At 39.4% G+C, this 72,089-nt stretch overlaps 1 protein-coding gene across 1 annotated transcript; it reads left to right on the top strand.

Moving 5' to 3' along the window:
- Positions 1-31,819: 31,819 nt before the first annotated feature.
- TMEM106B (transmembrane protein 106B) lies at positions 31,820-58,078 on the top strand. Its single transcript, XM_002713776.6, has 8 exons — positions 31,820-31,921; positions 33,484-33,705; positions 36,551-36,614; positions 43,240-43,399; positions 50,375-50,515; positions 50,769-50,818; positions 51,535-51,588; positions 52,859-58,078. Exons 2-8 carry the CDS (start codon positions 33,486-33,488, stop codon positions 52,995-52,997), a joined length of 828 nt encoding a protein of 275 aa, XP_002713822.1. The 5' UTR covers positions 31,820-31,921; positions 33,484-33,485; the 3' UTR covers positions 52,998-58,078.
- Positions 58,079-72,089: the final 14,011 nt, after the last annotated feature.

Genomic DNA, 72,089 nt, shown 5'->3' with positions numbered 1-72,089 from the left:
AAAATTTGTCTCTGACTATACAAAAGAAAAACTCAAGATAGACTTAACTATGTATAATGAAGAGGCTAGCGGTAAAACCAAGTGTGAGAGAATTAGATCTATGTACACTGATTAGGGAAGAGGAGAACTAATCTTTGCTGACAGGCAACTAAGACAGACATGGGAACTGATGTCTCAGCAAGATTTTCTGAGAACTAAAACTCTTATGTCTAAGGAGTTTTTAGTAAAATTGTAGCAGTTTACTTAGAAAGAAATATGAGACGCCAAGGCTTCAGCAAGGAAACCGTCTTTACCATGCTGGCATAGGGCTCCAGTGTGGTCACATCCGAAAGCTGAGTCCTGAACAAAGAGAGGCTTTTCCTTATATATGTTTTTAATTCCTTTGTCTCCCTTACACGGTGACATGGGTACATCTGATTGGATGTTCTAATGCTACATAGCAGCTATAGTATACAACTGTGCATGCATACACAGTTACAGGTAATGTTTAACTGGTCTCCCTTAATGGACCTAATATTTCTCCCCCAAACATAGGGAGCTATATACTGGCTGGCACTGGCTAGCACCATCGCACTGTGCTGGAAAGCAAACGTTAAAACAGTTATAAGCAAACAGATGGGGCTGTGTTCCATCCTGGGACAGGCCCTTCTCTCCCTCTGTATCGGTGAGGCCCCTATCACAAAATCATTTTTTGCCCACTACTTCTGCATTGAGTATATTTTCTCTGGGAAAACAAAATAATCATTCCCAAGGTAATCAGAGGGAAAAATCAAAACCACCAGTGGGAGAAAATCAACACAATCTCTTTAGCAGATAATACACCAAAGGTACATATTGCATGGTTGGAAAACGCCAGCCCTCTACTGTGGATAAAATTTAGGCATTCATAGTCCCTGCAAAGACCAAGTATTGATTCAACCAACAACTGTGAGTGTGTGTTGGAACTATAGTTTGAAAGTATGTGTTTCAGGAATGGATGAGACAAAAAATGAAAAATAAAATCTTACCCTCTTCATTCAAGGAATTCAATAGAACTCCTGTCACTGAAAGTATCAGTACATACACATACGTTTTACTTAGATATATAAAGTACTAGAAGAAATAAAGAGTTGAAAATGGTTATATAGGTAATGGGAGTTTGGAATGCGGCACAGCAAGAAGACTTTGAAAGAATAAATCAATTTTTCAAAAAGGTCTATTTAGATTTGACAGAAATTAAATGTGTAAGTAAAATTAAAGAAAAAAAGACAGCCACGCTTCCTCATTTTTATCATCCAAGTTTCCATTCTGGTGTGTTTAAATTTAAAAAAAAAATGATATGCTTATGATTATCAAAGAAGATACATGCTTGTTTTTTAAAAGTGTAGGGGATACAGTTGCTTATAGTAACTCTGGTCAGTGTCCTAAGCTGCTCTGTCTCACACAGGCAATGAAGCTGCAGCACAGCAGGGATGCTCGCAGTTCAACAGCAGTGCTTCGCTGGAATATTATCTTCCATCTCAGTATCCACAGGACACAGCAAAATGCTGGCTTGATACGTATTTATGGATTGGAAATTTCCAGCCGAATGTAAGAGAATCAGTGTAGATGATAATAGCACAGGCCAATGCATCATAGTCCGGAAGGCCTTGAAATGATCAGGAAAATCATTACCTGTGATGTTTTACGCAAGTATAGTATTGTATAACCCAAGAACACTCAGTTAAACAAGTATGTCGTTGAGATCTCTTGAAGCAACATGTCAAGTAAAGAAATCATCAAGGAAGAAAATAGCCAATGACCTATCTATCTTCTTTCTCTTTTTCCTTCTTCTGTCCTGCATTTCTTGTTCTGCAGAACAAGAAACTAAATGAAAGGTGATTCTTAGTCAGCAAGAAGGTTTCTCTGCTGGAAACAGCTGTTTCGGGCCCATATTCAGCATGAATCAATCTTAGCCGAGGAGCAGGAAGAGGGAGATGGGATTCACCAGCTACTTTTTCCGCGGCTGCGACCCCAGGGCTTCCCATTCCTGTTGACACTGTTTTTCTGGCTTGTACTTTTCTAATGTTCCTCACTAAATTGATTATTGCCGTTAGAAGTAATTTCATGGCTTTTGGAGTGCTATTGCTTTATCTTTCTAGCCTTCATGGTGCGGTGAAAGATTGGTCTCATTTCTTGTTAATTCTGATTCTTCTTTGAGGTTATTCTCGCCCTCTCCAAGGGAATCATCAGGTGCGGTGTTTATTGGTCTCACACATCGTGTCACCTCTGGAGAATTTATATGACTAATTCATCTTTCTTGACAATTGCCAAAATAGACGGTAGCCTGAGCAGTTTTGTTTCTGTGAACTTATTTTATTGTGCACCGCCTTTCATAGCAGTGAGTAGCCATAAAGACCAAATACACAAGAATTCCTGTTTCCAATCTCCTATCTAATGGTCAGTCTTAAATCACTTTACTTACAAACTTCTTAAAGACAAGTTTAAACTTACTGTTTTTTAATCTGATCTTTCCATTTCTTCTCATATATGGCAGCAAACTGTAATAGAAGAGACAGTTTACAAATAGTAGAGTCTAGATTCTGAGCCCTGCTCTGCGCAAGACCTTAAACAATTTATTTGAGTTCTCTAAGCCTCAGTTTTATCATATGTAAAATGTAGTAACTAACACTGAAAATTGTCTCAAGCTGTGTTTTTAATTGACACGTCATATTTTTACTTATTTATGGGGCCCAGTATTACAATTCCATACAAGTATACAATATGTAAGACTCAAATAAGGGAGATAAGCATTTTCATCTCCCCAAACATTGTCATTTCCACATATTGGAAACCTTCAAAACATCCTCCTGTAGCTATTTTGAAATGCATAATTAGTTGTTATAGACTATAGTTATTATTGTGCTGTATAACATTAGAATTACTTATTCCCTCAACTGTATTTTAATATCTATTATCTACCCTCTTATGGGCCTCCTTCCTCTTTCCCGTTACCCCTGCACTGCCTCTAGTAACCTCTATTCTACACTCCACTTCCAGATCAACTATTTTCACTTCCACAAATGTGTAAGAACGTGTAGCACTTGTCTTTCTGTGCCTGGCTTATTTCACTCAACATTTATTCCTTTAGTTCTCTGCACGCTGCTGCAAATGACAGGATGGCATGTTTTTATGGCTGAATAACACTCCTTTCTGCACATACATATGTTTTATTTATCCATTAATCCATCAATGGGCACACAGCTCAAGTTTTGAGAGATTGTGTTTCTAGGAAGAATATCTATCAATTGTCAAATCATCAGACACCAAGTTCATCCAAGAACATATTCTGCCTTCCACTCACTCAGAAAGCACGTCCAAGTGTCTCTCAACTTTTAGAAGATATGTCTTACCACAGAGTGCTATTTTACACATACACCACTAACAGTAGACTCACAGATGCCAGTATCAACACGTTTTAACTAAGGTTGTGGAGCAAGTTAGTAGAGCAGTGGATACTTTTTTGAGCTTTCTTCTAAAATCCAGCTCTCACAGTCCAAAATATTTGCTATCTGGATCTTATCAGAAAAAAAAATTTTGTATTAAATAAGTGTACAAAAGGGAAAACCTTAATTACAAAAGAATTTCAGATATTAAATATAGAAGCAGTAGGAGAAATATAAAATTACTGTTAGAACCCAACAGTAAGTACTGCTATAGACGAGATTTGCTGATGATTGTTAAAATTACTGGAGAAAAGTTTAAGAAGACAGAATACTCTTATGCCTCTAAAGTCTCTCCCCACTCAACCATGTATTAAGTATTATGGTGAGAAATTTTATACACCTCCCTCCAGAACCAGGGCTCCATTTTTCTTCTCATGAGGATAATAGCTAACTTGCAAAGGATAGAATATGGAAAAAACACGGAGTTTACAGTGGCGAAGGCTGGTATTTACAACCACAATGATCAAGGTTAGGTCCATTAGTGATAATACCTGTTCATATCATGGCTTATGACAGGACACAGTGAGAAGGGCACTTCATTTCTCTGCTATTCTTCTCCAAGATCCTTAAACCAAGTATAATCTTGAGAAAATATCAATAAGCCCAAACTGAGGGACATTCTTTAAAATATCTGACTAGTAAACTTCAAAACTCTCCAAGTCATGAAAGGCAAGAAAATACTGAGAAAATTCCATGAACTGGAATAATCTACTGAGACTGATGCTTCAGCATATTTTAGTATTCTAGATGGATTGTGAAAGCAAAGAACACTAACAGAAAAACATACATCTGATAATTAGGTGTTTCTCAGAGCATGCACAAAATACATATAAGTCTACAATAACTCCTCAAACAATCCTATTTAAAATGAACTGAAGATTCAAATACACATCTCAGCAAAAGAAAAAATATGAGCACAAATAAGTATAAAAAATAGATTATAATTTGTCAATGGATAAATGAAAAGTTTAACAACAATATACCACTCTGCATCAACTCAATTGGTTATTTTTTTAAAGATTTATTTATTTGAAAGGCAGAGTTACAGAGAGGCAGAGCAGAGAGAAAGATCTTCCATCCACTGGTTCACTCCCCAGATGGCCATAATGGCTGGAGCTGTGCTGATCGGAAGCCAGGAGCTTTCTTCCAGGTCTCCCATGTGGGTGCAGGGGCCCAGGGACTTGGGCCATCCTCCACTGCTTTCCCAGGCCATAGCAGAGAGCTTGATCGGAAGTGGAGCAGCTGGAACTCAAACCTGCGCCCAAATGGAGTGCCGGCACTGCAGGCGGAGGCCTTAACCCATTGCAGAACAGTGCCGGCCCCTCCATTGGTTATTAAAGAGACAGACAGGTGGCCGGTGCTCTGGTGAAGCATATTAAGCCACTGCCTTGTGGTGCCCGCATCCCGCTGGGGGCCAAATTGAATCCCAGCTGTTCCACTTTTAATCCAGCTCCCTTCTAATGTGCCTGGGAAAGCGGCAGAAGACAGTCCAAGTCCTCGGGCCACTGCACACCTGTGGGAGACCCGGATGAACCTCCTGGCTCCTGACTTTGGCCTGACCCAGCCCCAGCTGATATAGCCATATATGGAGTGCAGCAGTGGATGGAAGATCTGTCTCTGCCTTTCCCTTTTTATCATTCTACCTTTCAAATATATAAATCTTTAATAAATAAATAAATAGACAGATAGGGCCAAACACTGATGAAGATGTTGGCAATTGGAACTACTGAATACTGTCAGTGGAGATATGAAGTAAAGCAGCCACTTCAGAGAAAGTGTTGCAGTTTCAATTTAAGCACACTTTCCATTCAGCAATCTCATTCCTTGGTTACCCAAGAGAAATAAAAACACACACATTCATAAACAGGGCACTTAAATGTTACTAGAATATTTATCAGTTATCACCAAAAGTTAAAAGCAATTCAAACATCCATCAACTGGTGGACAGATAAACAAATTTTTGCCTATCTGTATAACATAACACATTTCAAAGAGTAAAAGGAAACTACTAATACATGCAAAAGCCTGCATGGGGATCAGCATCATGGTGCAGTGAGTTAAATTGCCACTGACTTGTGACGCGGGTGCCACATATGAGAGCTGGTTAGAGTCCAGCTGCTCCACTTCCAATCCAGCTCCCTTCTAACGCATGTTGGAAAGCAGTAGAAGATGACCCAAGTGCTTGAGCATCTGCCACCCGTGTGGAGACGGAGCTGGAAGGAGTTCCAGGCTCCTGGCTTCAGCTTGGCCCAGCCCTGGCCGTTGCAGCTGCTTGGGAAGTGAGCCAGCAGATGGATGATGTCTTTCTCTCTCTCTCTATCTGTAACCCTGCTTTTCAAATAAATAAAATCAGTCTTTTAAAAAATGCATGAATGAATTTCAAATGCATTTTGCTGTTGAAAGAAGTCAGACATGGAAAACTATATACTGCATTATTCCATTTCTGTTAAATGTTCAGAAAGCACAAGTCTGCAGTGAGAGAAATAAATCAGTGGGTGCTAACTAGTAGGTGGGGTGGTGAGAGGGAGTTGACAGCTAAGGAGAACAGGAAATGTCAGTTTAGTGTTATGGGGAAGCTTTATATCATGAGTATCTCCAAATTGCATAAAATTACACATTTGTTGGCAAATTTTATTGTATGTAGCTTCTACCTCAAAAATGCTAATTAAAAACAACAAAAATGTTTAATGTGTCTTAGAGAGGCTCAAAGAGGTTGATAGATGAAAGGAACCCTTATACTATCTGCCTAAATTATTAGGACATATACATCTGTTTTCTGTAAGGCATCCGGAGTGTACTTTAGACATTTATGGGCATCCTACTGCTTGTGAAAATGAAGTTTATTTAGTGGTTGAAGCACATGGACATCATATTATAGCCTGATGGTATTGCAAAATTCTGGGAGGGATGAGATTCCTGTGGGAGCCTGTTTTGCATAAGACACTCTTAAGCCTTGAGACCATTTTCAGAGTGCCCTTTGAATAGCATATAATTGTCCCGGGATGGTTTGGGTTTCTTTTTTAAATTTACTTATTATTTGAAAAGCAGAGCTGCAGAGAGGGAGAGAAAGAAAAATCTATCTTTATGCTCAGTTATGAATTTAAACCGATCACTTTAACTAGTAATATGGCATTGGTACATGCCAACATAATGGGATGTGGAGTCCCATTTGCCTATTCTTACACTGGGCCATTGTGCACTTCTAGCACTGTCCAAAATCCTACCCAATTTTTAAGGCCAAGACTGTATGCTATACCATAGTAACTGGATTTTTTTTTTTTTTTTTTGACAGGCAGAGTGGACAGTGAGAGAGAGAGACAGAGAGAAAGGTCTTCCTTTGCCGTTGGTTCACCCTCCAATGGCCGCCGCGGCTGGCGTGCTGCGGCCGGCGCACCGCGCTGATCCGATGGCAGAAGCCAGGAGCCAGGTGCTTTTCCTGGTCTCCCATGGGGTGCAGGGCCCAAGCACCTGGGCCATCCTCCTCTGCACTCCCTGGCCACAGCAGAGAGCTGGCCAGGATGAGGGGCAACCGGGACAGAATCCGGCACCCCAACCGGGACTAGAACCCGGTGTGCCGGCGCCGCTAGGCGGAGGATTAGCCTAGTGAGCCGCGGCGCTGGCCAGTAACTGGATTTTTTAAGATGTTCAAATGAACCCAGTTCTTGTCCATTCTTCCATGAGACATCACAGTTCCCCTTAAAACCTCTAGAAGAGAGATAGGGACCTCACTCTGAACGGAAAGAACAAGGGAAAGCACTGCTGGGAGTAGTACAGGTCACGCGGAGATGGAGACGCAGGAAGCCTGCAGCAAGGCTTTCCCGCACTACGCATTCCTCACTCTGCTAGAACACATTTCTCCAAGTAGCTGTCACAGTCTGAATTGCAAAATAAAAATAAAAAGTATTTGCTTACTTACCATAAAGGAGAAGGGCAAGGGGACAACTGTGAGAGCCTTCCTGTACTTCACTTGATAAAAAGTCTGAAGAAATTAGGAAGGCAAGGGCACATGGGTAAAACATCAGTAAGTAATTTTTGAAAGAGGCAATGAAAAAAGACAAGGGACTCAGTCGTGAGGACAACTTAATTGCACCACGTTGCAACACCACGCACTACAAGAGCACACCAGTACAATGGAGAGCAAATGCAATAGTTTTTTTTAAATGCTCAATATAAAGAAGGGAAGAAGAAGCATAAAATAAGCAGGATGAACCAAAAGCAGTTTGTAACATAGCAGATTTGAACCAGATGTATCAGTAATCACACTCAATACAAATGAACTAAATGCACAAATTAACAGATGATGATTTTCAGACAAGATTAAAATGTTGAAAGATACACCCAAAATAAAAATATAAAAAAGAAATCGATTACAAAGGTACAGCATGCTGACAACAATTTAACCTAAGGAAAATGACTATAAAGAAAGCAATAGTCATTAGAGCATAAATTACAGGAATGCAAATCAAATATACTCAAAAGAAAATGAAGTCCAAATAAGAGAATTTGAAAAGATTACTAAATTTAAAAACCTTTGATCAGACTGAGGAAGGAAAAATAGAAATGGTACCACTGTTAGAAATAAGAAAGAGAGAAGGGTGAACCCACAGATGATACACTAGTTAAAAGAGCATAAGAAGTTATTATAATAAACGTAATTCTAAAGAAAGTAAAATGAAATGGACAAACTATAAGAAGACTATGTATAAGACTGAGTAAGAAGAGCACATATGAATAACCCTATATCCTTTAAAGAACTAAAAATACAAATAGCTGAAAACAAATAAGGGTAGATATTTGGTCCAGCAGTTAAGATGGCCACATCTGACACTGCAGCATCTGGATTTGATTTCTGGTTCTGGTTCCTGACTGACTCCATCTTCCTACCGGTGCTCACCCTAGGAGACAGTAGTGAGAGCTCAAGTGATTGGGTTCTGGCTACCCATGTGGGAGACCTGCACTGAGTTCCTGGCTCCTGGCTTCAGTTACAATCCAGCTCCAGCTGTTGTGGTCATTTGGGGAATGAACCAATTAATGAGAGCTTTCTCCCTCTCCCTCTCACTCCTTTTCCTCTCCCTCTTCCTTTCCCTCTTCCTCTCTCTCAATCTCTCCCTCTCTCTCAAGTATTTAAGTAATTTTTAAAGAGTTATTTATTTGAAAGTCAAAGTTACAGAGAAAGCACTTGGGCCATCCTCTGCTGCTTTCCCAGGCACATTAGCAGGAAGCTGGATCAGAAGTGGAGCAGCAGGGACTTGAACCAGTGCCTATGTGGGATGCCAGCCCTGCAGGCAGAGGCACAACCTACTGTGCCACAGTACCAGCCCCCTAAATAAATTTTAAAGTGGAAAAAATAAAAGAAACAAGCAAAAAGAACAATAATTAATTGTGAAATATTAAGATGTTTACTTCTAAGACATGTAATAAACCAAGGATAAAAATGAAAAAAAGATGAAAATCTTGATTCAGAGTAGATAAAAATAATATGGAAGAAAATCAAATAATGTAAGAAATCACTTTGCTAAATTCAGTTAAATAAAATTGAGGGGCCGGCGCCGCGGCTCACTAGGCTAATCCTCCGCCTAGCGGCGCCGGCACACCGGGTTCTAGTCCCGGTTGGGGCGCCGGATTCTGTCCCGGTTGCCCCTCTTCCAGGCCAGCTCTCTGCTGTGGCCAGGGAGTGCAGTGGAGGATGGCCCAGGTGCTTGGGCCCTGCACCCCATGGGAGACCAGGAAAAGCACCTGGCTCCTGGCTCCTGCCACCGGATCAGCGCGGTGCGCCGGCCGCAGCGCGCCGACCGCGGCGGCCATTGGAGGGTGAACCAACGGCAAAAGGAAGACCTTTCTCTCTGTCTCTCTCTCTCACTGTCCACTCTGCCTGTCAAAAAAAAAATAAAAAAAAAAATAAAAAAAAAAAAAAATAAAATTGAGAACCTTAATAAAGTGGATGATTCTCTAGGAAAATACAGATTACCAAAATGAACCTTAGGAAAGTCAGAGAATCTAACTCAATCACTTGCAAAAACAGTAATAAAGACATTGAAGAATAACTACCCCCCATAGTCTTCAACTAAAGCAGTATGTTGAATTCAAATTGTTAGGAGAATTCAAAAAAAATTAAGACATATGTGGGGAGCAACCCGGACTAGACTGAGTTACTGGAATTAAGACTTATTCTATGCATCTGCTCTCCCACAATATGGCGCTGGGAGAGAAGAAAACAGCTTCTGCACAGCTGCCTCCAGTTCAGCCAATAAACTGTAGGACTTGCTCCTGATTGGAGGAGAGCAGCGTACTTGGCGTGTGGGCAGCCAAGTTGGGATTGGCGGAGGAGGACTATAAAGGAGGAGAGAGACGGCATGCACCAGGAACATCTAAGGGGAACATCTAAGGGAACACCTGTGCAGCCCCCGAGAGAGCCGGCCGGCGGTGTGCCGCTCCCCTGCGGAAGTGGGGAATGTGGCCAGGGGGAACTGCCCTTCCACGGAGGTGGAAGGGATAGTAGCCAACCCGGGAAGAACCAGCAGCAAACCCGGGGAGGGCCGAGCAGACGAAAGAACAGCGCAGGGTCCTGTGTCGTTCCTCCACGAAGAGGAGGAGCGACAGACATAGGTAAATATAATGTAATACTAAAACATTCCTGTTTATAGGAAAATATCTATAGTTTCCAAATATTTTAATGAGTGAATATAACACTATTAAAATATTACAAACTTGACAAAAGCTAATCTTTAATACTTTTGTCATCATTCAGTTAATATTCTTAAGTTTTCCTTTTATATCCCTATTTGACCTTGCATAGGAAGGTGAAGAATTAAGAATTCCTCGTTTAGTGAAAATGTGTGATTTCCAACATAATAAATGATAGCCTATGTGTGAGATACATCATTTTCTTTCATTTTCTTCTGGATGACATTAATGTTAGCAAAAATTGATTATCAGACTACCAAGGGTATGATTTGGAGTAAATATTCCATTCTTTGATGCAGATCACTTCATCAAATAGGAATTAGACTAGATAAAGATTAATTACACCAGCCAAAGAGTTAGTTCTGGATGATTTCTTTTAATTGATAACCAATGGTTTACAAACTAGAAGTTATCATTCGTGAAATTGGATAAAGAGTCTTACAGTGGGAGTGATAGAGTAACACGCAGGATATCAAAGATAGATCATGTTTGTCTTACAAACAGCAATAAGGGGAAAAACTCTCCATAATATGTGGGAGAAGGGGTTAATGGATCTTTCTCTATCTTTAAAATTGTTACTTTTTCATTGAAAGTCTTCACAGTATTAAGAGTATTTCTCATCCCTCTTATTCCATTCAGTTATCACCTTTGTATTAACTGCACCAATGGAGAAAGGAATGAAAGTAGGAAGGAAAGAGAGAAGAAGGAGGGGAGAGAAATGGTAAGGAAAGGAGGGAGAAAGCAAAGCAAGAATCGAAGGAAACTTTTCCGTGATAGAGCAAAATCACCACAGATCTCTAGCTTACTATTAACCAAGTGACTTCATGCTTTGGCTTCTTTTTCTTTAATTACAGCAAAATATAATTGAGCAGATATCTACAAAGTCCTTTTGAAAAATACTCAAGAAATTTAATTAGCTAAAGCAACCTCATTCATTGTATTTTCATGTTGTAATTCAAATATCATGTTATAAAGGACTGTGGCAGATCAATTTTCTGGTGTTGCTCAGCCTAACACAAAAAATTCTATTTTTTTATTCTAAAATATTTTCTATTGCTTTCTTCTATTTATCTTGACACCTGAATATCCACCACCAAGTGCCAAATGGTTTATTTTCGTTACAACAAGTAAAAAAAATGTACGAAAGGTATTTTCAATTTTAAAAAACATTTTCCTCGACTCTGATGTAATTAGGATGCAAGATATGAAAATAGGTGGCTTTTAAAACTGACTCTCACTTGTTTGTACCATCACTGTTTAACAGTCTGTCTAGTTAAAAACAAAATATGGATAAAGAATGATTTTCTTTAATTTCTTCCTATCAATAAGTTTCTAGATTTTTATTATTTTATATTAACATAGAACATAATTGAAATTTATTATTATACATTATTTATTTATTTAAAAGCCTACCTATTTTACAACCTGTGTATAAAGTAAAAAGAAGACATTAAGGGATCATGCTATCAAGCTAGACTACTAGTATGATAGCCAGAAATGTACACAGAATCCATGATTCAGTAGTTTGAATGACTGGCCATTCATCAAGGCTTAAAGACAAAATAACTAATCAAAAAGGAATATGCTTTTTATTCTTCTATGTAGAAATAGCATACCTTTCTTGTAAGATAAATATTACTTCACAGTAAATAATGTCTACAATATGATTAACCCAAATGGAATGATTTTGGAATGCTGATGAAGCTAAACATGTTTAAACTGATGAAGCTAAACCCAAGATTTCCCTCATAATTCCAATATATCTTTCCTGTTAAGAAAAAAATCGACACAAAGCATTTTTTGGATCTTTAAAGACAAATACTCTGAGTATCATAAACATCTATCTATTTTCCATTTTGGCTCCTCTAACATTAATCTAAGTGAAAGAAGTTGCAGAAATTGCAGTTTTGTGTGGTTCAGCAAAACTGTATGGTCAAGAGCACTAAGGATCTGAAATAAAGTAGAAAAAGTGAAATGAATAAATAAAAATGCTTACTTAGTGAAGATGGGCAGTCTAGGAAAAAATGACAAAAATATTATCAAAATGGCTCTTTCATTTTGGAAAGCTTACATAAAGCATAATGAGGTTTAAATAACAAATGTACATGTGACAGGTAAATTGTCAGCTTAACTTGGTGTCATAATCAGTGAGAAGAGGAAGAAATTAAAGCATTCTACCAAACATTAAATGGTTAATCATAATGCTTATACAATTCAGATAATAATTTACAGAAATTAATAATGCATTTGCAAGACTGCTATTATTTTTGTTTAAAATTTCTCAGCATTAGGGCATTGCTACCCTTTCAAGACTTAGATTTAAAAACCAAATCATAGAAATTAACCAGTGGACTATGACACTTTACACCTGAAACTGCTGTAGCCAATAATCTAGGTAGCAACCTGGCATAGACTTATTAGTAAAACAAATGTCTATAATAAATTCTGTTATTAAATAACTAAATAATTGATGGATTTTGGATAATATAGAACTTGGTAATCTATAGTGATTCATGATATTAATACTGACCTAAGAATAAAATGATAAACATATTTAATGTAAAAGAATTTTATCTTTTTTAAGATTTATTTAAAAACAACATTTTAATAGTTGGCTTCTCATCAATCTAATGAAATATTTGAGGCAACTATCCTTATAAAGAGAACAGGTTTATTTTAGCTCCTACTTTTGGTGGTTCAAGTCCCTGATCAGGTAGTCTCATGGATTTGGCTTCTATAAAGGGCAACAGAACCAACAGTTGTAGGACAGTTGGAGCCAGCAGTCACGTTTCCAGCCTGGTAATGGAGAGAGAATCGCTGGGCTCAGATTCAGGCTTTTTTAAAAAAGGCAAATAGGAGAGACAAAGATACAGACAGAAAGCAAAGCTTCATCCTCTGGTTCTCTGCTCAGATGCCCACAGCAGCCAGCGCTGGGTTAACCTAAAGCTGGGAGCTGGGAGCTCAATTCAGGTCTCCCATATGGGTGGCAGAAACCCAACCACTTGAGCCATCACCTGCTTCCTCCCAGGGTATGCATTAACATGAAGCTGGAATCAAAGGCCAGAGCTAGGACGTGTGTATTTTTTAAGATTTGTTTATTATTTGAAAGTCAGAGTTACACAGAAAGAAGGGAAGAGAAAGAAGGAAGATCCTCCATCCACTAGTTCACTCTCTAGATGGCTACAACTACTGGGGCTGGACCAGGCTGAAGCCAGGAACCAGGAGCTTCTTCCAGGTCTCCCACATGTGTGGCAGGGGCCCAAGTATTTGGACCATCTTCCACTGATTTTCCCAGGCTATTATCAGGGAGCTGGATCAGAAGTAGAGCAGCTGGGACAAAAACCAGCACCCATATGGGATGCTGGCATCACAGGTGGTGGCTTTAACTTCTATACTATAACATTGATCCCCAACAGTATACTTTAACCACTTTATCAAACAGTAACTCCCCAAAGCAGGCTTTCACGGAAATGATCTCACAAGACCTCAAGAAATCACAGGAGAATTATCTTCTGAGGACATACCCCCACTGACCTAATGACCTCCCACTAGGCCCCACCTCCTAAGCCTCCTACCACATCCCGATAGCACCACACTAGGAAGCAATCCTTTAACACATGGGCTCTTGGAGGACATCCAACACTCAAACCATAGCAACCATTGATCTCAGGTTGAGTCTGGTACCTTAGAAACACACTTAATAATCAAACCTCATGAAATGGAATCAGACAATGTGGGAAATACTGTCTACAGTGAGATATTCACAGTACAGAACTTCCAGGCATTCAAGAACCTTCACCATTAGACATTATTTAATGCAAACACCACTGACTCTACAAGTCTACTTTTCCTATTTAAAACTGAATTTTAGATATTTTCTAGGAGGCAGAATCACCTTGTGCTTACACTGGAGAGACTGGGTTAGGGTTTTCTAATTTTGTCCTATACATTAGGTTTTGTTGCTCCTGTTCACTCCCTGAGACAATCAACAATAGAATGTTGAGAAATACATTATAAGCTCATCTTAAAGTTATTTCACTGAACCAATACAGTGAAGTTATCAATGATTTTTCTCTTTGGATATATTGAGAACTTAAAAGAAATGCATACAGAATTGACCAAAAAGAAGCAACATCTTTACATATACCAGGATAAATTTATTGGAATTTCTTAGTGAAAAAGGAATCTGGAAACTCACTATTGCACATAATAATGTTCTCAGTTGTGTTTGTGCAGTAAAATTTATATAGTTCTCATTCCATGATTTCAAACATAAACAAGTGCTCATAGGCAGCTAATAAAATAATTTTTCTAGGAAAATTTACAACCATGACCTCTGTGTAATTATCCTAGCCAACTCTGATATCTGGAGTAGGAAAACAAATATCACTGGAGCATTCTCACAAATGACTGATTTAAATAAGGTTTATTTTGTTTGGGTTCTTTACTTCCTACATTGGCATGTCTGATCTCTTGTGAAACTAAAGCCTTATAGGAAATTCAAGGTTAGTAGCCAGGCTCTGTAATTTCCCATTAGTCATCCGTTAGCAGATCAAGCAGCAGATTGTGTCTTTTGATTGGTTTACTTAGCTGATGCCAAAGTCTATCCAAATGTTCTCTGTGTGTTATTTACTTTTGTATTTGTGACTTGAAGAATTGCTGCCAAGTCTTCTATGGGCTCTCCAAAATATTTAAATGAAAATAGATTGATAAATGTCATAGGAATGATTATGTTAAGGAAAAGAATAAAGTAAACCTTTCTACCTTTCAAGCAAATAAAATAAATCCTTTTTTTTTAAAAAAAAAAAGTAAATCTATAAGCAAGTTGGGGGGCGGAATGCACTCCCACATAGATCATTGCTACTTAATAATGAAGGATAACAAAAGGCAATGATGACGTGGGATGTTTGGAACATTAGCTGGGAAAAAATTATTAAGCAGTAAAAATACCACTTTTCAAAAAACAGTGGGGCCAGGATGAACAGTGAACAAAGATGAGCAAGGACTGACACATCCTGGCAGCATGGGTGCACTGGGACTTCCTTTCAGAAGTGAAGTAGCCATCCCAGAGAACGTGCTGGCCCACGTGACCAGGGTCAGACACAGAGGGTAACAGCTGCAACAAATGTGATCAGCTGAACAAAAGGTCACACTGTTCTTAACTGTATGAACTCTGCAGGATGCAATTCCCATTTCTTTTTTCTAGTATCTGAAAACATCCTCCAACCCCTCCTTTAGGTGAGGGTGCAAATGGCATGTAGCTCTCACAGTCCGATATCAGCTCTTGAAAGCTCCTGTCAACTATGCTTCTTGGCTCATGAACCTACGGTCTAATTCAAAATCCTGGATATCACATATGCCTATTTTATCTCAGTATCTCTGTCCAAACAGATCTTAAAAATAAATCAGTGAGCTGGCACCGTGGCGTAGTAGATTAAGCCTCCGCCTGTGGCACCAGCATCCCATATGGGTGCTGGTTCAAGTCCTGGATGCTCCACTTCTGATCCAGCTCCCTGGTAATGGCCTGGGAAAGCAGGTGAAGATGGCCCAAGTGCTTGGGCTCTTGCATGCAGGTGAGAGACCCGGAAGTCGCTCCTGGCTCCTGGCTTTAGCCTGGCCCAGCTCTGGCCATTGTGGCCATTTGGGGAGTCAACCAGTGGATGGGAGATCTCTCTCTCTTTATCCCTTCCTCTCTGTAACTCTGCCTCACAAATAAATAAATAGATATTTAAAAAGAAAGCTTAAACAACTCAGAAAACAAATGGTAATAAATAGTAAAGACAATGTAAGTGAAGATAGATAACATATATTTTCATGATTTTACTATATGTATTATATTTGAAAGTTTCATCAAAATTATTTATGATAAAATCAGGTTAGGTACAGAGAAGAAAAATGCATCTAGTCTAGTACAGGGTGAAAGTATCAAATCCCATTTATTACTTGCCTTCTTTATTTTAATTTATTTTTATAAGTAATATTTAAACTTTATAATATGCAAGATTAGATTTATTTCAAAACCAACATGTCATTCTATTTCATACAGCAATATTGCAGAAATAGTGTGCAATGGGAAATAAAGATACAAGGACACAAGATGGGACTTTGAAGTTCACACAGATGCTGAAGTTTAGAAGAGACAAGTGCAAAATCCAGGGAAACAGAGATCAGAAAACAAAATGAAAAGGCTGGTTACACAGCCAAAGACCAATCTTTTACACAGCTGGAATTGAGAGCACAACTCTTATTAATGGGAATTTATAGGATATCAACATCACATAGGACCATGAACTAATAAATTGAATTTATAACCTTATTGTTGAGAAAAGAGAAAAAAAGTATCAAGTACTGAGTATCATAAAACCAAGACATTACGGAATTTCCAGGGTAGAAGATGATGTGAGGTAAAGAGGAAAAAAAAAAAGAGATTTCTTCAAAAATTATTTCTTTTGAAAGGCAGAACAGAGAGACGGATATTGTTAAAGAGAGATATTGTAAAATACAGATAGTGTTAAAGAGAGATATGGTAACAGAGAGACATTCTATTGTTAATTTTCTCAGGGAGTCAACAGGAGCAACAAAACCTAATGTATAGGACAAAATAAGAAAACCCTAAATCAATCTCTCCAGTGTAAGTACAAGGTGATTCTGCCTCCTAGAAAATATCTAAATATATCCTCAGACAGTTATCCCATCCACCCATTGCTTCCCAAATGCCACAACAACTGGGACTGGGTCAGGCCTAAGTCAGGACCTAGAAACTTGATCATGATCTCCTGTGTGGGTGACAGGGAACCAACTACAGAAGCCACAACCCATTGCTTCCAGGGCGCACAGTAATAGGAAGTTGGAATAAAAAGAAAAGCCAAACACCCTCCAATAAAAAGAGATTTTAATATGTTTTTCTTCTTTGAGAATTTGAAAGAATTTTTTTATTTTTATTGAGAACAGATTTCATGTATTCCATAGGTATAGTTCTAAGAAGATAACCACATTTCTACTCCTCTCCCTCCCTCCATCTCCTTCCTTTCTTTTTTTCTCTAATTTTTGCAAAGACATGCATTCCATCCACTCTATAATCACAGGCTTGATTCACAACTAACCATAATATTCAACAGGTAAAAATTAGGAAGAACACAGTCCTCACAGGAATATAAACAAAGACTAAAACAATCACATCAAGAGATGTCTGTTTGTTTTCTATACTTTTTTTATTCTATATCAACTGCCACATATCAGAGAAAATATCTATTTGTCTTTTTCTGACTAACATTGCACTAAGCATATTGGCTTCCTGTTCTACCCATTTTGTTGCAAAAGACGGGATTTCATTCTTTTTATTCTTGAGTAGTATTCCATAGTGTATACATACCATATTTTCTTTTTCCAGTCATCAGCTGATGGACATCGGGGTTGATTCTATATCTTAGCTGTTTTGAATTGAGCTGCAATAAACATGGTGGTACAAATAACTCTTTAATTTGCTGATTTAATTTCATATGGGTTAATTACCAGGAGAGGTATGGCTGGGTCATATGGTAGATATACTTTCAGATCTCTGAGGAGTCTCCATATTGTCTTCCATTATGGCTGTGCTATCTCACCAACAGTGGATTAGTGGCTTTTTACTATATCCTGAACAGCATTTGTTTTTTGATTTTAGAATGATAACCATTCCAGTTGGAGTGAGGTGAAGTCCCATTGTGGTTTTGCTTTGCATTTCCCTGATGGCTAGTGATCCCGAGCATTTTTTCATATGTCTATTGGCCATTTGAATTTCATCCTTTGAAAAATGCCTATTCATGTCTTTGCACATTTCTAGACTGGATTGTTTGTTTCTTTGTTATTGAGTTTCTAGAGCTGCTTATAGAGCCTGGATATTAATCTTTTGTCAGGTATATAGTTTGAAAAAAATCTCCCAATTTTTGTTGATTGCCTCTTAACTTTGCTGAGTGTTTCCTTTGCAATGCAGAAGCTTCTTAGCTTGATGTAATCCCACTTGTCTACTTTTGCTTTGGTTGCCTATGCTTTTGGGATCTTTTCCAGGAAGTCTTCCTTGATCCATTTAGAGTTGATTTTTGTATAAGGTGTAAGGTTGGGATTTTGTTTCATACTTCTGCATGTGGAGATATAATTTTCACAGCACCATTTGTTGTAGAGACTGTCCTTTCTAAAAGATTAGTTTGTTGTAGATGCATGGATTAATTTCTGGGGTTTCTATTCTGTCCCATTAGTCTACATGTCTATTTTTATGCCAGTAATCTGGTTATTTTGATTATAAATGCACTGTGGTATGTCTTGAAATATGGAATTGTGAAGCCTCCAGCTTTGTTTTTATTGTTTTCATTGAAGTACAATTTACACTCCAAATTTTAAATATTCTGTTCAAAGAATCTGAGCAGTTGAAACCTTACACCTATCACTCAAAAGACAATGAAGAACACAATCCCAGGAAGTTCCCTTGTGCCCCCTTTCCTATCAATTTCCACTTCTTCCTGAGGCAACCTATTTCTGATTTCTATAATGATGTATTTGTTTTGCCTTTCCATAGAAGTCATGAAAATGGAATCAAATTGTGTTTTTTCCACATTTAGATTCTTTTGCACAAAAGTTTTGTGATTTGTCCACATTATTTGTGTAAGTAGTCCCTTTCTATTGCTGAGAGTGATTCTGTTTTATGAGTGTACAAAACTGTATCACTTTGTTTGTTTTGTTGATGGATATTTATGGGGGATTTTCCTTCAGATTATGACCTATTAATACTATTAAGTATAAGGCTGCTATGCATACCTTCATACAAGCCCTTATATGGATAAACATGATTTTTTGTTATATTTTCATGTTTGATTGACCCATAGTAATTGTGCACATTTATGGGTGCAATGTGATATTCCAAGACATGTACATGTTGGAAAAAGATTGAATCAGAGTAATTAGCATATCCATCACTCTCAACATTTATCATCTGTTTGTAGTGGTGACACTCAGAATTTTCTTCTGGTTATTTTTGAAATATACAATGCAATATTACCTCTAGTCACCTTACTGTAGCAATAGCATACCAGAAGTTAACTTTTCATCCATTGACAAACCATCTTCCTGCTTCCCTTCTATTATAACCACTATTCCACTTAACTGCTATAAGCTCAGCTTTTTAAAATTTCGTATATGAAAGCAGTAGAAGATGGTCCATGTCCTTGGGCCCCTGCACCCACATGGGGGACACAGAATAAGCTCCTGGCTCCTGGCTTCAGATTGGCTCAGCTCCAGCCATTGCAGCCATCTGGGGAGTGAACCAGAGGATGGAAGACCTCTCTCTGTGTGTTTCTCTTTCACTCTCTGTAACTCTACTTCTCAAGTAAATAAATAAAATCTTTAAAAAAATAAAAAATTAAATTCCATATATGAATGAGATCATGAAGTATTTGTCTCTCTATTCCTGGCTCATTCCACTTCACATAGTTTGCTCCAGAATCATCCCTGTTGTCACAAATTATAGGATCTCTATTTGTTCCTGTTATTGTTCTTTATATTTAGTGTGTCTAATTTCATCAGCCTGTTCCAAAATTACAGATTTCTTCTTCTGTGTTTACTTTGCTGATCATTCAATTAAGAATTCCATTAAAATTTTCATGTGTAGTATTTTATTTCTAATATTTCCACTTTGGTTTTTATCACTTCCCTGTGCTGAAATACCCTATCTATTCATGTATGTTTTTCTACTTTTCTACTGACCCTGTAGTATATTTATCTGGGTGATTTTAAAGTCTTAGCTAATTCCACATCTGTGCCATTTCTGTGTTTGCTGCTAATTAAATGTCCTTGCTCTTGAATGTGGCTGGTATTTTCCTGTTCCTCCACATGTCTCATGATTTTTCTTCCATGCTAAGTATTGTATGAAAGGGACTTTAAAAAAAGATCTTGCCACTTTTTCTCCCGGGCTTCCTTTTTGGAAGATTGGGTCAATCCAATCTTTAAATGTGCTGAGTCTGGGTTTTCCTGAAGCTTTAATTAGATTCAGTTCACCAGTTCCAACAAATGTGCTTGTTCTCAGCACTGGCAAACCTTTGGAGACCGCTTTGCACCATATAGCTAACTCCACTAAACTCTGATGCTTTCTTAGCTCAAAAGCCCAGATTCCAGCATGTCTGAGGCTTATTCTCTTTCCTCTCGAGTCTTGCCTGTCTTTCTGTGCTTCAGGAGAACTCTCTCCAACCTCCTGCACTCTTCCAGCCCTCAGAGCTGTAGCAGCGCCTGCAAGAATCCTGGGATCTGCAGAGGGGCTCTCAGCATTCATGTCCTGCCTGCTGCCCTTAACACTCTACCCGTGAGTGCTTAGCGCAGGTGTTTAGGGAAGAGCTGGAGGGAGGTGCAGACTCACTCTAGAAACTCTGTTCTGTCACCCAGCCTGCACACGGCCATTAAACACGTGGCTGGGCTGATTATGCTGCATTCCTCCATCTCCTACTCTTTTGTAAGAGATGAAAACAGCTAGGGCTCTCTTCGCTCCTAGGAATTTCTCAATAACTTTATCCTTCCGTTTATTTAAATTTGTATCCTCATCTCTTTGCGAAGCTGTCCCCTCCTGAATTGAAAATAAAATTGTCTCCAGCTTGTTCCTGTTGTGAAATGGAGCAACAATCTCTTGTAACTTATAAATCCATGTTGGATTCAGTGTGTTTTTTTTTTTTATTATTTTGAAATCATTTCAGAAGACTTCCTCTAGGTTTTTGGAACCCAATTCCTCTCTTTTCAGCAGCTGTGATGATCACTGAGAAAACAGTGAAAATAATTCTCCCCTAACCTTTTTTTTTTTTTTTTTTGACAGGCAGAGTGGACAGTGAGAGAGAGAGACAGAGAGAAAGGTCTTCCTTTTGCTGTTGGTTCACCCTCCAATGGCCGCCGCGGCCGGTGCGCTGCGGCCGGCGCACCACGCTGATCCGATGGCAGGAGCCAGGTACTTCTCCTGGTCTCCCATGCAGGTGCAGGGCCCAAGGACCTGGACCATCCTCCACTGCACTCCCGGGCCACAGCAGAGAGCTGGACTGGAAGAGGGGCAACCGGGACAGAATCCGGCGCCCCAACTGGGACTAGAACCTGGTGTGCCGGCGCCGCAAGGCAGAGGATTAGCCTAGTGAGCCGTGGCGCCGGCCTCCCCTAACCTTTTAATTTTACTGTCATCACTTGCAGCCATGTGCACAAAGCCCCTGAACTGGACTGTTGTGTCTAACGTTGGTTCTCATTCCCCTACCCTCTCACTCCAGTCAAGCTTTCCTTTTCCTCTACACAGCTTGCCCTCACAGTACTTTGAGAACAATTCTGATCATGGGTAGGAAATATCTAAGTACAGATGCCTTGAGGGATTGTGATCCATTTGATTCATTTATGCTTCATTGTTGGATTGGTTCCGATCATTGATTGGTACTCCCTAGACATTTTGCCTATGTCCTTAACTTACATTATGTTGGCCCTTGGTTCAGGGTTTCTTACTCTGTTTTAAGGACTGTCTCTTTCTGAAACACTTTATTCCCTTAATACCAATCAGCTTGCCTAAATATGGAAGCTAACAGTACCACCTTCAAGCTGGCCTGATATTTTACATTTGACCAGTTGGCCAGATGAAAGCATAAAACTTGACCATCATTCTTTGACATCTCAAATATCTATAGTGAGGTCTCTGATCTGTCTGAAAAAAAAAAAAAATCAGTTCCCCTCGTCTCCATTAATAGAACCCAACTTGAATAGTTCTATCACTGGGGCCCGTGTTGTGGTGTAGTGGGTAAAGTTCCCTCCTGTGACACCCGCATTCCAGGTGGGCACTGGTTCAAGTCATGGCTGTACCTCTTCTGATCTAGCTCCCCGCTAATGGCCTGGGAAAAGTAGCAGAAGATGGCCCAGTTTCCTTGGCCCCTGCTACCATGTGGGAAACCTAGAAGAAGCTCCTGGCTCCTGGCTTCTGCCTGGCCCAGCACTGGCCGTTGGGGTCATCTGGGGAGTGAATCACTGGATGGAAGATCTCTCTTTCTCTCCATCTCTCCTTCTCTGTAACTCTGACTTTCAAAATAAGTAAATAAATTTTGTAAAATAAAGGAATAGTTCGATTATTTTGCATGTCATTTATTAAGATCTGCCATCTCATCTGAGATTATTGCTCTGATTACTAGATGTGATACATAAGTTTAAGTTACTCAGAGGAGATACTAATACTAGAAGAGTACGTTATTCTACTAGAAAGATTTTAATCTCATTCAACAAAGATTTAAATCTCATATAATCCTCAATTTCAAAACTCATGGAGTATATTTTGAGTGGACCTCCTCTTCTCGTTTATCACCATGGTATTGTTAATCTACTGACAGTCTTGGTCTACCACTCATTTTGTCTCACCCACCCAACTTGTTTGGAAACAAAATACAAAAAACAAATGATGAAGATTCAAATAAATACACCTGTTCTTCAGGTATATCACTTAACGTTCAAGTTGAAGAACTCTTCTTTCTAAATCCCAGTCTTTGCTCATTTTGATCTCTCAAGAACCTTAGTCAGGCCAGCGCCCCAGCTCACTAGGCTAATCCTCCACCTTGCGGCGCCGGCACACCGGGTTCTAGTCCCAGTTGGGGTGCCGGATTCTGTCCCGGTTGCCCCTCTTCCAGGCCAGCTCTCTGCTGTGGCCAGGGAGTGAGTGGAGGATGGCCCAAGTGCTTGGGCCCTGAACCCCATGGGAGACCAGGAGAAGCACCTGGCTCCTGCCATTGGATCACGCGGTGTGCTGGCCGCAGCACGCCAGCCGTGGCGGCCATTGGAGGGTGAACCAACGGCAAAGGAAGACATTTCTCTCTGTCTCTCTCTCTCTCTCTCACTGTCCACTCTGCCTGTCAAAAAAAAAAAAAAAAAAAAAAGAACCTTAGTCAGTCAGTGATAACCAAATCTTGCTGATTCTCTCTCTTACATATTTACTGCTTATTTACTATTCCCACATATTCATCCTCCTCATCTTGCATGTGTCATTTCTCTGTCCTGGATCCTTGTCACACTCATCCTACTCTACCTTCTATTGATTTCCAGCAATGATCCCAGAATGATCCTTTTAAAATGCAGAGATAACCATAAGGATTAGCATTAAGTCACACCTCCTTAGTTTAAGACACCAAATCCTTTATGACCAATATGCTTTCAGGTTTTCAGCCTAATTTCATATTCTATTTTGTACTCAATTAGAGCCTATGCTCCGATCATACAAAGCTTCATAAATGCATCATACTCTGTCACAGCACAGGACCTTGTACATGCTCTGTTCTTGCCTGAAACTCCATTTCTACCTTTACTTGGCTAACTCCTCCTCAACTATCTTCTTTTCTAGAAAGTGCTTTTAATCCTTAAATCTGAATAACTTGTCATTTATCTACGCACTTTTGCAAATCTTTATCACAGCACCCATCATCTTAGGTTGTAATCATTGAATTTCTAAACTCTCTTCCCCATTAGACTCTAAGCAGTATTGGTTAACTTGATTTCATCAAAATTGAAACCTTTTTCCTCTTTTAAAAACACAGTTAAGAAAGTGAGAGGATAGTCACAGACTGGGAAAAGCTATTTGCCCATTATATATCTGATAAATGCTAGTACCCAATATGTAAAAAAAAGCTGTAAAAAGAAAGCAATAAATTCTGGGAAAAATTTGAAGAAACACTTCACCAAAGATGATATAAGGATAACAGATAAGCACTTGAAAAGATCCTCATCATTAATCATTAGAAAAATTCAAATTAGAACAACATGAAACCACTACCCACCAAAGAATGACCACACCAAGTACTGATGAAGGAGTGGATTAATGAAGCTAAATGATGTGGTCACTATAAAAAATAGTTTAATAAATTCTTAGAAGTTTAAACATATACCTACCAAAGACTCTAATCATTCCACCCTTAAGTATATCCTCCAAAGAAATAAAAGCAATATGTTCTTGTAGACATTAATGTTAATAGCAGCTGTGGCAGAAATGGAAACAGCCCAAATAGCCTTCAACAGATGGAGGGACAGACATGCTATGGTATATCCTTATAAGGGAACACTACTCACTAGTAAAAGGCAGTGGACTCTCAGCACTTGGACAACATGGATGAATTTCAAAGTAAGGAGACAGAACAAAAAAAAACAGACAAATAGAGTAAAAGAAGTTCATGGTACTCTCTTGTATCTCTTTATCTCATTCTGCCTTTCAAATAGATAAACAAACGCCCCCTACCTTTTTTTTTTTAAAAGTCCATGGAGGCCAGTGCCGTGGCTCACTAGGCTAATCCTCTGCCTGCAGCGCTGGTACCCCGGGTTCTAGTCCCTGTTGTGGTGCCGGGTTCTGTCCCGGTTGCCCCTCTTCCAGTCCAGCTCTCTGCTGTACCCTGGGAAGGCAGTGGAGGATGGCTCAAGTGCTTGGGCCCTGCCCCGCCATGGGAGACCAGGAGGAAGCACCTGGCTCCTGGCTTCAGATCAGCACAGCACGCCGGCCGCAGCGGCCATTTGGGGGGTGAACCAACGGAAAAAAGACCTTTCTCTCTGTCTCTCTCTCTCACTGTCTAACTCTGCCTGTCAAAAAAAAAAAAAAAGGTCCATGGAAAATGAGAATAAAAGTTTATTTTAGGGGCCAGCACTGTGGTATAACAGGTAAAGCCACCACCTGCAGTGCCAGCATCCCATATGGGCACTGGTTCAAGTCCCAGATCCTCCACTTCTGATCCAGCTCTCTGCCATGACCTGGGAAAGCAGTAAAAGTCCTTGGGCCCCTGCACCTGCATGAGAACCAGGAAGAAGCTCCTGGCTCCTGGCTTCAGGTCAGCCCAGCTCTGGTCATCGCAGCCATTTGGGGAGTGAACCTTCTCTCTCTGCCTCTGCCACTCTGTTATTCTGCCTTTCAAATAAATAAATAAATCTTTTTTTTAAAAAAAAAGTTTATTTTAGTGCAAAACTTCTTAAAACCCATGTATAACGTTTTCATTGACCTAATTTTCCATGAACTTTTAAAGACCTCTAATGTAATTTATATTACATTTAATGTTATTAGGGGTCACATGTAGGAAATACAAAAAATAATAATACTAATTTATATTATATTTCATGTAATTAGGGGTTGCATGTGGGAAATTCAAGAAATAATAATTCTAATAGGCCAGTCTGCTTCAACCTGTCATAATTTTTTTAAGATTTATTTATTTATTTGAAAGGCAGAGTTAGAGAGAGGCAGAGGCAGAGAAAAAGAGGTTTTCCATCTGCTGGTTCACTCCCCAGATGGCCACAACAGCCAGATCTGAGCTGATCCGAAGCCAGGAGCCAGGAGCTTCTTCCAGGTCTCTCATACAGGGTGCAGGGACCCAAGGACTTGGGCCATCTTCCACTGCTTTCCCAGGCCATAGCAGAGAGCTAGATCAGAAGTGGAGCAGCAAGGACTTGAACCAGTACCCACATGGATGCTGGCACTGCAGGTGGGAGCTTTACCTGCTATACCACAGTGCCAGCCCCACTACCTGTCATGATTTAGGAGTCAGAGAGCAAAGCAGCTTTAGAAAATTGTGCTCAAGAAGAGAATACCACAAGAACAGGAAAACATGAAGAGAGACTGGGGTTAGCACAAAACTCAAAAGACATCAGCATCTTTAGCTTTTTACTTCCTTAAACTAAAAGTTTTTAGTTATATGTAAAGAAAAACCCTAAGGCCTTTATTAGTGTTTTGCCTCATTTGTGCAAATCTTTGCATCCAAAGAATATGCTCTTGCCACATATGCCCACTGAGCACTTGAAATGTGGTCTCTGAATTATTTAAACTTTGACTTAGTACAAAAACCTAGAATATAAAAATCTCAGTAAGTTCTATATGTTGAGGTTATAAGATTTTTATTATATTGAGTTATTAGAATTTCATTTTTTCAAAAGAGAATTTTTCTAACATGGCTACTAGAATACTTAAAATTACTACCTGGCTTAGAGTTACTAGTACATTATACTGGTATAAGACAGCAGTAGTATAAAACATAACATTTTTTCTTACTGCCTGATCTGATAAGTGGCATTTCAGAAAAATTATTTCCATACTCAGAAATTGATATTTTTATATTCTAGTTATTCTATTTTAAATAGAGAACAAAAAATGATCCTGACTTTTTAATAGCAGATGTCATGCACTCTAGACTGTTGGAAGAAGAATGTTGTGTTTGGGAACAAATATTAGGTGTATTTTGCATACAAGAGAGAAGTCTGTAGGCTGATTTTATAAAAGAGAGGAATGTAGAGCCAAACAAGTGTGCAAAAGACTTTTCAGCTTGCACCTGCAGCATCTTGAGAAAAGAGACTGGAGTCCGGGACTTACAAGAAAAAGCAGTAGGGGGAAATCCACTGGAGAGTAAGAATGGCCCCTGGTGCGTTAAAAACAGACTGGGCTCAGAACAATGCGGGAGCACTAAAATGATCCTCAGCATAAAATGAATGTTGACATTTAATAGAAAGTAATGTCTGATGCTCAGTTTTTAGTTATTTCCTTTTTTGTGCTTAAATTACTTTTTTATTATCCACAAGATTTGATAATAATCTATTACACATACAGCTGTCTTTTCACAATGGCTTTTGGCATGATGGAGAGGAACTGTATTTAAAAACACAGCAAATGGATGGAGAGAGCAAAACAGCATCCAGAAATGGTGATAAGGACATAAAATTATCAGAGTTGATCCAGCAGTGGAATACAGACACACACACACACAAATTATAGTAAATTATAGCAGAAATTTAAGAGTTTGTGCTCTTAGAAATCTTCAGAAAAACTTGCAGGTGCACATGCTTGGAAAAGGTGGTTCAAGTCAGCATGTTTTCCTACTAATGGAAAGCATGACTTCAGAACACTGGAAAACCAGAAGACACCTTGAATAATTGTAAACAGCTCCCCATCTATTTCCAGTTCCAATCTCATTTAATATGTGATAAGAAAGCACACCTTTATTTAACTATAGACTCTTGATGGATATTTTAAAACATTATGTTAAGCTTGGGAGATACTATTTATGGATGCAATGAGATCTCTTTTATAGAAACTTCACTGAGACTTAGACTTTAAAATTTTAATTAACTTGAAGAAATTAACAAATTTGCTATAATTATTGTGATGAGATTAGGCTGTTTACATTTTTTTAAATGACAAGCCATGTAGCACTGAATCCACTTAGACCTCTCTACATCATTTCTCTCACTGCTGGCCATGCAGACATCTTTGATTAAACCCTACAGCCAAAAATCAAGGATATCCATGCTATGTCTTATTTCAAAAATATTTAAAATGACTGTTTTAAATGTTAAATTTAAATTTGATACAGGGGCCAGTGCTGTGGCGCAGTGGATTAAAGCCCTGGCCTGAAGCATCCGCATCACATATGGGTGCCGGTTCTAGTCCTGGCTGCTCCTCTTCTGATCCAGCTCTCTGCTATGGCCTGGGAAAGCAGTGGAAGATGGCCCAAGAGCTTGGGCCCCTGCACCCAAGGGGGAGACCCAGAGGAAGTTCCTGGCTCCTGGCTTTGGATTGGCATAGCTCCGGCTGCTCTGGCCATCTGGGGAATGAACCAGCAGATGCAAGACCTCTCTCTCTGTCTTTACCTCTCTCTGTAACTCTTTCAAATAAATAAAATAAATCTTTAAAAAAAATTTTAAATTTAATATAATTAGTTTTTTTTTTTTTTTTCCTGACAGGCAGAGTTAGACAGTGAGAGAGAGAAAGAGACAGAGAGAAAGGTCTTCCTTCTGTTGGTTCACCCCCGCAATGGCCGCTGCGGCCGCTGCACTGTGCTGATCCAAAGCCAGGAGCCAGGTGCCTCCCCCTGGTCTCCTATGAGGGCACAGGGCCCAAGGACTTGGGCCATCCTCCACTGCCTTCCCAGGCCACAGCAGAGAGCTGGACTGGAAGAGGAGCAACCAGGACAGAACCGGTGCCCCAACTGGACTATAACCCGGAGTGCCAGCGCAGTAGGCGGAGGATTAGCCTAGTGAGCCGCAGCGCCAGCCAATTACGTTTTAATATAAGAATTTAAATAAGATTTAATAAGAAAATTTAAATAATCATGCTTTAATATAAGAAATGAAAAACTGCAAAAAAAATTTTTTTAAAGATGAATTCATTCATCACAATTGAATCCTGCCTGTTTAACTACTAATTACTGCATCTAATTCCACTTTTGAAAATAAGGAAAAACAATGACTAGTAAGTGTGGCATCAGTGTCAAAATGATGGCAATCAGGGCTAACATGGTGCGGTGGGGTAAGCTGACCCGTGTGATGCCATATCGGAGCACAGGTTTGCGTCCTGGCGGCTTCACTTGTGATCCAGCTCCCTGCCAATGTTTCTGGCGAAACAAGAGAATATGGTTCAAAAGCCTGGGCCCCTACCACCCACATGGAAGACCCGGATGGAGTTCCTGATGCCTGGCTTTGGCCTGGGCCAGCCCTGGCTGTTGTGGCCATTTGGGGAGTGACCAGCAGATGGAAGATCTCTCTTTCTCCCTGTCTCCCTGTCACTCTGCCTTCAAATAAATAAATACATAAATAAATCTTTCTAAAAAATAATGGAGGTAATCACAGCCTTCTTTAATTAGGTTTTATAATCCATTCCGTTGCCATATTTCTTAGCTATTTTACACTTGCAGTGTCTGAAATCTGTTTTTCATGGACAACTTCAAGGGAATCTATGAACTCTTTGAAAAGCCATCTGAAATGTTTTTGCACAGCTGTTTTAATTTTCTTAGGCGAGAAAAGTCCATATCACATTTCAAATTAGTAAAGAGAGCCATGACTTAAAAATAATTTAACAAATTGATCTACAAGAATTTAAATGCAATTCTAACTTGATACATCTTATAATCCTTAAAAAAAAGAATTGTTTTATATTATATGGTAAGTATTAGGCTAATATTTGAAAACATTAAAAAAAAAAAACAACTTAGTAAGATCTCAGGGTGGGACTTTGGCCTAGTGGTTAAGATACTACTTGGAATGAGTTTCTATCATGTTGGAGTGCCTGGGTTGGAGTACCAGCTCCCTTCTGATTCCAGCTTCCTGCTAATGCACACCCCAGGAGGTTGCAGGTGATGGCCCAAGTTGAATTTGCCACCTACCTGAGAAACCTAGATTGAGTTTCAAGCTCCCAGCTTTAGCCTGCTTGGCCTAGTCCTAGCCATTGCCAGCATTTAGGGAGGCAATCAGTAGATGGAATCATTCCCTCATACAGTAGTACTGAACTCATAATTCAGGAAATCATTATTAAATAATTGGAAATTTTTCCAAAAATTTTCGCTTCAAAGTATATTTCAATGACAAAAATAGGAACAAATGCACCAATCATTCCATATGTCTTTAAAATATTTTGCTGTAATGTGGACAATAACTTTGTCATAATATCTCATATTTTATGAGTGCCCTACAGGTGTTAGCTCCCAACCATGATCCTTTGAGATAGGCATTGTTACAACCTTCATTTTATGGATAATGAAAACTGGGTATACAAAAGGATAAATACCTTACCCACTGTTATGCAGACTGAATATCCCCATCGGCCTGGGTTTCTCCTCAGGCAGAGCTGCAAGGCTGTTTCTAACCAAGCCAGTGAGCTTCTTCACGTAGGTATTTGCTCATAGAAAGCCTGACTCCTACATGAATTTCAGTGTAGATTTTGGAGTAGAAAGGCGGCTGCAGAGCCTAGGTCAGCCAAGATGGGCATCCTCAGCTGGCTCCCGTGTAACATGACCTTCCAACCAACTAACCCGGGCCAAGGAAATGACTACTGTACCTTAAGCAAGAATGAATTTTACGACTTAGGGCCATGACAGGAAGAGTGCCCAAGGACCCCCTCCCATCCTTTACCTCTTGCTGCATACAAATAACATCCAGTGTGGGAAGGAGTGTGGGACTGGCATTATACCTCATTAATCAGTAATCAAGTCTGTTAAATATTACCAGGTATTCTTCAATTTTAACATTACTGACAACCACACACAAGTTTGTATTGTTTAAACCTGACTCAGTGTATGTACCCACCCTATATATTCAAACCCAGGTTGTGGAACAGCCAGCTCAAGCAACAAACTGCTTGCTTCTCAGTTGAAATGCTCAGTCTGACTCACTGAATGAAGTTTAACTTTGACTTTTCAGTTACATTATTTCAATTGACATCAGTTAGTTGGATAACAACAGTACTGTGTGGCCAGGAAGTTTTAAGTTAAAAGCTGAAGCTAATTGAGAAAAGATTGGTTAAGTACTTCAGTAGAATTTACAAAAAAATTCTTCACAGAGAAGTAACATATGTTAAATTATAGAAACATTTGCTAATTCAACAATGTATGTAAGGAAAACCAAATATAGTCTTAAACCACAGATGACTATTTATATTTTGTACATTTCCATTTTAAGGCAGATACATTAATACACATTTATATCTATATGTTCTAAGTGTGAACATATTTTACATACTAAAATACTTCATATCCTGTCATAGTGATTTTAATTAATGTTATATAAGTGTTATAATTTATTTTTATATATTCCATAAAGTGGAACTCCTGAGCCAAATAATGAAACAATTTTAATATAATCAATACATATTGCCTGCCTGCCAGAAAACTTAGGAGTGTGTATATTTGCCAACATTGTGTAAGAAGTTCTACTATATCACATGCATAGATAATCATTTTCTATATTAAACTGTATGCTGTCTTGACTTGCATACTATTATGTACCATCATATTCCCTTGGTCAAACACACTGATCCTGTCAGCACAGAGAAATTCTACCGCTCTCTTCCTTAGTTTATAAGTACTTGTCACTCTGCGGGCAGAGCCTCATCTGCACTGGGTAGCTATAAATGCTCTTATGGAACCCTCACACAACTATGCATTGTGATTATTCGATGACAATCCAGGTTTGCAGACATTAGAGACTCACACCCATGAGTTGGAGAAGTCAGGTTGTAATCGGGGTCTCTCCTCACTAGGTTAAGGGGAGTGGGCGTTGGGGTGGGGGAACAGCCTGTACAAAATCATACCCAAAACAAATTAAGAAATAGGGAAGGCCATCATAGCGCAGGGCGTTGAGCCCTGCTTGGACCTTCCACATCCCCCATCAAATGGCCTGATGCAGTTCTGGCTCATCTGCTTGGATCCAGCTTCCGGCTAATGCATTCTGGGAAGTAGCAGGTGACTTTTCAAGGGTGCGGGTGCTGCCACTCACGTGGGAAGTCCAGATGGAGTCCGTGGCTCCCGAGTGATGGGTACTTGGGGAGTGAACCAGGGGACAGAAGGTCTCTCTCTGCCTCCCTCTCTCTGTCATTCTTTGAAGTAGATGGAAAGAAGGAAGGGAGGGAGAGAAAGACAGAGACAGAGAAGGCGAGACCATTCTTAAGTCACCTAGGGCTACACCGGCCAAATTTCTGTTGAAGTCGGGATATGACAGCAAGGAAACCAACGGGAGCGTTTGCAGGTGCCTGGCAGGAGAGGGGAAGGCGCATGCGCCTGAGCGCCTGGGGCCCCGCCCCCCGGGGATCCTCTGCGCACGCGCAGGCCTAGGTTGCAGCACCTCCTGACTTCAGCCGATGCCTTCGTCGTCCCGCCCCTCCCCCGAAGCGACTCCGCGGCCGCCCGGCGCTGCAGGCCGCTCGCTCCACCCCCCGCAGCCGAGACTGCGGACTTCGTGACCCCGTCCTCCGGCCTGTGGGTGCCGGAGCCGCCCGGGACTGCGCAGCGCCCCGCGTGCCGGTGAGCGACCTCGGACGCGCATCCCCCGGGTCCCCCTCCGGAGCGGGGCCGAGCGCCGGCGCCTCGGGCAGAGCCGGGCCTGGAGGAGGAGGTGGAGGAGGGGAGCCCCGGGGCAGCCGGGCCGCCGGGCGGATGTCGGGGAGCTGTCGCCTTTTCCCCGCACCCGGCCGCGGTCCGGGCCCCGCGCTCGGCCTGGACGCCGGTGCCCCCGCAGCAGGAGTGGCCGAGGGCCCCTGGTTTCGCTGCGCGTTCCCGCCCGGCTGCGCGGGGCTTGTGTGGAACCTTTCAGAGTGGGCTGGGCGCTGCGTTTTGTTTGTGGAGCTTTCTGAACGATGCAGGCGTCCTTCGGTGCCAAACCGTGTCGGAGCTAAGACCTGGGCCTAGCGCCGACGGGCTCGACCCACTTAAATTGCACGGAGTGCCCCGTGCGTGCCCCTGCAGGTTGACTCCGAGACTGTCATAAAAATGACATCCACAGAGGCACAGGGAGCAGCCGAGGGGGGCCTGGCACCCGTCTTTGGACCGACGCGTCCCCAGGAATGGAGGCAGTTCAGCCCAGCAGAAAAATCCAGCGGCGGAGGCAGAGTTGCCCAGTACCTGACAAACTCTGGCGCTCGCCCAAACACCTGACTGAAGGCGTCAGGCCAGGCAGCTGCCTTCCAACAGGAAACACGCCCCTGTCCAAGCCCCGGCTTTCCCTTGTCTTCCCCCTACAAGCCCTTGGCCAGGGATGCTCCCCACACCCTGCTGTGTTGGCTGGGATTCCAAAGCCAGCGACCCTGGGGTCCTAGTTTATCCAGCGTTCCAGAGCCCCAAGGTCACAGTGCGGGTGGGAGGTGGCGTCATTCACCCCAGACACCTGTGACTGGCAGGCGTTGGTGGGGCTGGGCGTCAATGTCACTGACCCAAACAATGCCTAGCTCCTAGGTCGTTATGTTCTAGAACTTGGGTGGACAGTATGTAGATTTTTTAAAATAGTGAAACAGAAAAATGAGTCACACACTTTTTAAGCTTGGAATGCTATATGTATGCATATCTGCATAATATGGGATCTTTTTGTTGAAAATGTTTAAGTGGTTACCAGAAATCTAAGGACTGAGGCAAGGATGGGAAGCATTGTGGATTTTGTTTATCACAAAGGGGTGTGAACCTTAAATAGTACTTTGAAGTTACCTGATGATGCATGTAATTCCTCGTTGTCATCTGCCCAAAGCGATGTTTGCCTTTAATGACAATTAGTTTAAAGGTAGAATGTGTTTTGTTAAAACTAAAATGAAGCCTGCTTATTTCATTGCAGAGAAATCTAAAAGGTGTAGAACTTTGCCAAATGTTCCTGTTGTTTGAAAGCTCATTGTGTCTTCATAGTTTGTTAGGAAACCACGTCTGGACTTGGAAATGTCTCCGCTGTTTCAGACATTATTTTGATTGAATAGAATTCTGATCCAAACAGTGATTTGAACACTCTTAAAGTTTGTTCTGAACTAATTATTACAAATATCTCAGAGTTCTTGAGTTGAGCTTTTGTCGTGACGTTTACAGAAACATTTCCTTTTTTTCATTAGCCATGGGAAAGTCTCTTTCTCATTTGCCTTTGCATTCAAATAAAGAAGATGCTTTAGATGGAGTGCTGTCCACTGAAAGCATGAGGAATGGACTGGTTCATAACGAAGTCCACAATGAAGACGGCAGAAATGGAGATGTCTCTCAGTTTCCGTATGTGGAGTTTACAGGAAGAGATAGCGTCACTTGCCCCACTTGCCAAGGAACAGGAAGAATCCCTAGGGGTATGTGTTATTTTGCTGTTTTCTCCTTTAAATAATCCCAGGCTCAAATAAAAGAAACCGATGGTTCTAAGCAACTCAGTTTTAGAAGACTATTGGAATTAAAGTTAAAACTTGTTATCGACTTCTTTGTCTTCAGTCAAAAGGACACATAGAAATAAACGTAAAAATATTGAACTTATTCAAGTGCCATGTAAACCACACCACTACCTCTAGTGTCTTTCCTTTCCCACTTGCCATCACACTGGATATGGCTCTTCACTGAAATCTCTTAGTCCTGTTTGGCTTCCGTAGAGTTCCTCTTATGGTTGCTTTACTGTATTTGCCATTAGAAGCAACGTAAGTGGGTGGTGACTTAACATTTTTAATTTGTTATCTGAACAATAAAATCTGATCATGCTCTAATTAGGTATTTCTAAAAGAAACTCCATGAAGAGGTGGTATATGAAGATGAGCCAAGTAAGAAAAAATAATAATAATCAGTTAGTAGTTTCTAAGAAAAGTTCATGGAAAATGGAATTAAAAGATGTTTTTATTTTGGTGCCCCAAATTTTTGAAATCCATGCAATATGATGTTCATGAAAGATGGATACTATGAGAAAACAACTTCAAAATTTCTTGTCCCAAAATAAATTTGTCTTTCAATTATACTTTTTCCACAAATTCTTTAAAGTACCCTTATATCATAGGGAAGTCAGAAAGCAATATTCCCTTAGTTGCTGTCTGTAGCTACTTGAGAACCAAGGTCAATAGCAGAAATAATAAAAGTCTCTCGTGCTGTGCTCATTCTCTGCTTGGAAAGAGTGGATACTTGACCCTGGAGAGGCCCTGAGGAAAGAAGGGAAAAGTAAAGGTATAAGGTATGCCAGAGTCTATGGGAAATGCCTTCGATATTTCCATTTGCCCTAGCCAATGAATGTGATGGTTTTATCTTTGCACGAATAGTAGCTGTTAGACAATAAAAGAATTATGACAGTTGAAGGCAATAATGCACCAAGCCAGGAGGACTACCTGCTTTAGCAACCTGTTTATAATGTTGAGGTATTAGTATGCTTTTTGGTAGCCTGGAAGTGGATTATAAAATGTGAGAAATCAAGGATGACTTCACACTGCTTTTCATCTGAGCAACCGAAAGAACCGAGTAGAAGTTTATTAAAATGGAGAAAAGCAGTTTTGAGTTTGAGTGTCGGGGAGATCAGGGTCCCAACTGGAGACATGTGTGTTTGGACATGCCTGTTTGACATCTAAGTGGATGTGCTCGACAGTTACAGAAAACATCTAGAATTCAAGTGCAAGCCTCACCTAGCAGCATCAGTACGTAGAAGATACTTAAAGCTGAGCTGGGTGAGAGCATCAGACTCATCAGTTCTGTGCTTGAAACACAAAGAGCCTTTAGCATGAACTCTTGGATATCTCAGCATTTGGAGGTCAGTGACATGCAAAACAATTTGCAAAGGACACGGAAAGCACAGCTAGAGCAAGAGGAGGAAATCCCCCTGTCTGTGGTATTCTGAAAGATGAACAAAGTATCTCAAGTAGAAAGAGAGATCAGCTGTTGGATGGATCAAGTAATGAGAGGGCTGGAAACTGACCATTGGATTTGGTGATGTGGAGACTGCTGAAGATCTTCAAAAGAGCAGTTTTGATCACTTGCAAAAGCACGGGTAACGTGTAGAAGGGGATCAGGGGCACATAGAAATACACAGAAATAGCTTTTCTGAGGATTTGCTCTGTAGAAAAAGGAGGGTCGAGGTAGTAGCTGAGGGGGCTATGTGGTCATGAGAGGGATTTTCTTTTCTTAAGATGGAATAAATAATTTGTATACGGATGAGAATGATCCATAGAGAAAAACCTTGGTAATACATGAGACTAGTATAAAGTATTGGTGCAACGTCTGTAAGTATGTAAAAGGGCCTGAGTTCTAGTGCACACGTGCAGAAGGCCGCTTTTCAAAAGCTCTGAACACAGGGACCTTATTCTTGGGAGTAAGAGAAGAGAGTTTGGATACAGAAGCAGTAGGAAAGCTTTTAAAGACAATCCGAGCATAATGATGCTCCCCACCCTACCCTCCCACCTCCTTCTTTATTTTTTCCTTCAATTTTTACAATGACATATTTTCAATTTATCTTATAATCACACACTTAGTCCTCTACTAAATAAAGAATTCAACAAGTAGTAAGCAGAAAAATCACTATTCCTCAAGAGTATCTGTATAGATGCAATACTTGAAATTTGTTCACCTTATATAAATAAAAAAAATTTTAAAAAGAAACCACTAAAAAATAGAAGAACATTTGATTGTCCGTTATATTTGTAGTTAATATGAAGAGTAAACTTCTAATACGATTAGAACATTGATGTTTAAAAATCCATTTATCCATTAAAGCTAGACTGTAGCTCTTCCCAAGGAAGAAACCATGGGTTTTGACATAACCTTACCATGGACTGGGGTGTGCTCTACAAGGGCCCTGATAGGTTCACTGTGGGGGGGCTCTTGTACCTTGAGTTTGGTGTTTAAGAGGAATAGTGTAAGAACTTCTGTAGTGATTGAGGGTTAAAGAGGAGGTAAAGTCTTAATAGAAAACAGTGGAGTTGAAGGAAGGCTTGGCATATTCAGATCTGTTGAAACGTAGAACTTTTCTAGATTTTCGCCAGTGAAATAAAGAATGGAGCCCTCATTGCATGTACTATTTCTAACTAGCTGGACATCCAGGGATGAGAAAACAGTTTTCTGGAATGAGAAGAGAGCCAGATGGTATTCTGATTCTTCCAAACCAAATTGCAGAGAGACACCATTATGTTTTTATTTAATCTTGTTAATCAATTTCAAAACTTCTTTTACTTTTAGGACAAGAAAACCAACTGGTGGCATTGATTCCTTATAGTGACCAGAGATTGAGACCAAGAAGAACGTAAGTCACTATAAGAAAATGGCAGTATTTTTTGTTTTTTTTTGTTTTTTTCTGTGCTTCCGTATAAATATTCCAGTTAAAAGGAAAAATGCCGCAGGTTGTTGACTTATGCCATCCTATGCTTTGTGTCATTAGACGAGTCCTGACTGAGATAAGGCCTGGAGAGCAGCATGCTTTCTGTGTCTTCTCAAACCTGTTTATTAAAACACATCCAGAATAGCAGTGGGCAGTGCACACATACATGCAGACATTAAAGGGGGGTGATGCGGTGTTCCCCACCAACCCCAGTGTAAAATGAGTATTCCAACCCTAATGTCAGCAAGGACCCAGATACGCTGAGCAGCTGTATTAAGATTCTGAAGTGAAGCAAAAAAGGAGTTCAAGTGTCCTAAGACAAATCATTCTCCCCTAAAGAACAGGACACCACTCAGTACTCCCAGCAGACACTTCCAAGAAAAACGTATGAAAATGGGGAGATCCTGCATGCTCTAGCTTTGTGAATACAAACAGATCATTGAGATCCACAAAGGAGCCTTAAAATCAGAAGGGACTGGACCATCCTGAGTCAGAGAACTTCACACAGACACTTCCTAAGGAAAAGAGTTGTTGAGAATGGCATCCAGTTAAAACCGGACAGGGATTAGGAATGAATAGAAAAGCTTCATGTACTGGAACGATTATTTCAGAACTATGATCCACGTAAGGGTCATCTTTTTTAATGTTGTTTGTAACCACAAAGGTTGGAGCTCTTGATCATTGAGGCTAAGAAGGCAACCCTGGCCCATTCCCACCACACAAAATGGAACCTTCTTTAAAAACAAAACTATATATATATATATATATATATATACATATATATATATGTATATGTGTGTATGAGTATATATATATTTGAAAGGCAGAGCAACAGAGAGGCAGGGGAGAGAGAAAGAGATCTTCCATCTATTGATTTACTCCCCAGATAGCCACAACAGCCAGCTCTGGGCCAGGCCGAAGACAAGAACTGAGAATTCCATCTTGGTCTCCCTCATGGCGTCAGGGGCCCACATACCTTGGTGGTCATCATCTGTTTTCCCAGGCACATTAGCATGGAGCTGGATTGGAAGTAGAGCAGCTGGGATTCAAACCAGCACATCACAAGTGGTGGCTTAACCCGAAGTGCCACAGTGCTGGCCTCTGGAACCTTACTTTAAAAAGTACCAAAACTCTCCTTATTTAAATGTGAGCAACATGAAAAGATTGTAATAAATCGTTATACAAAGATACTTTTTGAAAATTTGAAGAAGGTGAATTCAGCAGAATGCTGACAGATGATGACAGCATGTGAAAAAAGCAGGTGAACACTGTGAAAGAAAGGGAACTACACGCCGTGATAGAAAAGCGCACATCAGAAGTTAAGCTCAGAACCGAGACAGGCAAACAGTGGGAGGATGTGAAAAGACAGTCTACAGACTTTTGAAAAAACTAGAAAAATGTTTTTTTCCTCAAAACTGGAAGAACACAAGTACAAACAGATACCCTGGAACCTACAGGAAGGAAAACAGAGGATCAAGAAGAGGAGGAAGAGGCCAGGGTTGTGTTGTAGTGGGTTAAGCCTGTGACACTGGCATCCCATTTGGGCACTGGTTTGAGTCCCAGCTGCTCCATTTCCAATCCAGCTCTCTGCTGATGTGCCTAGGAAAGCAGTGGAAGGTGGCTCCAGTGCTTGCCCCCCTGCACCTACACGGATTCTACCTGAACCAGCCCCAGCTGTTGCAGTCATCTGGGGAGTGAACCAGCAGATGGAAGATATCTCTGTGTCTGTCCGTCTGTCTCTAACTTTGCCTTTCAAATAAAATAAAATAATTCTTTAAAAAAGTATTGAAAATGCACACAAATTAATGAAAAAGTTTCAAGAGAAAAATGATCCAGAAGTCAAGGGAAATTGAACACATATATAATTGTAGCCCTAAAGAAGAAACTCAAAGGAATAAAACCGAATACTAAACATTTAAGAAAACTTGCCTGAAGTAAAAGAAGTTATGAACCTACATATTGAAAAAACCTGTTATCATTCTGAAAACAAAAAAATTTGAAAATCCCTTTGCATGATAAGGCACAGAATCATTTATAAGGGGTAGAAAATTGGATTGACATGCTACTTGACCACAGTACTTCCATCAAGCAAGCAGTAGTGGTTAGTAATCATGGAAATAAACCAAGATGATATAAACAATCTGACCCTTCATTATGAAGTGTGTAGACATATCTTAATGTGAAAGAAATTTAGATAAATTCTTTTATAATCTGAGAGTGGGAAAACTTTTCCAGCTATGATTTAGAATCCATAAGTGATAAAGAAATAAATTTATCAAAGTATAAACATTTACAGGATTAAAATCATTCCTTAACTGAAATCAAAATACATGTTGCAAACTCAAAAACAATGTTTCCAAATCATATCACAGAGGGCCAATATCCTTACTCCATATAGAACTTCAACATTTGAGAAAGAAGAGAGCAACTACCAAAAGAAAAAGAATAGTTTTGAACAACCAGTTACAAAAAAGAAATTCAATGAGCTTTAAAGCATGAAGAAACTACTCTCATACACTATTCCTATCAGATTGGCAAAAATAAAAAATTAACATATTTTGTCAACAGTACTAAGTGTAAAAAGCATACTCATATCCTGCTAGTGAATGGGAATTTGGCATCATTTAGCAAGTTTACATATATATTAGTCTTTGGTTCATGAACTCTACTTTAAAGAATTTATTCTATAGGGTGAGCATTGTGGCACACCAGGTTAAGCCACCACCTGCTACACTGGCATCCCATATGAAGCCCTGGCTTGAGTCCTGCCTGCTCTACTTCCAGCCCAGTGTCCTGCTAATGCACCTGGGAAAGCAGCAGAAGATGGCTCAAGTCCTTGGGTCTGTGCCACTCCCATGGGAGACCCAGGTAGAGTTCCAGACTCCTGGTTTTGGTCTGGCCCACTCTGGTGTTGTGGCCATTTTGGGAGTGAACCAGCAGTTAGTAGATCTCACTCTGTCTCTCATGTACTGTCAAATAACTAAATCTTTAAAAAAAAAAAAGATCTTCAAAAAAATTAAGAATAGTTGTCAAATATAAAAATGACATTTGCACAAATTACTCATTTTGCTAAGGTTTGATTAACTAGCTAAAAGCAGTGTGGACAGGCCGGTGCCGCGGCTCACTGGGCTAATCCTCCGCCTTGCGGCACCGGCACTCCGGGTTCTAGTCCCGGTCGGGGTGCCGGATTCTGTCCTGGTTGCCCCTCTTCCAGGCCAGGGAGTGCAGTGGAGGATGGTCCAAGTGCTTGGGCCCTGCACCCCATGGGAGACCAGGAGAAGCACCTGGCTCCTGGCTTTGGATCAGCGCGGTGCACCGGCCGTGGTGGCCATTGGAGGGTGAACCAATGGCAAAGACCTTTCTCTCTGTCTCTCTCTCTCACTGTCCACTCTGCCTGTCAAAAAAAAAAAAAAAAAAAGGCAGTGTGGACAGCCAATAACAGAGGAAGGTGGGGTAAGCTGTGTTCCATGTACTGCGGCAGTGTAATGGAATCAGAAGGAGCTGCATTTTACTGCAGTGTGGTGGCCACAGCACATTAGTATTTGAAAACATTCTACCATACACACAGAAACAGTGAGATCTGTTACCTCCAAAATCTGAGGAAGCGTGGAAGACGAGTCAGGGAACCTGAATGTGTGTGTATTGTTTGGGCTCTAGAGCCATGGAGGAGGGGATTTGAAAAAGTTAGGGGGAAAATGAAATTGAAAGATAATTTTGGTTCCAAAGTTTTGAAATCCATACATAGTTTTTGTTCATGATAAACACTTTCCATGGATTTTTGAAAACCCCTTGTAAATATGTTAAAAGGTTAATTAAAAAGAAAAGCAACTCCTAAAATGAAAATGGAAACTAATGATACTAATTGTACATCAAGTTGGTAGTATAGAAACAGCTGTTAAGAGTTACGTGACTTGAAAACATTGTATTTTGACTGTCTTGGAGATACATTCTAAATGGCAGGTTACAACAGAGTTTAAAGTACATTCAGTAGCTGCATTGTTAGGAGTACTATTGGTGTAATTTTGAAATTTTCATACATAAAGCAAGTAAGTAGTTTGAATGCCATTAGAAAAACACAAGATTTTCAACATAACTACAAAGAAATACGACAAATACATTTGGGTTTTCACTTCTGACCAAAATGGAATAACAGACTTATTTCCGATTGGAAATAACCAAAGATACCCAGACAAATCCATGAAACAATATTTTAAGACCCTGGACATTAGGCTGCAAAGGACAGGGATCCCCCAGAAAGGGAAAACGTGAGATAAGCCCTCGGGTTGAACCGCTTACTGTCTGTAGCAAGACTCCAGCCTACAGCACATGGAGCGGAACCCAGGCAGAGCTTAGCTTTCTGAGGAAATGGTGCTGGCTCCAGGCTCACAAGGTGACTGGAGTTAGGGAGCGGTGGGGGACACTGCTCTTTCAGTCTCAGTGCTGAATCCTGATCGACAGAAACAGGTGAGCAAAGGTCTGGGGAAGCACCACCTGCACAAGAGGGAACAGCCAGCGCTCACAGAGGACAGAAATACTTGTTTTCCAGAGTTTAGTGAAATTATAATATTTTGGCAACAACTTTGGCTATTTGTTTATAATTTAGAGTGGTTTTGGTGTGGTAGTTAGAAAATTACATATATTAATTGTTTTTTTCTGCATACTTTATTGTCATTTAATCCTCAGAATGAACCCATAGATTTTCAAATGGAAGAGTAAATTACCTTCAGTATCCCAGTTAGGAAATGGCAGAAGTAGAATTCAACCTCACTCTTCATATAGCACACAATCTTCATGACTTCATTAGTACTCTGTGACTCCCAGTATTCTGTTCCTGTCCATAGGACCCTAAGAATACCTGTTACTAATGCATTTTGTAACGAAGATCGATATACTTTGTATGTGAATTAGGCAGTTTTTCAATTTGGGATGAAATACTATATGGAATGTTATTTTATTGTCCCCACTGTGTATTATTATTGTTATTCATCTAAGAGGCAGAGACAGACACAGAGCTCCCCTGGCTAGTGCATTCCCCAAATGCCCACTAAGTCAGGCTGCAGTCAGGATCCAGGACCTCAGTCCAGCTCCCCCACATGGCTGGCAGAGAGCCATCTACTTGAGCTATTACTACTGCCTCCCAGGGTGAGCGCTAGCAGTAAGATGGAGTTGCAAGTCAAAGTTAGGAATCAAACCCAAGCACTCTGATATGGGATGCGGGCATCTTAACTGCTAGACCAAATGCACACACACAAAACCCCAATGTTATTTGTTATGGCTGTAAACTTGGTGCACAAAGAAATTTAGAACACTGATTTATATATTCACAATTGAAGTATAGTGATATCTAAAAATTCATTATTTTTTATTTTGATTTTTAGACTCTACCTTTTTAAAGGTGCTTTGTTGTACTGTAGGTACTATTATATATTTAATCTACCCATTAGGTAATCCAGTAGTGATCACTACCCTGCTTAGGCTGAGAGTGTTCAGAGAGTCTAAAAGCTGCTTTGTTTGCTCAAGATAACAGTGTGGACTTAGTACAGTGACTCAGCAAATTTTTGTTAGCTGCTTTTTAAAAAATAAACCATTTCCTCTCAGGCAACTTAACCTCAGAAATACTTTCAAAGCAACTGTAGGAGGCAATTTAATAGCTGTTGTGACGCATACAAAGATTAAATCCATTAAGGCATAGAAAGCACTTGATGTGAAAAAAAATTGCATGAAATACAAGGAAATGACAAATTAAATGACATGCAAGACTTAGACAAGAGAGGACTGTGTTCTTTCTGCAGAGGACTGTCTATTGGCAAGATCATGAAGTAATTTCTTGAAACTTTAGTTTTGAGAGTAACCTTGAAGAAAAAAGGAAGTTTTGATCAATGGAGATTGGAAAGAAATAAGTGAGATATGGAAGTGATATATTTCAGGAGAGAGAGAAACACGACAAAGGCAAATAAGGTTTTTTTTTCCTTATATTTGCATAATATCACCTCTTCTTGATTAAAAAAGAAAAAAACTTGTAATGACATGTTCAAAGCAGACTTGGCCAATATAAAACAGTATTCTACAAACTGAGTACGTAAATACTTTGGAATGATGAGATTCAGGAAGGAGATGAAAGCCAGTGAGATTGATGAGGCGTGTGTCACTGTGAGTTTGTGAGCCGGTGAGCCTTCCCTTCAGGGGCTCCTACAACAGCGACCTCACCTGGGAACACCTGCCTTAGTGACTGCCGGGGAAGACTGGGAAGGTCCTCAGCTTGTTCTTACATGGAGGCTCAGTTGGGAATCACGTCGAAAAATGTCCTATGGGTTCTAAGCTTGAAGACCTAGTCTCTAATGGGAGTTCATCTTTTACGGAGAGCATTTTAACACTTAATTGATTCAGACCCACCCTTGCCCAGTGCTTTCAGAATGTAAAGGTTAGAAAAATATGCATGTTTCCCTATTAGTGTAATATATAGCAGGAAAACTTTGAAAATATCTTCTCTGAATGATGCATTATTAAATTTTGAGGCACATGTATTTAAACACTCCTTTTCCTTTTTCAGAAAACTGTATGTGATGGCTTCTGTGTTTGTCTGTCTGCTCCTTTCTGGACTGGCTGTGTTTTTCCTGTTCCCTCGCTCTATCGACGTGAAATATATTGGCGTAAAATCAGCATATGTCAGTTATGATGTTCAAAAGCGTACAATATATTTAAATATCACAGTAAGTATAAATTTATACTAAAAGGTTTGATTTCATCCTTTTTTTGTTAAGCAGCATCATTGTCATACTTAGAGGATGCTTGTTAAATGTGACACTGGTCAGTTTGCTTTCTGTAAAGCTTTGCTGTATTGACTTTCTCTTCCATTTTTAGTTCTACTAAAAATGACAAGTAAGAAATAACTGGCAATTTTATGTCTGCAGAATCTTTTTTATCATTTGAAGATTCTTTAGAAGGGGAAATAATCATTTAATTGCTGGCAAAGAAAACAATTACAGTTTTGTTTTTGTTTTTTTTTTTTTTTAAAGATTTATTTAGGCCGGCACCGTGGCTCACTAGGCTAATCCTCCGCCTACGACGCCAGCACCTGGGGTTCTAGTCCCGGTTGGGATCCAGATTCTGTCCTGGTTGCTTGTTTCCAGTCTAGCTCTCTGCTGTGGCCCAGGAAGGCAGTGGAGGATGGCCCAAGTCCTTGGGCCCTGCACTCCATGGGAGACCAGGAGAAGCACCTGGCTCCTGGCTTTGGATCAGTGCGGTGCGCCGGCCGCAGTGGCCATTGAAGGGTGAACCAACGGAAAAGGAAGACCTTTCTGCCTCTCTCTCTCTCACTGTCCACTCTGCCCGTCAAAAAAAAAAAAATTATTTATTTGAGAGGTAGAGTTACAGACAGTGAGAGGCAGAGAGAGAGAGAGGTCTTCCCTCCACTGGTTCACTCCATAAATGGCCACAATGGCTGAAGCTAAGCAGGTCCGAAGCCAGGAGCCAAGAGCTTCTTCCGGGTCTCCCATGCTGGTGCAGGAGCCCTACCTCTTGGACTATCTTCTACTGCTTTCCCAGGTCATATCAGAGAGCTAGATCAGTGGAGCAGCTGGAACTAGAACCAGCGCCCATGTGGGATGCTGGCACCACAGTCAGAGGATTAACCTACTGTGCCACAGTGCTGGCCCCTACAGTTTACTTTCCAACATCTGACTCTGAGGAGCTTCTAGCAAGGTGATAATGTAGTAGACTTGTTAGATGTTGTAAATGTATCGTTTTCATTTCCTTGCATCTTATGAAATACAGCTTTTGCTACATTTAACCTATCATTCCTTTATTGTACTTTAAGTACAATAAAGTAAAAGTGACTGATTTCTCCAGTGTGAATTAACACATGTGAAAATTACCTCTGTGTTTCCTGTTTTTTAGAAAGTGTTGTGCGCCCTCCCCATTCCTGAAAACAAAAAACAAATAAAAACTTCAGAAAAGGTCTTCCACCTGTTTTACACGTTAACATATGCTTAAAAACAGCATCGTTTGCCAACAACTGCATGAGATAAAGACAGATATTAGCCATGCCATTGGTAATCAGGTGTGGGATGTGTCAGTGGCAGTGATCTGTTTGGAAGAAGATAGCGGACCTGGTGTTTTTCCTTGTAGAAGATAATGGTACCATTAAGGCTGAAGTAGAGATGCCTGTGGTTATGTTTGGGAGGAGGGCATTTGGAAGACAGCATGTTGAAGGGAATGAGATATTAAGGTGGAGTCACAGCCTACAATAAATATATATATAAGAAAGGTCAGACTTCAGAAAGGTCATGGAAAATAGAATTAAAAGATTATTTTGGTGCAAACATTTTTAAATATGTGCATATGCTAGGTCTTCAAAAGGAGTACAGAAAAATGCATAATCAGAAACCATACTTAGATTTCAGATATTGTTTGCATCCAAATAAACTTATCTTTTAACTGCATTTTTCATTAACTTTTTTTTTTAATTTTACATAAGTTATACAAGTTTTATGTATTTTACATATACAGATTTAGGAACATAGTGATAGTTCCCTCCCTCCCACACATGCTCCAACCCTCCATCTCCCATTACCACTCTAAATTGTTATAGGTATCTACTTTGTTTACTTAATGATCATAAGATTAACCCTACACTAAGTAAAAGAGTTCAATAAATAATGTAAAAAAAAAAAAAAAAGAACCACTGTTCCTCAACAGAAGAGACAAGAGCTGTTAACAATCATTGAATCTCAAAATGTCGCTTTCACTCCAATACATTATATTTTAGGTACTCTATTAGTTATCCTTGATCAGGGAAAATATGATATCTGTCTTTTGGGGACTAGGTTGTTCACTAAATATAATGGTTTCCAGTTGCATCCATTTTATTGCAAAAGACAGGATTTCTTTTTTTTTTTTTTTACATCTTGAGTAGTGCTCCATAATGTATATATATCATAATTTATTTATCCAGTCTTCATGATGAGTTGGCATCTGGGTTGATTCCATATTTTAGCTATTGTGAATTAAGCTGCAGTGAACATGAGGGTACAGATAACTCTTTCATATGCTGATTTGGTTTGGGTAATACATGAATGTTTTAAAGTACACTCATACATGTGAACAAAACATTCACAATACAATGCTAATTATACATCATTTCATATGTGTGGGAATTATTTTAGGATATTTTCCACTTTAACAGCTCTTTGGGACACAGAACATATTTTCCTTTGTGTACAATATTTAAAACAATGACTGGATTTTATGGACCTCCTTCAAAAGCCTGTTATAGATCAAGTACTATAAATAACTAGTAATAAATATAAAAAGCCATGTGACTTTGCCTTTAAAATACCAAAAAATGTATTTAAATGTGAATATCATATTTTATTTGAAAGAAGTATGGGAATCTTCCCACATTTTGGAATAATACCACTTAATTAAATTGAGAAACACTGAACATTAAGACACATTATTATTTAGGAGAGCATTGGGTTTAGCTAGACATTGAGTTAAGAGGCCAATAGGGTTTCTGTCAGTATTTTGAAGAACAGAATTATATTGCTTTTGTTTTTTAAATAAGTATAGCAGTACTTACTGTTTTTCAGTAACTCTGAGAATATAGAAGAAAAGCACTTTTTCCTACTACATGCTCACAACACAGATCACTCTTGTTACCCAAAATGTATGCAGTTTCTCCTCACCAGCAAGCAAGCAGCAGACGCCAGCCGGGCACCCTAATTCAATTCAGTTCTGACTCAGATCCCACCACACTGTCCCCACTTGAGGTGCAAGTCTGGGTTTACAGAACTCCTGACCCGCCGGCTACCCAGCTAGGGTTCCGGCATCCCACTCCCTAGGTGCAGTTAATTCGCTAGATCAGCTCAGGCACTGCGGGAAATGCTGTATTTACTGGCTTATCATAAAGGATATGTTAAAGGATACAAAACAGCAGTCAGATGAAGAGTTAGGTGGGATGAAGTCTGGAAGGACTGAGTGCAGGAGCTTCTGTGTCCCTGGAATTGAGCGCAGCTCCCTCCTGGCTCACCTTCTTCAAGCTTCCGTGTGCTGGGGGGGGGGGGGGGAGGTGTCCAGAAGCTCTCCAAATGCTGTCCTTTGGGGTTCTTAGGGGAACTTCATTGCATTAGCATGTTTGAAGCATGGACAATTGTGATTGGACAGAATGGGTGTAATCTCAAGCTGATAGCCTGGGGAAACCCAGCAAGACCTGTCTGTGCAGATTTTCCTGGGCCTCCCTGGGCAGCATTCTTTCCTTCAGGGGATGGAGCAGTTCCCTCTCTGAATCTGGGGTCTTATGATCCATCAGACAAGGTGAGTCAGAATTTCTCTATGGCTGACTGTAAGAGAGAAAGGCCGGGAAAGACTCGAGTCTCTCTTTAGTTTCTGCGTTCCATCTTGAGGAAGAGAACCCTAGTTTCTATGGCCTGCCTTGAGGAGAAAAAGGAAACAGGTGAAAGGGAGGTAGGAGGTCTGAGGGATTTGCTTTCTGAGGCCTCATCATCTGCACCTTACAACAGAATATCTGGTTTCAGCACTGTTTTGAAGTTGCTGCAGGAAACAGACAAAAGGCCAAACTTTCACCTTATTTTAGTGATTTAGGAAATGACAAAGGCTATGAGAAATAGGAACCAGAAACAAAAAGCAATATATCGACATAGATATCCCATAATACTGCAGTACTATTGTCTTTTGACTTATTAAAATATATGGTTATCATTATAAGACATTCAAAAACTCCTGTAACAAAGGCTCTTATTTCTGCCAGCTAGATCTTTAATGTGTGTGTTTTCCAAGTGTGCATGTACACATTCACACACAATGTACATTTACAAATGTAATCATATATTCTACAAGGACACCTCAAAAAGTTTATCGAAAATTGAATTACAAGGATACTATATTTTGGTGCAAAAAAATTGAATTCTGTGCATTTTTTCATGATACATATTTTCCATTAACTTTTCAAAAATTCATATTCTAATGAAAGTTGCAGACACTTCAGAAAAAGGCATGTAGGGTAGGCATTTGGCCTAATGGTTAAGACACTGGGTAAACATCCTAGTTGGACTAGCTGGGTTCCATACCCATCTCTGGCTACTAACTCCAGCTTCTTGCTAATGCCCACCCTAGGAGGCATTGGTGGTGGTGATGGCTTTAGCTGTTGAGGTCCCTGCCACCTACATAGGAGACCTAGACTGAGTTCTGGGCTCTGGGCTCCAGGCTTTAGGCCAAGCCTGGAGTTGAGGGCATCATAGAGTGAACCAGTAGATGAGAGCTCTTTGTGTCTGTCTGTCCCTCTGCTTCTCAATTAAAAAAAAAAAAATTGTACAAACATGATTTTCCTAAATCTCATTCCTCGGTTTGCATCGGAAGATCCATTGACCTCAAAGTAATAATCACTTTTCTACTGGTGTCTGGAAACAAAATTGATATAACTATTAATGACCAATTGGAGAAAGTGTTTGTATTTGTAAATAAAGGTTATTTCTGCTATGTTATGGCATATTTAAGGGCTTTGTTACATTTATAACTATAATCATTTAAATTTAAACATGATGATATTATTGCTGATCTCTGGCACTTTTATTTTTATCTTTTCTTAGTGACAAAGACTGTTTTTGCCCTACTTACACTGCATCTTTCATCTTTCCATATCTTTGTCCACATTCATATTAACTTAAACATTCACATGTCCAGTTTTTAAAGAATTATTAAAAATATTTTGTAAACATTGTATGCTTCTTAGCATATTCACTTATCAATTCATTGTAGAAATCTTTTTTCATGATCTGGCCTAGAGTTAACCTATTCTTTTTGTTGGCTGTATAATAAATATTCCGTAAGAACTTGGTAAAACTTGTTCAGTCATTCTTTTTATGGCTAGGCATTCATTTTATTTCCAGGAGCCTTTTCAAATGCTGCTGGAGAAGATTACTGTCTTAGACATCCTAACATTTCTATTTCTGTAGAATAGATGCTCAGAGTAAAATTGCCATGTCAAAGAATGCACATAATTTTTGTTTTTAGTGGTTGTTGCTAGATGACTTATCAAAATGACGATAGCACTTCATATGTTTGCCAGCAATGTAATTTGCCAGTTTTACAAGAATAGAATTTGTTTGCTTTCTACAAATTGAAGGATATAAAGCAATTTTCTATTTTTATTTAAATCAGCTTTTTCCTGAGTGTTAATGAATTTGAGAATTTTAAAATGTCTCTTGACCCATTAGGTTAGTACTTTTAAATTTGTTTATGCGTATTACAGATAACTATTGCTATCTACCTAACTACTTCTTTTGCAGCTTTCATATAATACCTGTTGATTTCGTTCATGTTATCTTTTGCTGTAGTCATTTTAGATATTTTATTGAATATATATTTCTTGATTTAACATTTTGTCTTATTTTCATACTCAGTTTTCTAAGCTAACTTGAGATAGTACTTGAGAGTTAGAAATCCAGGAGCAAATATTTGGCACAGTGGTTAAGACACTGCTCAGGATACCCGCATCCCGTAGCAGAGTGCCTCAGTTTGAGTACTGGTTCCAAGCCCAAGTCTGCCTTTCTGATAGTGCGCCTTCTGGGAGGCAGCAGGCGATGGCTCATGTAACTCAGTCCCTTCCACTCATGTGGAAGACCCAGATTGAATTCCTGGCTTCCGGCCACTGGCTTTGGCCTGGCCCAGCCCTAGCTTTGCTAGCATTTGAGGAGTGAACCAGCAGATGTGAGATTTCTCTTTCTCTGTGTCTCCGTCTCTCCTCCTTTCAAATAAATAAAAATTTTACGATATAGAAGCCTGTCTGTTACTTAAATATAGAAGTGGCATAAGCACATTCCTGTCTAACCAAACAGACTTCAGTGTATCCCATTTCTTCTCCTTGGGGAGCTGGTGTAAATCTCTGCTAGTAAATGAATTAAAAACCAGTCTCCTTAGGGCTGTGCTGTGGTGTAGCCGGTAAAGCTGCCACCTACAATGCTGGAATCTCATATGGGTACCAGTTCATGCCCTGGCTCTTCCACTCCCCATCCAGCTCCCTGCTAATGGTCTGCAAAAAGTATCAGACAATGGCCCAAATGCTTGGGCCCCTGCTACCCATGCAGGAGACCTGGAAGAAGCTCCTGGCTTTGTTCTGGCCCAGTCGTGCCTGTTGGCAGCCATCTGGGGAGTGAACCAGCAGATGGGAAGATCCTCCCTCTCTCTCCGTAACTCTCACTTCCAAACAAATAAGTAAATCTTTAAAAAAAATACCAATCTCTTTTAAACACAAGGTTAAGCACTTTTTAACACTTTAAATGCTCATCTTTCTAGTAATAGAATAGGAAATAGCTTACTAAAATAGTTATAGAGACATGTATATATGAGTGTTAGTATAATGGTAGATGAAATTTTAAAATTATTTCCACTGAACTTTGCTAGCTAAGGTCACAAATATGTTGTCTAATATTCATTTTTCCATATCCCTACACTGTATATTTTCTGCCTCTTGTTTACTGTGCATATTATACACATAGTACTCATGTACAACACCAGATAATCAGTACACTTAATGTTCTTGGAGGTTTTTGGTAATTCCTCCTGATAACGGAAATATAGCCACAGCTGAAATCATTGTATTAATTTTGAATAATTTTTATACATATTCTCAAATAACTTGTATATATTCTGCCTCCTTTCTTTCACAGAATACACTAAATATAACGAACAATAACTACTATTCTGTGGAAGTTGAAAACATCACCGCTCAAGTTCAGTTTTCAAAAACGGTTATTGGAAAGGCACGCTTAAACAACATAACCAATATTGGACCACTTGATATGAAACAAGTAAGCCTCAGTCATGAAATACTTCGGATAAGTTAAATGAGTCTTGGCCTTGTATATCATGTAACTTGAGGGAGGTGGGAGATTCCCATTGATTTTGAAATGTTTCCTGTGCATGCATAAGAAAAAATCTTAAAATCAGGCTCATAAAAGGGAGAAATGTCTGATTCTTTGAAATTATGATATGTAATTAAAATGTTTGAGATTTTTCCTGTTGTCTTCTGATTCCCCTCACCCTGTATTTTTTGCCTTTCAGATTGATTATACAGTACCTACTGTTATAGCAGAGGAAATGAGTTATATGTAGTAAGTACTGACTTTTAATGTCTTTCTATTGCTAAGTAATAAACTATGTAGAATTAAGGTTAGAGACTATTTTTCTGTTTTTTTTAAATTTTCAAACTCATCAGTTAAGACCACGTTTTAAAATATTCCTTGCTCTCTGATTATCTCTGTTCCTTTTTCTATTCTCTTTCTCAACATATACAGTATTTTTATATGTCAACCTATAGACATAAAATTTGCTTGCTTTTTTGCATACTTTTCAGAATTAAGGTATGTATACCATGTCACTTTTTATTGTTGGTTGCTATGTTATAAGGAGGGTATTCTCATAGATTGTTGCATTTGTTGATATTTTAGTATACTAAAAATACTAATGTTATGCAATACTCATTGATTTCAAGTTTGGAAGCCTTTAAATTGGGTCTAAATGGTTAACTCTTATTAATTAAAAAACATAATTTGTGATTTACATTATCTTGTGGTTTAACCCTGGATATAGAAACATTTACTAAAATTTTAAAAGATGAGCAAAATGTATAAGTAATTCGTAGCACCCCTTAGTGCAGGGATATGCATGCATATGTGTTTTTAGAATAAGGAAAAATGAGTCTGTCCGTCATTTGGAGAAAACGTTTAGCCGATAGATGCTTGTTTATTATAGAAATAGCATCCTATTTTTAACATAAGAATTTTAAATGTATTAGGTAATAACATCAACATTTTAATTTCTTTAACAGTGATTTCTGCACGCTGTTATCCATCAAAGTGCATAACATAGTCCTCATGATGCAGTAAGTATGAATTCTTTTGAAAGCTATTTCTTGTGAAAAGTTTAGGTTTAATGCTGGCTTGTAGCATGCAGCGCATCTTTAGAAACACACTTGAGTGTTGTGAGGTCCAGTATTATCCCACTTTGCCAATGAGGACGTGGCTGCTCGGGAGGTAGTGAAGGTTCACAGGGCTGTAGTCAGTGCGGGTGTTACAAGAGCTCAGGAAAATGACAGGGGTGTGATTGCTGCTTTGGGACGTAAATGATCCTCACCAGTAATAAGGAGGAGGGCCGGGGTGTGGCACAGCAGGTTAAGCTGCTGCTTGCAGCACCAGCCTCCTCTGTCAGTTCCAGTTCAGGTCCTGGCACCTCTGCTTTCCATCCAGCTCACTGCCGAGGCGCCTGGGAAGCAGTAGCGGGTGACCCAAGTGCCTGGGCCCCTGCCACCCATGGCGAGACCAGGATGCAGCTCCTGGCTCCTGGCTTTTGGGCCTGGCCCAGCCCCGGATGTTGGCAGCCACTCGGGGAGTGACCCAGTGGATGGAAGATCTCTGTCTCTCCCTTTCTCTGTTTGTCGCTTGCCTTTCAAATAAATAAATGAATCTCTTATAAAATAGTAGAAGAAGTAATGTTACAGGTTAATAAATTGAGTATTATTTAAGGTGATAAAACACTGTTGGTTATAGTTTAGTTATTTTGGTGATTAACTGATTTTTAACTAATAATTTTCCTGTGCTAAGAAAACTGACTACTTTTAAAGATGTTATGACCTTTTCCGTTTTTAACTAAAGATAAGTATTTCTTTAAAATTATAGTTATTATTTATAATAAGTAGGACTAACTCAGCTAGCATTTGTGTATCTGGGAGAGAAAACTTTTCTAACAGGCCTATGTCCATAATATTAAGTTACCATTAATCAAATAATGTCTCCCAGGAGAGGATCTTTATGTGTTAAAATAGTCTTACTATGATAAAGGAGCAAATGATTGTATTCATTTGAGAGAGCACACTCCCATCCCCTGGTTCACTCCCCAAATGGCATCAGTAGCCTCCAGTTGGGAGCCAAGAGGTCACTCTGGGACTCCCATATGGGTAGCAGGAACCCAGTTATTTGATCGACCTCTGCTGCCTTCCCGCGACTACGTTATCACAAAGCTGCAATCAGGAGCAGCGCTGGGTGTCAGCCCCAGGCACTCCAGTGTGGGATGCCGGTGTATTAACCCTGAGACCAGACAAATGGCACCCTGAACATGTTTAATTAAATGTTTCTCCCCTTTTATTTTATTTTTAGAGTTACTGTCACAACAACATACTTCGGCCACTCTGAACAGATATCCCAGGAGAGGTACCAGTATGTTGACTGTGGAAGAAACACAACTTACCAGCTGGGGCAGTCTGAGTATCTAAATGTACTTCAGCCACAACAGTGAAAATGGAAAGAGATGCATCCTATTTCTGAACTCTCAGAGAGGAGGTACTTCCTAATAGGAGATCTTAAATTGAATAAGCCTAAAATTTACAATTACTTTAGGAGTACAGTTCCAAGTATGTAGGCTTGCAGTTACTGCAACTCTGCACTGTGTGTTTATGATATATTTGTACCAGGATCTTTTACTTGGGTCTAAATTTACTGACTGGTGTTCTCCCCATCCCCAAAGGGAAGAACTAAGATTCCCTGTGTTGTACAGTAAATAATTATTTTAAAATCATAGTTCTAATCAATAGCTCTACTGAAAGCAATTTTAGTGATGAACATTATTTGAGAAATTTGATTTTCTGAATGTTTTTATACAGCATTATTGAGAGCCTACTATTTGTGGCCCACTTTTAAAGAGTAGCCTTTTTTTCCCTGTTTTATAAATAAATTCCCATTGTCACATGGCATTATTTTAACTACATGTATTTTAGCTTCTAGCTAAATGTCTTAGCTTTTCATTTGTTGAAATTCTACTCATTTGCATGTTTTTGTCAGTCTTATTTCAAGGTAATGATTGTATAACAAAATAACCTTTGCAAAATTCTATACCTAAAATTTAAAAAAATACTCTAAATAATGTGTTTTTCATATCTTTACATACTACAGTTTTGTGAAATTACCATGTGATTTTCAACATAGTCACTTAATGTACAGTACTGTAAATAGACTGCATGGCTTTTGTATAGCTTTAATAAATGTCAAATGAATGGCACAGATTCAAAATTAAAACAAGTTGCTCATAAAAGTGAATAAAATACTAAAATGAAATTCAGAAACCTATAGTGTGAATAGCTTCCAGTTATATCTTGGATCTGATATGAAATAGATTTGAAAAAATATTTTGATGCTCCATTTTTTAGTGTTACCTTTCCTACGAAAGCATGGTGTAGACACTTTTCACAACTCCTAGGTATCCGGTCATCAACTTCTGTGAATGTTTTAGAGGAAGAAATTATTTCTTTGACAGAAATTATTCAAGAAATCCTGTCATTAAATGATAGTGGCTACATCAAACTAATACTTTTAAAAATTTAATCACTTTGAGTATCACTTGGATATGATGCCTATAGCAATTACTTTTTTTAGTTTTCTACTTTTATTTTAATTTTATTTAAAATTGTTTTCAAGTGGAAACTTACCTTGCTGTTATATATTTCTACCACTTTCTGTTTCATCTTTTTTCCTTTTCACTTACCAAGTTCTTAAAAGAACTTGTTAAATACATGCCAGTAAGTGTAGGAGCTGAGTATGACACCAAAAAATAAATAAATAAATAAGTGTGGTTTGGGGTTCATTTCATGCTGTTGCCAAATGACACAAGTCAGGTTTCCCTTCCCCTCACCCCCAAGTGCCTAACAAAAGTCTGAAACACAACCTGTTTTTCATTCTAATTCTCGCAGCTAGAAACAAGCCTCAGTGGCTTAATTCTGTCTTTAAATACACTGAGGTCCCCTCCTAGCTTTCATGTCATTTCTGCAGGTCTCCTGAGTGAACATTTTAAATGGGTGGTAAGTGCTTTTTATTTATTTATTTATTTTTTGGTTATGCTTGTTTTCCTTACTCCATTGCCAACTCAACCATCTTACTATTAAGCAGAAATCACCCCCTTTAAATGCGTTATGAACTTCTGGTCAAATGCAGTCTTTATTTTCATTTTTCTTCTGCTATGTTTCCTGACTCCACCCACTTTCCTGGAAACTGCACACACCTCTAATATGTTGATTCTGCTTGTGTATTTAAATCCTTTTCACTTCGTTTTCCCTCATCCTGACATGCTTTCTGTGTGTGATCTAGGGCCCCTTTCACCTCACAATTCTAGTCCTTCTACTTCAGAAACCAGCGGCATCTGTGCTGGGGCATCAAAGTCTGCCTCTCTCCAAATGACCCGACCAGCCACCCACCTAGTCTCACATGTATGACTCTAGTGTAAAATCACGCGTTAACGAAGTTTCAGCGTATCCTGTGTGTTTTGTTCCCGCTCTGTCTTCATGCCCCTTGTGCTTCCGAATCACCATTCACTGCTTCAGAATCAAACAGATTTTTGTCCTGGGCAGGCAGGAAAGTGGGTGAACATTTGCTTTTACTGACTCAATTTTGAATCTTTTCGTCAGCCTTTAAATTAAAAACCCTTTTTTTTACATCCAGTTTTAGTAGAATTGAGTCAGAAAAAAACTACAATTAAAAATATGTAGAAGATCGGTAACAGAGAAGATTGCCTGTGATTGCTTTCAGAGACAGTTAAGTAACCACCATGATGAACTTGGAACTAAACAGGCTACAAATTAATAAAACTAGAAAAATAGATTCAGATGAAGCAAAAGTGTAGCCATAAAAAAAAAATCTGAAAACAATGCGTGAAGCTTGTAGCTGTTTTTAGGAAAGAGTCCATCCAGTGTGATTTTGCACATGGAAGTAGGATAGGTAGACATGCATTTTCAACATCATTCTCAGGCCTTGGTCTCAGAGGACACGGTAAACCGTTCTAGATGGTAAAGCAAATAACTGATACTTCAGGAATAACTTCCTGCTGAACTACACCTTGGCAGACTGACTGGTCAGCCACCAAATGCATCCTGTTAACCAGCCCCTGTGTGTTGGCAACTGTGGATCTACATCACTGGCCTTTTAGAGTTCTGCCATGTGCTTTTCTTCCATGATTTCCCTCAGTCCTGTGGGGAAAGGGGGTCATGGGATCGTTGTCTTCTAGAAGAGGAAGGAGAGCCAGGGAGAAGTTGAGGGGTTTTGCTTACAGACCACATATTTCATCAAGAATTTAGCTGGGGCCAGACCTAGTTTCTCTGTCTCCCACATCTGTTCTGTATCAAGTATTTGTCGGTCATGTGACAGCCCTGCCGACAGCTGACTCAGCAGGGATGAACCAGAGAAGTTCCATAGTCATAGTGACAATCAAAACTGCACTGATGGACTAGTATTTTAGTAGCTTAAAGTTGCTCTCAGTTTAAATGGAAAATGAACATTTGTTAACACTTTGGAGCATACTCTATAGCTTAACTTTTCTGTTGAAATTTAGCATGTCATTCCTATAAAGATAAAACTGATACGTTGTGAGAGTAAATTATTTATAAATAATAGAGATTGGTGTATTTGAGATTTGAATAAGAATACTATGAAAACACCAGAAATCAGATAAATTGCTTGAAATTCCCACATGACCATCTGTACTGTGGTATGCAATATTTAAGTGAATGTAGTTGTTTTGTTTGTTTGTTTGCAGTTTTTCTGTGCCTTTTTGTTGTATTAGGCTACTGAGGTAATATTTTCTCTAAAATTCTTGACAAGAAAATAGAAGTTGCTTCAGAGCTTCAGGTTTTTAGTTTGGAAATGACAGCACAATGTTAAAATAGGAAGGAGGTGACTCTCAAAACACAGTAAAAGTAAACCTTAACCCAGTGAATCCTTTGGGGTTCTTGGGCTGTTACTGAAGTATAATTCTGAATATTCCATTAGAGGGCAAGGCCCTACCTCTCCCTCATTCTGTTCATTTGTTTTTTAAAGTTCTTAGAATAAACAGTTCTTTATATAATAACGATTTCTTATTTAAGAAAATAGTTTCAATTAAGTACTTTTTAAAAATGGAAATTTTTAAATGTACAAATGCATATCAGTCTTCTTCATTAGCAATATGTTAAATTTCTTAGTTTCTTAGGTTATAAGCCAAACGTTACTTGTCATAATGTCTTCGGGTAATAACTTTTAGCTCACAATGTCAGGAAGCAGTAGCTGCTTGACACAAGTACATCTAAGAGTAATTAGTTTTATTTCTCTATTTTGTAAAATCAGCTTTTAAATGAAATGTGTATCTTCAACTTTTATTTTAAATCAATAATGTTACATTTGAGATGGTGGGGTAAAATGACTGTTAAACATTATTTCTTTAAAAATATTTTTACATTAAAACACATTATTATTATTTGTGATGTATATGGATTAAAAATTTAACTCTATCTTCTCATTTCAAATAAACATTTTCACACTGGATTTTTGAGATTTATCCTTTATCTGGATAAAATAAAGTTATATAAAGTTAGGATAGGGATAAAATGTTAATTTCCATTTTTAAACTAGTAATGTTATTTTTTAAACTAGTAATGTTATTATCTTTGTAATTCTTTAGCACAGGCTCTAAATTGAAGGATAGAATGTGGTCTGTATTTGACCCTAAAAATGTTACATAAATTGATTTAACAAATAGATGCGAGTTTTTCATAGCTAAATGTAACTCTTCTCAAGGAAGTTGTTGCCTTCTGTTTAATTACATTAATTGAAATGTATTTAAGAGAAATGTTTTCAGCATATTTTATATACTAAAAAACAAAAAGGATTAGTATTGGGCCAATGGCCAAAAGGTAATATTACTACCATGTAGACTGTCACAGTTCAAATTGTCCCACTTCCCCCAGAATTTTAGAAACTAGAAGTCTGGGAGATATTGTATCAGCTATAGTTGGGTGATTCTAAGTGCTGTAAGTACTTTTCCTGTCTAATGATTGTGTGAGATAGAACAAGTGCCAAGTTGCAAAACATACAGAATTGCATTATAAAATGGTTAATATTAGGCATAAAATACCAGCAAGCCATGCCTTCTGTGTTTTGTCTTATATTTTCTTTTATAACTAAAAAAGATTTTGAAGATGATTTGAAATGCTTGCTAACTTGACCCCTTGGTCAGACATTTGAATCCTGATATTACTAGATTCTAACCCTTGACTCTAATTGTGGATTAAAGAGTAATAAAGAATCTGAAAGTGTGTGTGGACATTTACTCTTTGTTTCTGTTATGAAGAGGACTCCATTATGGCACAATGATTAACTTGCAGAGTTGAGCAGTTCTGTAATGGTTAACTATTATTGCTGTTCATGTAACAAAACATGCTTATGACAGTAGTAAACGAATAGAAATGCCCCCACAATGCTATTTTTTTAATTCAGTTGTAACTGTTACTCTGGTAGTTGTGTATGACAAAATAAAATTTGTCAAATTTTAGCATGAAAAATAAAGTTTGTATTAGTGAAGTATCTTGATTATGCTTTTGAAATTCGCTTTCCATCCACAAGGCGTGTTCACACTGAAAGTGCAGCTTTCCCTCTGAAGTCCTCACTCCCTCACCTGACTTCAGCGCGGCATCTCTGCTTCTCTTGCTTCCATCCTCTTCGCTTCCAGTTGGTTCTCAAATACTGGCCCTTCTAGCCAGGGAAAGCCTCAGAAGCCTATCCCGTACTTGAAGTCTCCCTTGGAATTACTCCCGAGTGGGCTTCCGAAAGAGCCCAAGTCCTGGCTGGTGATGAGAACCTTTCATTATCTGAGCACAACGGAAATTACAATCTTATTTTTCACTGCGCTCACCATGACTTTGCCATTCCTTGAAACCGGTGTTTTTCCTTTATCCCTTTGTTCATTCTGTTCCTTTTTTCATAGAAAATTATTGTTTCTATCTCCCCATCCTATCTTTCTCAGTGCCCCTCATGTGTGCTACCCCTCACTCCCTCTCGCATCCAATATTAGTCAAATGTGATTTTTTTTCCAAATGAGCATTTTTAAAGGAATTGCCTAATTACAAATATTTATTTTTGTTTTTGAACCAAAAACTTTGAACTGTACTTAACCAGTTGTTCAATCACTATTCAAATGGCTTTTGTCAGATTAGTGTTAATATTTTAATTGCTGCTTGAAAATCTTCTATCAGCATGACCTGAAGTTCATAAAATTATGCTCAAAAATATCTTGGCAGAAAGAAAATTTTTTATGTGAGTGTGCTCCACCTAGCCATTTTCTCAAAGAAGAAGAGAAAAAAGTATCATTAGCAAATGTATGAGGGATCATCTTTTTTTCCTAATAAATTTCTATTCCCATGATCTGTGAAGTTCTCAGGATTTTTTCAAGTTATGAAAATTTTTATGTATGTATATATTTGAAAGGTAGAGTGCAAAGATGGGGAGGGAGGGAGGGAGGGATGGAGGGAAAGGGAGAGAGAGAATATCTTCCATCTGCTGATTAAGTTCCAAAACGGCTGGGCCAGACTGAAGCCAACAGCAGTAGTTCATCCTGGTCTCCCACAGGGGTGGCAGGGGCCCGGGCGACCGGGCCGTCACTTGCTGCCTTCTCAGATGCATTAGCAGGAAGCTGAGTCCCAAGTGGAGCATCCAGGACTGGAACCAGCACTCAGATATAGGCTGCTGGTGTCACAAGCAGTAGCTTTACCTGCTGCTAAACACTGGCCCTAAGATCCATTATTTTAACAGCATCTTACATAGAACCCCAAATGGGATGAAGTAAAATATAATCGCTTTGCTTTCACTGGGAGCAGAAGACCTGTAGCCTCTGACTGCTCATTTTGTGCAGTGGCTCTAAAACCATTGGCCTAGCAGGGGTGGGAACCATTTTTCTGCCAAGGGCCGTTTGGATATTTATGACATCATTTGGTGGCCATACAAAATTATCCACTTGAAAGTTAGCCTGCTATAGGTGTATTGATTTCCGAGTCCCACCCCACCGGTGGTCACCTTGGCAGGGGCAGACAAAACAGTTTCAAGGGCATTATACGGCCCACGGGCCAGATGTCCCCCACTCCTGATAGAATATAGTATACGGCTACCTCTTTTAAAAATTATTTCTTATTTATTTGATTTGAAAGGCAGAGAGAGATCTGTGTGTGTATTTGATCACCTGTCTGGGCCAGGAGGAAACCAGGACCCAGGAACTCATCCTGAGGCTCCCATGTGGGTGGCAGGGACCATCGATTTTTAGCCATGACTTGTTGCACAGGAGCAGGAAACTGGAACTGGCAGCAAGGCCGTGGCTCTCACCCAGGCTCTCCACTGGGGGGCCAAGCTTCCTAGCAGCCCTGCTGTTCTACCGCATGCTGGCCCCACAACGAAGCCACCTCTTCAGTGATAACTTAGTGTGATTTTACAAAACTGCTCTGGTTTATGACACATATTTTTCATACCTGGGCATATAGAAGCTTAAGCTTATATTTTATAAATAGCTTTGAACGTGACAAGAGAAAAACGTAATTCCTAATTTTTTAAGAAGTAATTTTTCCATTTCATTTATCTATACTTCAAATATTTGCTCTTGGAAGGGAAATTTTTAAAAACATTTAATACTTCCTTCTATTCATTAACATCTTAAAGGGTTTTTTTTTAATAAAGATTCCAACATTTATTTACATTTGAAAAATACCAGATTTGTGAGTGGAATGTACTGGTAATGGCATTTTTAAAAAAAAATTCCCAGGAAAGATGAAGTACAAATAACTCTAATCCCAAGTCTTGCTTCAGTTCTTTAATTCTTCAGTTTAAAAGGATATTCCTCCCTAACATACAAACCAACTTTTCTCCCTTGTTTTGCCAAAAATTATGTTTAGAATAAATCTAAAGGGAGACATCAAATCTATAAAAATCTATATTTAATTCAGAATAGGATTTAAGAGAAATTTTTCATAGAGAACATTGACTTAGATTTAAACTTTCACATATCTGAAATTATCGGATTATATCCTTAGTGGGTAAGCATGTTTCTTAAGAGATAATAAACTGAAGTTACATTACTGGAATATTTATCACACCTACTTTAAAATTATAGTCTTTCCCAACCAATATCTTCTTTTTCTTCCTAAAATACTAGCTGGCTATTTTATAAACCTATGTTTGCGGCTGGCGCTGCGGCTCACTAGGCTAATCCTCTGCCTTGCGGCGCTGGCACACCAGGTTCTAGTCCCGGTCAGGGCGCCAGATTCTGTCCCGGTTGGGGCACCGGATTCTATCCCGGTTGCCCCTCTTCCAGGCCAGCTCTCTGCTGTGGCCAGGGAGTGCAGTGGAGGATGGCCCAAGTACTTGGGCCCTGCACCCCATGGAAGACCAGGAATAGCACCTGGCTCCTGGCTTCAGATCAGCGCAGTGCGCCGGCTGCGGCGGCCATTGGAGGGTGAACCAACAGCAAAGGAAGACCTTTCTCTCTGTCTCTCTCTCTCTCACTGTCCACTCTGCCTGTCAAACAAACAAACAAAACTATGCTTAAAAAAAGAAGTGAATACTTTGAGCACTCGTGAATCATGGAATTCCTTATTCTTATTTTTGTGCCTTTTGTATAAACCCTATCACCATGTAAAATGCTATTCTCTCCACTGGTATATTTGTTTATTGCCTGCATACTTATACTAGAATATATTTAAAATGAGAACAGGGATTCTTATCTCCTTTGTTAACTGTGACAGCATTGTTTGCTTACATCAATGAAAGCAAAGTCTTCAAATAACATTATTAGATTTTTACAGAATATTTTAAAAGTTTTAAAATATTTGAGGTCTTTATTTGTAATAGTAAGAATGAAAACATTGTTTAGCTATCTAGTGGGTGTTTCTGGTGTTTCTTCTTTAGTGGTTTCAAGAGTGGCATTGTGACTTGGTTCAAAGCTAAGAGGCCAAACCATTGCTGTCTTCTGGCCTGATGCTCTGTCACACCCACATTTATTGTACAAAGAAGACTGTATGAAGACCACACTCATTCATTTAAATAGTCTGTATTTTGATGCTGTTTCAGTTTTGGAAAGACAGCATTGTGGTACAGCAGATTAAACTTCTTCCTGGGATGCTGGAATCCCGTGAGTGCCAGTTCAAGTCCCAACTGCTCCACTTGCAATCCAGCAGACTGACAGTGCACTTGGGAAAGCAGTGGAAGATGGCCCAAATACCTGGGCCCCTACCACCGACATGGGAGGCCTGTATGGAATTCCTGTATTGTTCTGGCCCAGCTCCGGCTCTTCCTACTATCTATAAAGTGAACCAGTAGAGGGAAGATATTCTCTCCCTCTCCCTCCCTCTCTCTCTCTCTCGCTGTCTCTCTGTGTGTGTCTCTCTCTCCCCTCCATCTCACTCTCTCCCTCTCTTGATGTGACTGTGCCTTTGAAATAAAGAAATCTTTTTTTAAAAAGTTTTGAAAAGAAAGCTTATGGTTCTCCAGTAAAGAAAAATAATAATTGAAAAAGTATGTTATACTGTTTTTAATTTCTTCAGCTCATACACAAAGCCATATATTTACATATTTTTAGTACTCTATAATATTTGTAGTCTTTTAATACTTGTTAAGAAGTACAAATATTTTGTAACGAACTCTGTAAAGTTACTTCAGGAGTCAATGTATTTAACAGAGTAGAGTTGATCAAAATAATAGCTGAAGTGTTAAGAGTGTTTTCTATGCCAGGCACTCAGGCACTGTAATCATTATTTTCTGTAAAGTTTATGTATTATTCTGTATAATTTTATAAGTGTTCTGAGATGTGAACTATTATTGCTGTATTCCATTTTAGTGTTTAAAAACATTGAGGCTTAGTTCAACTTGGGGTTTTAATTTTTGTTTTATAAACCATGACTTTAATAGTTGAATAGAATGCTCAAAACGCACAGAATTTTCCCAGAAAACCAACCATAATACAAACAAATTTAATGTGATATGATTAGAACCATTAACAGAGTACCCAATTCTGAAGTATTAAGAAATAATTTAAATTAAAGCAAGATAGTGACCAGAATAGCAGTGCCATTATATTCACATTAAATAGAATAACTTCCACTAACATTTTAAGGATATGACAGATTGGGGTTTTAATTTTAACTGGAATTCTCAACTAAAAAATAACTCATCAACAATGTCAGGAAAACTGTCCTTTGTTGTTGACACTCATTGTTCTTATCATTTAAGATTTATTAAAGGCAAAAGTATTGTGTAAATTGTAGCACAGTCTTGCTTCACTAACACTGTTTCATCTTTATTTTCAAAGCAAATCTAGACCTAATGTTGATATTTAAATTTACAAGAACTCAAAATTATGTGATAGTCAGTACCCAAAGTTTCAACCTAATTAACTTTCAGCAACAATTATACACAAGGTACTGTGGTTATACGAGATACAAAGATGAAAAGAGTTAAAATTGAAATGAAGACTGGCTGAAAAATTCCTGAGCAAATAAAACTAACTTAACCTTAAAAATAGCCTTCACCTATCTTAAATTAGAAACATACAGGAGAGCTGCCCTGGGTCATAACTGCAAGTGCAAACAAAACCGAACTTGGGTCATTTCTGATAAATGCTTACGTTAGGCAGAAATAAAATATAACTTCAGCTAATCATAAGCCACTAGCTAGCATGTGATTATGTATTTAGGGACTCGACAATGAGGTACCCAAAAGAGGCAATTTTGTTGTTGAGAACCACATGATTTCTTTGTTTTGCTTCTACAGTTTTTTTTTTTTTTTTTAGATTTTTTTTTTAACTTTTATTTAATGCATATAAATTTCCAAAGTACGACTTATGGATTACAATGGCTTCCCCCCCATACCATCCCTCCCACCCACAACCCTCCCCTTTCCCACTCCCTCTCCCCTTCCATTCACATCAAGATTCATTTTCAATTATCTTAATATACAGAAGATCAGCTTAGTATACATCAAGTAAGGATTTCAACAGTTTGCTCCCACACAGAAACATAAAGTGAAAAATAATAGATGATTTTGTTTTAAATGATGATGAAATCAGAGCAGACCTATTGTCATGTTTAATCCCAGTGAGAGTCAAGTTGGGAATTGATAATTTCTTTTTTTTTTTTTTTTTTTTTTTTTTTTTTTTTTTTTTTTTTTTTTTACAGAGGATCAGTTTAGTATGCATTAAGTAAGGATTTCAACATTTTGCACCCCCATAGAAACACAAAGTGAAATATATTGTTTGAGTACTCGTTATAGCATTAAATCTCAATGTACAGCACATTAAGGATAGAGATCCTACATGAGGAGTAAGTGCACAGTGACTCCTGTTGTTGACTTTACCAATTGACACTCCTGTCTATGGCATCAGTAATCTCCCTATGCTCCAGTCATGAGTTTCCAAGGCTATGGAAGCCCTCTGAGTTCTCCGACTCTTATCTTGTTTAGACAAGGTCATAGTCAAAGTGGAGGTTCTCTCCTCCCTTCAGAGAAAGGTACCTCCTTCTTTGATGACCTGTTCTTTCCACTGGGATCTCACTCGCAGAGATCTTTTGCCAGAGTGTCTTGGCTTTCCATGCCTGAAATACTCTCATGAGCTTTTCAGCCAGCTCCGAATGCCTTTAGGGCTGATTCTGAGGCCAGAGTGCTATTTAGGACATCTGCCATTCTATGAGTCTGCTGAGTATCTCACTTCCCATGTTGGATCACTCTCCCCTTTGTTTACTCCATCGGTTAGCGTTAGCAGGTACTAGACTTGTCTATGTGCTCCCTTTGACTCCCAGTCCCTCCACCATGACCAACTGTGAACTGAAACTGATCACCTGGAACAGTGAGATGGCATTGGTACATGCCACCTCGATGGGATTGAATTGGAATCCCCTGGTATGCTTCCAACTCCACCACTTGGGGCAAGTCACCCTGAGCATGTCCCAAATTATACATCTCTTCCCTCTCCCATTCCCACCACCATGTTCAACAGGGATCACATTTCAGTTAATTTTCAACACTTAAGAATAACTGTGCATCAATTACAGATCTAAACCAGTCATATTAAGTAGAACAGATAAAAAAACTACTAAGAGGGATAATGTATTAAGTTGTTCATTAACAGTCAGGGCTATGCTGATCAAGCCACCGTTTCCCATAGTGTCCACCTCACTTCTACAGTTTTTGCCTCTGATACTTTGTCTGAAGAACACTACATCTCCCTGGGGTTGGTGTTCTCCAATTCCTGAGTTGTTTCTTACTCAAACTCTAAAACTCTTCAAAATTTGAAAATCAAACTCTTTAAAATTTGACTTTTCTGTAAGAAATTCCAACCTCAAAAAAGACCTTTAGTGACTAAGAATAAAGTCGCCCATCACCTGTATTTCATGGACACTACTCTTTATCCATTTCGATACCATGATGGAGAACAGAGCCAGAGTAATGTGGCACTGTCAGGGCTGGGAGAATGGGGTACAAGGTAAGGAAGGTCACAGGGGATCTCAGCAGAGCTTTTAGTCAATATGTGTGTCAGTCCCTGGGCGGCCAGATGGGTCCTGGGGTGGCTGTGACTGTAACCTGCCTCACTGATGTCTCCTAATGGGCTGGACAAGCACTGTCAGCAAACACTGGGCAAGAAAATCTTGGGAAACTCCTACTTTAAGGAAATGATGAAGAGAATAATATCTCTTGGTCAATCCTATTAACTCTGAAGTAAATAGCATATTTCTTAAGTTTTCATTAGAGTATACTATTTGTTTAATTTTTTAAGCCTTAACTGAGGTCTGACTTTATCATTTCATCACTTACTAAAGGCAAGTAACTTTAAATTAAATATGTATCTTCATTCAAAGCAGTATTAAGATATAACTGACTTCCCCTGACAACTGTCTAAACACACACACACACACTTGACAATTCTGAGCGTATAGGCAGGCTGATTTACATAAAGTGATGCAGTATGTAGGGTGAGTCACTTGAAACATTCTGTTTAAAGCAACATGATTTTAAGTTTGGGAAGCACTGTTCAAATCCTGTTTTACTTTCCAGTTCGACAAACACGTTTTCAAGGACACTTTCTCCCAACGGTGAGCATTTTCATTTAGTTTATCAGATAAACTAATGGCAGCAAGCTACCACTTTGAATGGTTTTACAAATTATGAATTTGAAGCTTTAGACAGTTCTCTCTGATAGGATTCCAGTTGAGCTGTAGAGGCAATTAGCGAGACCAGTTGGCTATATCCAGAATTATTTGGAACTCAGGTTAGTGCAAGTAACAGATGCCTCCATCCATATTTACTTGTAAGGCTAAGTTACTTTGAAGCTAAAGAAACCAGAACATTAAGGCAGCCTACTAATGATGTCTATTTACTCTTTTCGTGAGCAATATTTTCTATTTCATGTTTTAGGTAATATAATCATCTGTTTATATGGGCTTGATTTTTTTTTTAGTCCACTTACAGGGTTTTTTTTATTTAATCATAAGATTAAATTAAATGTTAAAAGATGAAACTTGTGGCACAGCAGGTAAAACCGCTAACTATGATGCTGGCATCCTATATGAACACCAGATTGATTCCCAGCTCTTCCACTTCTGATCCAGCTCCCTGCTAATGCACCTGGGAAGGCAGTGGAAGATGGCCTGAGTGCTTGGGCCCTGGCCACCCATCTCCCTTAACTGAATGGACTTCCAGGCTCCTGACTTTGTTCTGGCCCAGCCCTGGCCATTGTGGCCATTGGGGGAGTGAACTAGCAGATGGAAGATTTCAATGTGTCTCCCTCTCTCTCTAACTCTGCCTTTCAAGTAAATAAATAAATAAATCTCTTAAAAAGGTAAACTCACAAATATTTTTAAAAAGATGAAACTAGCACAAGCCTACTCTCTTTCACATGTATTTATTTGTTATCAATTTATTTTAAAGTACTTGGGAATTTACACTTGAAATCACAAATAAAGAATCTAGTTAAAATGTGATTTCTTTCAGAGTAGAAAATGGTTTAAAGGCTTTCATTAACTATTGGTGACACAGGTGCAGAAATGATTTTAATTGAGCTCTCTTTTGGTAAGAGAATGGCTATAGCCTCATTGGAGAGCAAACTGTCGTCATCCCTTAACTTCAAAACACATTTGCATGAACCCAGCAACTCTTGTTTTTAGGAATTTTTCTCTCTTGAATATCTACATGAATAAATATATAAAGAAGTAGGAGTTTCAAGTTTTAGCATATTTCTTTGAATATACACTGCAGGAAATATTATTACTGACTAAAAAATATTTTTTCAAAAAAAGGGGAATAACTACTCAAAAAGATAAATTTATAATTGTTGAGCAACTAAAGAAATCTCTGTGAAATATTAAAAAAAGGATCCTGTGGAAAAAAGGAGGACATTACACAAAGAACAATCCAGTTCCAAAGGACGAAAGCAAGAGGCCACCTGCATTAAGGGTAGGGATGGGAGTGAAAGAGAGCCTCAGAGCCACGTTGAGTGTAGTCAGCTCTGGATCAGAACAATGGGAGTTGAACCAAGCAAGAGAGCTTCCAACTGTAGAAAGCAAAAAAGTGCCACTACACATGGAGAAATCAACAGGTGCACCATGATAATGGGGACTTAACACTTCTTTCTCAGGATACTGAGAAGTTGAGTGAAATAGGTAACCTTTGATCTAATAATAACATGTGAAGATATGTAGCCCAAAGCAGAGAGTACACATTCAAATACATAGAATTGTGTCTGAATGTTAATATATACCATTCCTATTTACTACTAACAGACTACACTACTATACAGTACAACATAGATTACCTCCACTCGAGTGCAATACAAGTAGGAAACAAAAATAACAAAATTCCATAAATCTGGACCTTTAAATAATGTATAACTCAAGGCACAGAAGAAATTAAAGTGGAGATCCTTTAGATTCTAATGTCTCTGAGAAAATTACAGTTCAACACTATCAGGTATAATCAAAGTGACAGAAAAAAATTGGAGCCTAAAATGCATTTATTAATGAAAACAAGAAAGATTTAAAAGAAGTAATAGTGAGGCTGGCACTGTGGCACAGTGGATTAAAGCCCTGGCCTGCAGTGCCAGCACCCCATATGGGCATCGGTTCAAATCCAGGGTGCTCCACTTCCAATCCAGCTCCTTGCTAATGCAGTGGGAAAACAGTGGAGGATGGCCCAAGTGGGAGACCCAGAAGAGCCTCCTGGCTTCGGATCAGCTCAGCTCTGGCCATTGTGGTCATTTGAGGAGTGAACCAATGGAATACCTTTCTCTCTCCTCTACCTCTCTGTAACTGTCTTTCAAATAAAATATAAATCTTTTTTTTTTAAAAAAGGAATCAACTTTCTAACTCAGTAAACTAGAAAAAGCAGGAGGAAAAAATTCCAAAGCAAATAAAGTTAGAAAAAAATCTATGACAAAAGCAAAGGCTACGATGAAGCAAAAATTATTAAAAATAGATTCCAAAAAATCAGACCTGCTTCCAGCATGTAGTGGGCTGGAGTGTCTAGAGTGCTCTGCCCAGCACAGAACTAAAAACACTAGAAATATATAGATGGGAATGTTTTTATTTATGTATTTGGTAGAGAGAGACAGAATATCTGCTGGTTCATTCCACAAGTGCCTGCAATAGCTGGGACTGAGCCAGGCCAAATCCAGGAGCCAGGAACTAGAAATCTGGGTCTCCTAGATGTGAGGCAGGGATCACCTGCTGCTGCACACAGTGTGCATTAGCAGGAAAAGAACTGGGAGCAAAACCAGGGCTTGAATCCATGCATTTCGATGGGAGTTTTGTCTTAGCTACTATGCCAAAATGCCTGCCCCAGAAAACCATTTTAAATCCATGCTTAGGCTGGAGAAAAGGAGACTGTCGCTCACCCACTCGCGGAGGAACGACACCGGACCCTGCGCTGTTCTTTTTGCCCGGCCCTTCCCGGGTTTGCTGCCGCTCCCCCACTCGTGGAGGAACGACGCCATCCCGGGTTAGCTGCCGCCCCCCTCCTGGGGCGGCACCCCTGCCGCTTTCCCCGCTTCCGCAGAGGAGCGGCACATCGCCGGCCAGCTCTCAGGGGTTCCTCAGATGTTTGTCAGATGTTTCTGGTGCATGTGGTCTCTCTCCTCCTTTATAGTCCTCTTCCACCAATCCCAATTCTCCTGGCGTTCTCTCCCCATGCGCTGAGCACGCTGCTCTCCTCCAATCAGGAGCAGGATCAGCTCCTGCAGCTTATCAGTTGAATTGGTGAGGCAGCTGTGTAGAAGTTGTTTACTCTTTCTCAGCGCCATATGGTGGGAGATCAGATGCATAGAATTAGTCTTAGTTCCAGTAATTTAGTCTAGTCTCAGTTGCTCCCCACAGAGACGTCTTTGGAGACTGACATCACTCAGACTAGAATATATAGAATACATAGATAAGTATCATTCAGGCATGAGCCATAGCACTTTGGGCTGTGAGTTTAAGGTTAGTAAATCAGCAGTATATATTAACTACTTCACCTTTAAACAGAAACACACACAAAGCAAGGTTATGTATTGATCAGTTGATGAAAATATTATGATCAAAGGCCGGCAGGGACCTAATTCTGTTTCTCCCCTAAATATGATTCATTCAGTATTTGCTAACTCAGTGTTCATGGTAACTATATAGAACAGCTACTATAAATAATAAAAATCAATTGCACACGCACGCACTTACACACACATCAAATGTGAAATGCTATACTCAACACTATCACAGCCCCCATTTTTGCAGCTGATCCTCTACTTCTTGTTCCATATTCCTTTTACCTGCAGCAAGCACCTCCAGTGCTCTTGGTTGTTTGCCTGTTGGTTGACCCAAACCTTCATTCCTAAGGGGTCTAAGCCGTTAGCAGTCCTGCCTCAACTGAATGATAGTTTTCCATTGACTTTAATCACAGCTTGTGACAGTGCTGAGATCTGTATTCCAGAAAAACTCCTTCTTTCCCCCCTACAGAGCAGCAACCTCAGTTATCAGCATCGATCTGGCCAACCAGTACAGGGCCTCCCTTCTTGGCCTGTTGATTCAGAGACATGAAGAGCTACCCAGGTAGAATTGAGAGCTGTGATGATTATTCCTAGGACTGAAAGCTAATGGAATTTTCCCAGGTGGATCTTAAAACTGCATTGGGGGTGAGCATTTGGCTGAGCAGTTAAGATGCCCGTTGAGATGCCCACGTCCCTCATCAGAGTGCCTGGGTTCAATGCCCAGATTCTGGTCCCAATTCCAGCTCTTTGCCAATGCAGGCCTTGGGAGATAGCAGATGATGGCTCAAGTAGTTGGGTTCCTGACGCCCATGTGGGAGATGTGGCTTGAATTCCTACCTTCTATCTTTGGTTGGTTGGGAGTTAATCCATCTGAGGAGGGAACCACCAAATTCTCTCTCTCTCTCTCTCTCTGTTTTGCAAATAAGTAATATTTAAAAAAAAACTGCATTGGATCAGTGATTCATTGTTACTTCCTAGTCCCCCCATTTTTACACTAGAATATTTATAACTGTTCTCTATGCCTGTCCTTCCTCATGGACTGGAAGGGCTAAAGAAGATGATTTTGTGTCCTCAGAGTCTCAGGCCCGAGGTGGGAGCAGAATTGTATCTGCGATGCTGTGCTAGGAGCCCAGTGTTCCCCTGCTCTCAGAGACTTACACGAGATTTTGGATCTTGAGCTGATGAAGTTTAGATGTGAGGACTGGAAAGCACGGTCCTGGTAATGTTCAAATCTCTGGTTTCTTTTTGGTTTTTGTTGTTGTTGTTTTAAGATTTATTTTATTCATTTGAAAGGCAGAGTTAGAAGGTAGAGAAAGAGAGAGAAAGAGATCGTCAATCCACTGGTTCCTCCCCAAATGGCCACAATGGCCAGGACTGGGCCAGACCAAAACCAGGAGCCAAGAGCTTCTTCATGCCCCCTCCATGTGGATGCAGGGGCCCAACCCCTTGGGCCATGTTCCACTGCTTTCCCAGGTACATCATCAGGGAGCTGGATTGGAAGTGGAGCAGCCAGGACTCCAACTGGTGCCCATATGGAATACTGGTGTCACAGACATTGGCTTTACCCACTATGCCTCAATATGGGCATCCAAGTCATGTTTCAGCCTGGTCAAATGGTTGCTTTTCCCCCTGTTGCTATTGCTTTGTCCTTGAATTCACTAGAGTTTAGATCAAAACTTCATCTCATTCTATAGCTAAAACTTTGCTTCAATTTCAATACAGACCTCATCTCTTGGGTCAGAAAGAAGCAGGAGAGGAAGGGATGATCTGTTCCTTTATGTTTGTGACCTACTTCTTCCCTTTCTACCCCAGATTTCAAATGTGATGATGCAGAGACAAATAACTAGACAAAAGGAGACAATGGTCTTTTTAATTAGCTGGTAATGTTTTTAATTCCCTTTGATATGACAAAGACCTACCATCATGTCTTCTTGTTAAAACAGGAATCTATATATTGTCTCTGTTGTACAGAACAGTTCGAAAGTCTTTGAGAACTCTGTCAGGGACTTACACCCTGTACTGTTCACTGAAGTTCTGTTCTACAACCTTTCTCCTGAAGTCCTATTGTCCCAGGAGGCAGTCTCCTAACTCTTATATTGCAGCAGTGACCCTAATCATATATATGACCTGCGGAAAGTTTATGGGAAGGGGGGTTACTGTGAGCTGAGTGTTAATTTCAATATTCAGAAGAGATATATAATAGTTTGTAACAGTGAACATCTCAAGTAATGGGATTATGTGTGGTATTAATTCATTAGGATGAGTTATAGTTACTATTTTTTCTATAATGAACTGGAATGCACAATTAAAGCAATTAGTATATTCAACTAGTATGAGTCAGAATTGTTCCAGAGAGGCACATTTTATAGCATTTAGAAAAAACTTTGAAAGTTGTCAGTTCAACCATATGTATCTTTTAGTTCCAATGTGAGCAACATAATCACAAAAGCTTAACCTCATAATTGTTTGTGACACATTGGTGACCGATCCAAATTTACTATAGGAGGTCTGTGTTTATTTTTCCTAGCGATATTCAGCAAATCACTTAAACATAGATTCTGCAATCTGTTTTCTTTGGTGCCATATAATACATTATTCTTATTATGAAATCCATTTTCCAGATGAAGACAGTTTTATGTTTTGTTCCCCATATTAGTAAGTGATTTTCATGGAGCAGGAATCATATAATATTGGCTAGAAAATGGAAGAGTACGGAAATCAGGTTGATATTGCTCTGTCAATCTCTATATGAAATATGCTTATGGAAATGAATATGTCATTTATGAATTATATACAAACAGTGTGGTGCAGGTGAATTGTGCTGACACTGTAAAGGTGATTACCATGTCTGGATTTCTGTGAGCTCAAAGAATAAAGCAGCTGAAGGACTCATAAATCAGCTGCCCTTTGTGTGAGTGACTTTTTTATGGATCAGTCATGTATCTGCGGGGAGTCTCTCATGATTCTAACGACACAGCTCCTCACCGAGATAATGTCACACCTTCCTTCAGGGGGCACTGCCAGTTGCCTCACAATAGTCATTCTCCTCTTCTT

This window comes from Oryctolagus cuniculus, chromosome 16 (assembly GCF_051225735.1).
Source record: "Oryctolagus cuniculus isolate XC-2025 breed Fujian yellow rabbit chromosome 16, ASM5122573v1, whole genome shotgun sequence".
Taxonomy (NCBI): domain Eukaryota; kingdom Metazoa; phylum Chordata; class Mammalia; order Lagomorpha; family Leporidae; genus Oryctolagus; species Oryctolagus cuniculus.
The sequence above is the reverse complement of the archived record's forward strand: the minus strand, read 5'-3'. Positions and strand labels throughout refer to the sequence as shown.

Excerpts from the sequence above, each read along its gene's own strand:
- TMEM106B (XM_002713776.6), top strand. The coding sequence starts at position 33,486 with ATGGGAAAGTCTCTTTCTCATTTGCCTTTGCATTCAAATAAAGAAGAT. Across the intron at positions 33,706-36,550 it reads AACAGGAAGAATCCCTAGGG|GACAAGAAAACCAACTGGTG; the intron begins GTATGTGTTATT and ends TTTTACTTTTAG. Across the intron at positions 43,400-50,374 it reads CAATATATTTAAATATCACA|AATACACTAAATATAACGAA; the intron begins GTAAGTATAAAT and ends TTTCTTTCACAG.